The 72,089-nt window shown below is 38.8% G+C and overlaps 2 protein-coding genes across 4 annotated transcripts; one reads left to right on the top strand and one right to left on the bottom strand.

Moving 5' to 3' along the window:
• The first annotated feature begins 12,227 nt into the window (after window positions 1–12,227).
• cited4b (Cbp/p300-interacting transactivator, with Glu/Asp-rich carboxy-terminal domain, 4b) lies at window positions 12,228–17,660 on the top strand. 2 transcript variants are annotated; one of them, XM_020940429.2, is made up of 2 exons: window positions 12,228–12,428; window positions 13,186–17,660. In XM_020940429.2, the coding sequence occupies exon 2, from the start codon at window positions 13,191–13,193 to the stop codon at window positions 13,974–13,976; it is 786 nt and encodes a 261-aa protein (XP_020796088.1). In that variant the 5' UTR covers window positions 12,228–12,428; window positions 13,186–13,190; the 3' UTR covers window positions 13,977–17,660. The 2 variants fall into 2 exon arrangements, with proteins under 2 accessions (XP_020796088.1, XP_020796087.1); XM_020940428.2 differs by having other exon boundaries at window positions 12,230–12,428; window positions 13,182–17,660.
• Window positions 17,661–34,491: 16,831 nt separating this feature from the next.
• On the bottom strand, window positions 34,492–49,656 carry LOC110174276 (Scm polycomb group protein homolog 1). Of its 2 annotated transcripts, XM_055164307.1 has the most exons (17): window positions 49,544–49,656; window positions 48,879–49,067; window positions 48,193–48,262; window positions 48,011–48,088; window positions 47,803–47,873; window positions 47,483–47,717; window positions 47,199–47,287; window positions 46,786–47,032; window positions 42,655–42,881; window positions 42,306–42,578; window positions 41,858–41,984; window positions 40,766–40,966; window positions 38,909–39,079; window positions 37,015–37,140; window positions 35,902–36,018; window positions 35,488–35,615; window positions 34,492–35,230 (listed from the first exon to the last, which is right to left on the bottom strand). In XM_055164307.1, the coding sequence occupies exons 3-17, from the start codon at window positions 48,215–48,217 to the stop codon at window positions 35,111–35,113; spliced, it is 2,235 nt and encodes a 744-aa protein (XP_055020282.1). In that variant the 5' UTR covers window positions 48,218–48,262; window positions 48,879–49,067; window positions 49,544–49,656; the 3' UTR covers window positions 34,492–35,110. The 2 variants fall into 2 exon arrangements, with proteins under 2 accessions (XP_055020282.1, XP_020796010.1); XM_020940351.2 differs by lacking the exon at window positions 49,544–49,656 and having other exon boundaries at window positions 46,786–47,029; window positions 48,879–49,234.
• Between the last annotated feature and the right edge of the window lie 22,433 nt (window positions 49,657–72,089).

Here is a 72,089-nt window from a genome sequence, read left to right as displayed (position 1 = left end):
CAAGAATTCATCTTACTTTGCAAGGTTAGGCATGACTGGTTGTCAGCAGAAATCTGACAATAATCTGACTTTTTATTTAACAACCTGCGGCCTTGAAGCCTTGTTCCAAGGCTTATTCTACTTTATTCCTTATCCAATGTTAACATGAAATTGGGTTTCTTCAAAAGTCATTAATAATAGAACACACAGAAATATTATGTAACTTAGTTTTTGTGAGTTCAACAGAATTTTTATAATCCAAACTTTTTCTTCCATCACAATAGCTCAGTCCACTTTTACAGGCCTGCATTGTTTTCCTCATGCACCCTCCTCTTTCCATCCTAATTATTTCGGCACTGTCAGAGATGTTGTAACCAAACTGCCTGAATACTAACTGTCTGCCCAAACACATTTACACTGCGAGTGAGTCATTTGGTAAATATAGAGAATGACAGCCCCGACTTTCAATTTGGCCTCAGCTGTTTAGCAGTCGACTTGGTGCTCACGAACCACCATAGACAGACACACACGCACACCCAAACACACACACCGATGTCAGTGATGGTAGAAAGACATTTGAATTCAGCAGTGCATATAAGGTGTGAAGGAGATGGAATGGTGAACATAGCGTGACGTGAATCCTTGCCCGGAAAATAGGTCATATCATAGGTTGTGCCACTACCGCTAGTGTTACTGCATCAATGTATCAGTGGATGAGACCTGCTTTTTTTCTCCACAGCTATAAAAAGGCTCTCCAGATGGTAAACACAAAAATGAAATTATAGAACAATAAAGTGTCTTCTTAGTCTTCACAGACAAAAGAGGATGTTTGCTTCCTGTTTTTTATGTGGACTGGTGTTAGTCGGATTTGACTTTCAAGTTGCAGTCGTATTTCAGAGGATTAATTTAAAAGAATCAACCAGTCTGTGCAATAGATCAAGCATGTTTCATTGGAATCTTGTTTTGTCTTTGTCTCTGTTTGGTTTCCCAATACAGATCTCTACATTACTGCCCAGTTAGTGTAATAGTTGAGTTCAAATATTGCTGTGTGTATAATTATAACCACTGTTGGGAAGAATACTTTGAAAATGTATTTAGTTTCAGAATACTGAATACCTACATTAAAATGTATTTTGTAATGTATTGTAATACAAGGTCCAGCCAGAGAACTGTGTTCTGAATACTTTTATGTCAAGTGCAATGAAATGATAGAGTAAAAATGCAACATCAGATTAAAAACAGCTTTATGTTTTCTTAACAGTTTGTTATGCTTTTATTTATCACTAATTGGAGAAGGGAAAATCACACATGCCTCACCAGTGTTTTCTATTTTTCTTCATAATATTGAGTAGTTTGAAGCCCAAGTTACATGATCAAATACCATAATTTATTGCTTTAATTTTAGAAAATAAACTGTATTGTGAATACCATCAGATAAAAGAGTAACTGAGCCTGAATAGTTACTCACAATTAATATTCAAAACATGTAACTCAGAACATAAGTGTAAGGTTTTCTTTAACCTGTTGAGTTTCCCTCTGTTCCCTCCAGTATTTATATCCATTATTGCTAGAATTTAAGCTGACAGGCGCCAGGATAATACGGACCACTGAGTGAAGTTCAACTGTCATTGGTGCGACCTATCACTGGATTCAAGCTTAAACACAGCAGAGTGAGATTTGGTCTCACTGATACTGTGAGAATTCAGATGAGCTATAATAAGCATCTTTCAGTTGAGAGTTCAGGGTTTACAGAATGGAAACTTGGATGATACACCTGTTGCAGTGTATATACTCAACAACAGTACAGGAGAGTCAGGTTCTTCCAAAACAGTGATCTTTATGCCTTTATGTTTTTAGTTCATCTTCATTAGGAGGGATCAGTTTTTTGACTTTGACCTTTGACCTACATTTACCAGGAATGCAGAATACAGACACAGCACTAAACACTTGTTAATCTGATGTGAGAGAGGGTTGTTTATTTAAAAGGATGGCTAAAAAAACTCATCTGATTGTACGATCATGTTTGGGTTCAGGCGAGACACAACAGAAGGTGATGGGACTGATATTCCTCTGTATAGAAATATGGAGAGCTATCGTTCTAGATTTATAAGGCAGTGTTGCAGTAGAGAAGAGAAATTAGTCAGGTTCTTCCAAAACAGTGATTGTCATTTATGTTTTTAGTTAATATTCATTGAGGAGTCAGTTTTCTGACATTGACCATCGCTATACATTGAGTGACCAGCATGTTTACATGGTTATTCACCCACATTGAGCTGGAAAAGGCTGTTTGACTGGATCAGTTTGTGTGGGGCTGCAGACTCACACAGACCAGCTAACAGGTGGTTGTGCTTCTCTCGGGTCCACTAATGTGAATTTTTTCCATCTGACCTTTTCAAACCAAACAATCTGTTCACATTATTATTAAATGTTTGAGGCAAGTAATATGCTGTCTCCATCTGACCTCTCAGTTTCCTCATTTACCGCAACAAATTGTTTCATGAGTGACAAATTCTCAATTAAACTTTATTTCCATTTATTCCCACAGAAAATTACTTTAAAAACAAATGATGTAATTACAATACAGAGACAGAGATCTGTTTGTTCATTAGAAACCATTTGGAGCATCATAAACTGGGAAGGAAGACTTGACTTTGGAAGACTTAGCAGCCCCATCTGACAAGAATAGGACAACATTCTTCTCCCCAAACTCCAGCAGCTGGTCTCCTCCCTGCCCAGACATTTACTGACTGTGCTACAGAATGCTAAACATGGCCCTTCCCCAAAGTTTCTCACATGTGGCTGTCATCTCAAAAATTGTATATGCTGTTCTGTTTGGTTTTCTTCTCTTTTTAGATTCTCCTGTGTCTAGTTTTAGAAAATCCTGTCTCTATTGTGAAGTGATCCAGTTTAACATCAGATGCCCATCCACGCTTGAGACTGCAATGAAGAGAACTTTTTGTGGTTGGATTCTCACAATTGCTAAGTTCTTGATGTACATTTAACACCATGTCCAAATTAGAGGTGTTATATAAGATTGAACTTACATAATGATCTAAGAATGTGAGTAACATTATGATCCTAGTATGGCCCTGCTCAGTCTATAGGTGCAATGCTTGTTTATGATGAGGTAGTATCACTAAATACTCCAGCCCCAAAACAGCCACCAACCCGACTCCTCCCGACATATGTGAGTCAATTAGCTGACTGAACAGAAAACATCCCTTCCCCCTCCTTCCTTCCCTCTCTCTCTCTCTCTCTCTCTCCTCTGTCTCCCATCCTCCAACCAAACAACTCCATAGCAGCGTGGTAGGTAGCGTATAAGCACAGCCGCTCCTGTCTGCCCTGCTGGTGCTGTAGGCTGCAGGGTGGTGGGGGGAGGGGCGGCTCTGCAAGCTCCATACTAGAGCCAGGGCCAAGGGAAAGACTAGGGGAGTGAGGGAGGCCAGAGTTGCCATGTCCACTTCTTCAAAGCAAATTTGGGGTTTTTTGAGTTTTTTTTTGTTTTTAAAAATTGCTTTTAAGTTTGAAAATCGCAGATTGCTTTTTATTGGGCTTATTTCTTAGAATTAGAAGTTTTATTGCCACTGTCAGTGAAAAGAATTCACAAACTAGGAACTTGTTTCAGCTGTATGGTATACTTATATGGGAATAACAACTGTATATTTTGTATATATTCAGTCCAAATCTATTTCGAATTTTTTGAAAAAGAAAAAGACATGATTCTCAGGGTGCATTCAGACTTGTCGTTATTTGGTTCTAAAATGGACTTGGTTTGGTCCTGTTCTAGTCCAGGTTTAGTTTCAGGTTTAGTCCTAATTCTGATATTGCTGAATGTGCATGTGTTAAAGACCAATTATGCAAAGTTAACTTTTCACAGCTTTTAACCAAGGTGCCCCTCACCATTTACTTACCCGAATTTGTATTTAGGGTGATCTGTGAATGTTTGAGCAATGTTTTCATTTTTACGATCAACCCTCCTTTTCACCTCCCTTTATTTTCTTAATTGGTGACACACGTAGGATTTGGCAGCGTCATGTATTCATTTTGGTTCAAATGAAAAAAATTTGGGTTGCTAGCGTAATGTGCAGCTATCCATCAGAGGTGCCGATGACTTCACACCTCTTTTTGTGATGACGTTTACTGTGACTTCAGCCCCCATTGGGCAACACAGTTTTCTAACACGGAAGTCAGTGAATTTCTTTTGTTAAGTCATTTTAGATGAATATTGCAATTTCAAATATCCAGATTATAACATAATGATGGTGTCAGAGATTATAACTATACAGCAGACACAAGCACAGTAGATCTTTTTAAAGCTTTTTTAAAATTCTGTTTTAGTTAATAGACTCAATAATGTCTGAAATACAAGCTGTTAAAGTCATTACTGATGTTAACTACACTATTAAAAACAACCACATCTCATTAGCTCTTGTTTAGCAGTGACACCCAAAATTTAACCAGTTGCTTCTTCTTCTTTTTTTTTTCCTTTCTTTTTTTTAATCTTAATTTCGGGTCTGGGGTCGCACGTTTTCTAATGTTCACTCGCTTGTTGCTCCGTGCAGATCTGGCAACCTGGGGGGAGGCAGGAGAGAGGAGCGTAGTGGGGGTGATGAGGTTGGATGTCAAGAATGTGGCTCAGGGTCTGCTCTTTTGTGTGTTTTGAGCAGGATGAATAGAGGCATGGCGAGCCGGGCTGTGAGCTGGCTGCTGGATCCCTGTTGACTTGTGGGTTGGGAAAAAGCCTGAAGGCCCTGAACTACAGCTCTTGAAATGAGACAGAGTGATAATAAGGGCTGCCGGCAGAGCAACCTAAACGCCCACTATGTATAGACAGAACTATTTAAAGTGTTCTAACCTACATGGCTCTTGCTTGTCTCAGTATGCTTGTATTGAGACTTCACTGTTGGAGTGGCTATGTAAATGTATTATAATGTGTATGCATGGGGTTGAAGCTATAGGTAGTGGTCTTCTGTTGTTATAGCGATTGCACAGTTTAAATCAAACTGTTATACAGTCTGAATGGGAAATTCAGAGAATTTCAGGGAATTCTTAGTTAGAAAGGATTTATTAACATTCTTGATGATCAGTAAACCAAAAATATGATACTTATACTATACATAAATGCCAATGAAAATATGAATAAATATTCACCTGAATCATATAATCATAGATGAGACTACTAGTACTACTCATTCCTGTTGCATGCATGCATATTTGAAATGCTGTCCATATCTCAAAGAAGATAGAGGTGCTATCAGTTTATATGTTTTGGGAGCTAACTTTGAGTTAACTAACTTGTCCAATTTACCAGTTTTTGAATCATGCATCAACAGGCTTGTTGGAAATTTTACATGACATCTGCTATCAATAATTAAAGAAATTCTTGGCAAGTCCAACTAACAGGAAGTAAAAAAAAAAACCAAGGTCAAAGTACTTCTTAAAAAATTTGAACTCGGAATTCATTTAACATTTTTATTTTGAGGACCATTTTCAGTCAGTGTTACTGACTGTGTTCCCGCTTAAACCAGAAGTGATTGAATTGTCACTTGTAATAAATGTTTACAATTAAATCACTTTTAAAAAAGACAATGGAACTGACTAAATATGGGAATAACTGCTGCTTAATGACCCTAAGTTTATTTGCATAGCGCAATTCATACACAGAGTATTTCAAAGTGCTTTACAGAATAAGAAATCAAACAATAATCATAAAATTACCATTAAAGACCACTAATATAACACTACCAACACATGAAATTCAAATTACTTTTCCTGACACTTATGATTATTGCAATCATTTAAAAACTGATTCTTGTGAGCTTTAAGCCTTGTTATACTGCCCATTAAAACATACCTGGAAATGTGCTTTGTTTCATTCACATGTTTGAGTTGGTTTATTAGTCCATCTGCATCTCTAAACCTCAAAATGCTCTGTTCCACCATGTGATATCAGGTAGTGGTAGTTTTCTGGTCAACAGCTACCTTTTCTCTTTAGTTCAGTAGAGATTGGCAATTCCAGGGCTAAAATCATCCAAGGTGTATGGAGTTTAAAAACACAGTGGAGCACTTCCTGTATTACCACATGACATCACAAAGTGGAACAGAGTGTTTTCCGTTTGAGAGAAGAACCTAAATATGCAGTGTTTGTGTGTTAAACATGCATGAATGAAACAAAACACAACATGTTTGTAATGAGGAAAAAACATTATAACATAGATAGATGTTATCATAGACATACAAAGTAGCGTAATATGGGCCCTATAAGCTCATCACAACCAAAATCCTATTGTTTGTTACTCTATTCCCTTCCCCACTCGTCCCCAATGCCCTCCACCTCCTCAGGCTAGCGCTATGGAAATACGCTCCACTCACATTGCTAATTATTTAAGAGTCGTCACCTCATTAACAGAGCTGGTGAGATAATGAATGATTAATAGGTCATATTCCACATCATGGCTCCTCTCTTCCCTCCCCTTCTTCCATTAGGAACTTGGCAAACAGGTTCTGCTGGGTCCTGTTGTCCGTTTAGCATGTGCGCTGTCCCTCTTGCTCTCCTGCCCCCGTGCATGTTCTTGAAGGTAACTGGAGATGTGGTGACTTGTGGGTGCGTAGCTGAGATGCAGGAAGTGTAGCGGAGGAGACATGATTAGTGTTTGTGTCGACAATGATCTCCTCAGGCAAGTAAACGCCAAAGAGTGGAGGAGGAGGTGGTTGGGATGCCTGGAAAATGTAAGGCACTTTGGATTGTTGGGAACATGCGGTGGACTGTAAATGACATGGAAGAATGGACATAAACAGTTGTGGTGTAAAAAGGAGAAAAGAACCAGTGAAAGATTCCAGTTTTACTCAGGTTTCTTTGTAGAGCATTATTATCAAGTGATTTGGGTCATTGTGATGATATAGAACCCATTAGAACCCCATACTCCAAAGATACGCCTATATAGTTTGAATACAGACTTACACTCCACATCATTATATGATACAATATGGGAAACCCCCTCTGCTTATTGCAATGATTACAAGGAAAAATGTGATGTATTAGATGGGTAGGTTACATTTGATATTCTCAAGTCTAGGAATATTACAGATAAATAAACATACAATATTCCCTATGTGCCTATGTCAGATGCAAAGAAAACATACTTGGAAATTACACACGATAATAATGATAATGTATTCTGTTTAAATAGTGCTTTACTGGACACTCAAAGAAGCTTTACATTGCATTATTCATTCAGTCCTCACCTTGTGATGGTGAGCTTCTTCTGAAGATACAGCTACCTTGAAGTAGACTGCCAGAAGTAAGGCTGCCAATTTGTGCAATTGACCCTTCCACCCGAAATATCACACACACACAGACACACACACAATAATCATACATCGGAGAGGTGGGTGAAGTGTTTTGCCCAAGGACATTGAACTGCCAACCTTTGGCCTGATGGGCGAATGCTCAAAGCACTTAGGCTTTTGCCCAATGAATGGCTATTGGTCTTTTGAGAGCAAACATGTTCTTTAAGTGTAAAAGCATGGCACTTTAAAAATAACCTGACTTTTTCTCATACTATAAAAGCAGAACTTTGTGACAAAAAACAAAGTAAAACATTGTTTATCTATTGCAAACTTAAAAAATAAATAAAGTGCTTTGTGTTTCACTTGCTCTAAAGCTGTGCTAATGCCCCAAATTCATGCATGTGAATACTACTCTGGTCTGTAGTACTTAACAAAACATTTGGTATTGTACATTCTCAAAGACAACAAAATGACCAGAAAGGCTAAAGAGAAGAAAAAAGCAAAGCAGTCTGCATGGTTTTTGAAAGTATAAAACAGACAGAAAATCAGAGTCAGCACTTAACCAGTGGGAAGAAGCTCCATGTTTAGTAAAAGTTTATAAAAAAAAGCTCATGTATGCATCTCTTGCAGCCCCAGAGCTTTGCTGAGGTCTTTTCAAACTAAATTAATTGAGACTAATTACTGGGCTATATGATGAATTGATATAGGCGGCATGTAATTAGACTGCATCATGAGAAATGCCTCGAAAAGACAAATGACTGTATGCAAACTCCCACACATAAGCCTTGTTAGTATACAACATTATAAACACATCTTTGTTTATGTGTTGCAATGGTATCATATGATCACACTGAGCCTGACTGTTCACTCACTGTGTTGGTGTATCAGCCAGAACATACTCACTGAAGGGTTGTAGTTGATTAAGCCACAGCTGGAATTCTCAACCTTTGTCCGAGTTTACATGCATGAGAGGGGCCTGCACACTCTGCCCTGTGCTGAGGGTGCGTTCAGGTTGACTGGGAATTATGACAATTTAAGATTGTTTTTGTTTATCAGTTTGATCTAGGGCTGCACAATGAAAAAAAAAGTGATTCTTCTGACAAGTATGTGGATTGGATTTACAATGTCTGTTTAAGAAGTAGAACTGTGTTCAGGTAAACTACAAGTTCCGTAAGATGTATCTATAAAAAGACTAGATATTTTTTGTTCTGTTTTGCCTTATTTTAAACCAGTCTCTTGTTCTTTTTGCTACTTATTTTTAATTTACTGCTCTTTGTTATTATAATATATTGTGGTATGTGAGCCTGTGTCCAAATAATTGCCCCTGGTGGATCAATAAAGTTTGTCTAAGACTAAGTCTGTACAGAGGACTTTCTAATACCCAAATACTTGCAGCCTTTCTAATTTCATAATTGTGCCAACTCAAATTCCAATTTTGATTCCATTGCGTCATGTTGTGCAATCCTAATTTGATCTATGAATGTCAGCAGGAACAAAGCAACCTTACAAAAGAATGTTAAAAAACTTTTATAAAATAAATCAGTAGCCTATAAATTCTTCTGCAAGCTCAGTATATGCATGTCTATCGCTACTGAAAAAGTTCTGGTTACATGAAATGAAAAATGTACATTGGGTTTCTTTCTGACATGTGCATTTAAAATAATTTCAGTGTATAAATTAGACCTTGAAAGACAAAAAAATAAGCATAGTATATAACATGCATGAGTTGGTATGTTGTGTCCACCCCCACTCAACCAAATCACTACTTTCACTCCGGCCTTTCCCCCTCTTATGGCCTCAGGTCCGCAGTAGTAGTTAGCAGGTCTTTCCTCTTCGGTTGGTTGGTCGGTTGCCTGACAAAGTCTACTACCCTGGGCCTGGTATGTCCGCGTCATACCCTCCCCCATATTCCACCCCCCTCCCTGTCTCTCCCCTTCCAACCCCCAGTGTTAGCCTTGACTCAGGCTTACTGCCCCGCTCGCTCTCAGCTGCTCGGCTCAGTGCTGACTGTTGATTGGTGGGTGAGGTCCAAGGAGGAAGCCTCGCTAGTATTTATAGAGAGTCTCTCATTTAGCAGAACAATAACAGCCCTCCCCCACACGAGCAGAGGAGTGACTGACAAACTGACTTTTGGTTTCTCGTCAAAGGGGAAATGAACTCAGAAAGACCCAGAAAATGTTGCTCTATATAAGTATAGAATAGTTTGTGTAGAATAGTTTATTAGAATAATCTAGTCTTACTTAATTAATACCCATAACTCTTCTAAGTATTTTATTTTATTTTATTCCATTCATTCTTTTACGTCCAATATAATTTATTTACTTGCATCTATCCCCCCACCAATCAGCGAACGCCATTTAGCATTCTCTACCGTGCGTGGCGGTATTATGTAATTAGCAGGCTAAATTTGTTACGCAACACTGCATACTAGCTATGAACAGTATTGAAAGTAACCTATATTGGCTACTCAGCTTTATACATCACCACCTAAGCTATAGGATTAGCCAGTTAGACCGGATTGAGTCAGTGGTCATTACTTGTATGGGACAGGCTATCTATTTTACCTGGTGGTGGAATAAAAATACAAACAGTGGGTCAGAGCACTGTCAACTCCCACCCACGGTGCATTCACAGTTGCATTATCCTGACGGGAGCCATCGCATAGTCAAAGGTGCAGGAGGCTGATAATAGCTGGAGCAATGACACAGCTAATGGGGGAAGTGACAGCTATTTAGCATGTGAAAAAACATGGCTGCCTGCTAATGTACAACTTTAGCACTACCATTCCAACAAAGTCCAATGGGATATAAGATGACAATCGCAAATTATTTTCTCATACAAACAAACATGATCTATTTTTTTATTCAAGTTTGTTTTCACTGTAGAGACCATGTTATGTTCCATGTATATATCAACATACCAGATGAAAAAGACTATTCCTCTTATCATTTCACGTAAAACACCAAAGTATTTGCATTTGCACTGTTTTTCTTGCAATTTCTGTGACCTCATTTACTGGTAAGATAGTTACTACTATTTAAAAAGTTGCAATTAACTACACCAAGAGTGAGAACTACAGTTACAATTTCCTTGCATGCACCACTTAGTTTGTTATAGTACGTTTTCACAGCCTTTTCAAATCAGTTCACCCTCCTCTACCATCTTTTTTACAGATTGAATCATTTAATTATGCATTCTACACAGGACTGGAGAGCAAATGTTGCATAAAAGTGAAGGTCATCTGCAAATACCTCGACTTCCTCACTATCCTTCTCTGTGTTTTTACAAAGAAAGGCTCTGGAAGTGCACACAACGGGGCCATCAGTCTTACAGTCCATTCCAGCGTGTAGCCTGGCTCCATGGGGCTCTCTCAAAGCCTGCTCTCTACTGTTGAAGTGTTAACAATGGACAATGGTCAGCGTGGACATAAAGATTGGAGACAGTAGTTCATGTTTGGTGCGTGTGTCTCTCAGACATCCTGCCTGACAGGACTGAGAGCTGAATAAAGATACACTGTCATCTTCTGCAGCAGCCGTCACTTGTGCCATTGTTATTCAGCTGAGAGCCATGGCAGTAACAAAAGGACAGCACACTCCACAATGAGGCCTTTAAAGCATTATACCATGAAGGTGTGCTCACAGCAGTTAAGCTCCCGCCCGGAGCGGCCGCAGACAAAAAGAAACCTTCTGTTGCTCCTTTGGCTCATCTGCACTGACCAAAACAAGGCCTGCTTGTTGCTATGGATAATTTGATAAGAAATGCTCAAGAACTGAGACCTTCCCCCTTTTGTTTATCAATGGACCATTGATCTTAAATTGTGTGTAACTATTACATGACTGAGGCTGTTCAGGGCCTTACCGGCATTTTGATATGGATTATTTTATTTTTATACAGCCTGCATGTCAATGAACTTCCATGTCATTATCATACAGTGAATGAAAACACATGAACACACAGGAACTGCACTGTTGTTTGATGTGATGTATATATAGGCCTGGACTCTGTTTTTGGCATTGCCTTGCTATTTAAAGTCCATTTGCAATAACATCACGTGTGGTAACTTGTGTTTATTGTCTGTGTTTGGCCTGACTGGCTGTGTGAGTTTCTCACACCTGGGAGTGGCTTATTAGCACTAGTTGAGAATGCAATGTCAAACAATGACAAAGCCTACCAGCGGTTGGCCATTTACAGACAAGTTTCCTGGACAATGGCTTGGCTTGCTTTCCAAAGTGCTTCTTTTCATTTGCAAACACTGGCGAGAGGCTGTTGTCCTAAGTGGGCAATCAGAGGCGTGTGCATGTGCAGAAACATGCACACAGTCGTGTAGGCATCTGGAGAGCACATCCAGCCCAGCTCCAGCCCTGTGCCGCTGCAGCCTCTGTGGCCTAGAATAGCAGACTGCATTCCACTGCCCCCTCCACCACTGCTCAGCCCAGCCGGCAACAGCACCCAGGTCACATGGAGCAGTGATCTTGGAGATGAGGCCTTACCACATACCAGGGCAGCATTCAAACATACACGTGAGACAAACAGACCAATCAATCTGTAAATCAACTAATAATCACCTATCTATCTATCTATCTATCTATCTATCTATCTATCTATCTATCTATCTATCTATCTATCTATCTATCTGTTTGTCTGTCTATCTGTCTATCTGTTTGTCTGTCTATCTGTCTATCTGTCTGTTTGTCTATCATCGTAAAATCATAATCTATTATAAAAACAAAGCTCACTTAGTTTATAAAAGCAAACAACGTGTCAAAATATTCTTTCAAAAAGAAACAGTGGGAGGAGAGAATTAAAACATGCGACTGTGTCACAACTCCCCAGCAGGCTTTTTTTCTACGCCCATACACAATAATGTTACGAGGGGCCAATAGGAACAAAGAAGAGGCAGGACCGAGGCTCCACCTCTCTCCAACAGCCTTCCTCTGAGCTTTTTAGATGTACATAATCCCTGAGTTGACCCAGAAAATAGGCAGTCGTTTCAAGATCTGATGCGGCAGTCTTTGTGCACACCGTTCTCGCTGAGCATGAAGCGTAACCCAGTGGAATACAGAGTCTAAACAGAGGAGCTCCGTTTTTACACTGGAACTGTTTAAAAGGACGGAACCAGAGCAAAGTAGCGCAACTTTGTGGAGCTGTTACGGTTTCGGGTAAGTGCATTTCTATCGTTTGTGATTGTATTAAAGCAGTCCTGGAAGCTGTCGATCCATTGTTTAATTTGCAAACTCGTGCAGTTCAAATTTATATGATTTCCGTATTAAGTAGTCGATACAACAAAGAGCAACTTGCGTTCATTGAATGCACATCCCGGACAGAAATGTGGATATTCAGCTGCTGGGATGTTGTGTGATGTCAGTGTCTTTGTTGCAGCGTACGTGCGTAAAATGTAACTCATATTTCTGTTAAAACTGACGCGCATCAAATAAGCGATTTGAGCCACAAAGCAAACTGTTCATGTTTTATAGATACTCGTAAATGTAACCAGCCGTGTGCGGATTATTAAACTGAAAAATGTGTCCAAACAATATGTGATGTGAACCTGTAATTCCAACCTGGGCGTTCATTCCTTGGCACAAAGAGAAAGAGGATTGAGGAAGACTAAGCACTCCAGTAATGTCTTTTCAGTATTCGCCCAAAGGAACAAAACGCTTCTACGTTTTATTTCCGGGGGTTTATTGAGTTATGAAGGCAAGTGGAATAGTGAATTAGAGTCGTGTTAGAACCGTGCACTTTATCATAGATGGGAAGCCAATTCCGTGGCGTTCGCACAAGTTGCACCATTCACAAAGAAAACAAAATCGCATTGGATTGGCTCATGACTGGTCAGACACATTCCCGTTTGTTGTTATAGTGCGTGAACATGTTTGGTGAACATTGTCTTGATCAGTGTCTCTCTGCTTCAGACAGGAGGCATGGCAGACCATCTGATGATGCCCATGAATCACAACTCAGCAGGTGGCGGTCTCCACGGTTACAGGATGGGCATGAACGGCGGCCTGCAGGCAGGTCACCAGCAGCATGCTAACCAGCAGGGCATGCGGCCCATGCCCAATGGCCAGATGATGCACTACGGAGGTGGGCAGGCCAACATGGAGACGGCCATGAGGCAGCGTCAGGTCATGGGTGCACCCATGAACGGACAGATGAACGGGGCACAGATGGGCCATCACCAGATGACCTCTGGAAACATGATGTACAACGGGCAGCACCATCCGGGACAGCAGCAGCACCACATGCACCCGCAGCAGCACCCGGGCCAGCACCCGCCCCAGTCCCAGCACCCTCAACAGCACCCACCCCAGCATCCACAACAGCACCCCCAGCAACACCCACAGCAGCAGCAGTTTATGAACGGAGGACTCACATCTCAGCAGCTCATGGCCAGCATGCAGCTGCAGAAACTCAACACTCAGTACCATGGACACCCTCTCGGACCTATGACCGGGGGCCACATGGGCCCCGCTCAGTACCGCATGAACCCGGCCCAGCTGGCCAACATGCAGCACATGGCCGGGCCCACACTGGCACTCAATGGTATGGACGCCGATATGATCGATGAGGAGGTTCTCACCTCACTAGTCATGGAGCTAGGCCTAGATCGAGTGCAGGAACTACCAGAACTTTTCCTCGGACAGAATGAGTTTGACTTTATTTCAGACTTTGTCAACAAACAGCAGCCTAGTACTGTCAGCTGCTGAGAGGATCTGCTTTTGCCACAAATGGAGGAGCAAGGAGCATGAATTGTCCTGGATGGATGAGTGCTCAGTCCTGCTTTTTATTTTTAACTGCACCTTTCTGCACAAAGCAGCAGCAGGACGCACTGAGGACCCCGGGACCCCACTGTGGGACCCCCTGTGGACCCAACTGTGGGACACAGACCAGTGTCGCACTTGTGCTTGTGGCCACAGGTGCAGGCTCAAGGCTTCAGCCCAGATTTCTGGACTTGAATGTAATAAACGCCACTTGAACAATGCTATGACACTGTGTAGCCCCAGGCCCGGACTCCATCTTGATCTTTGCATACAGAAAAAGGTGCATTTATTTATTCTAATCAGAGAAAACAGATTCAAAGTACAGCTTCCATGTTTTTGGGAAGTATTATATTTTAGTTGAACAAAATGCATTCTCTGCCATTCTCTTTTGGGTTTAGAGTATATGTTGGCGTGGTCAGTGTATGACCACAGCACTCTGTTATCTCATTTCTGTGGGAGTATCATGCATAAATGGTTCACTTATGGGAAAGTGCTGCCTTTTTAGATGTGATGTTCTCTGAGTCTACTGCTTGTACTGTACTAAACCATGAAGCTGTATTCACCATGTTGACACTGTTGTGTTCTATTGGAGATGTAGAACCGCCTTAATTTAGCAGATTATTATTTATTGGTTGTTTATATTGTCCCCTGTTTGTGGTCAAGATGGGGGTGTATTCTGTCAGAGGGCTTTGGAGGATCAATAAAGATGGCCTGGATAGAAGTGTGGCCTGCTTTCCCATTCATTGCACTGTTCTCCCCCCAGGCGCTCAGAGAAGTCAGTGCTCAGTGCTTGGGTTAACATGTGGGTGCGCCCAAACCTCAGCCTGATTTGGAGGCATTTAAACAGATACAATATTCATGTTTCCTGTGTTCTGTGCAGGGGAGGGCGTACTGCAAATCCCCAGGGCTTTACATGTGCGTTCTGTTCTTGATCAGATTCAGTGTACTGTAACAGATGCCAACATGACTGACATGTAGTAATTGCACACACATCTTGATTATCACAGGCTTGGCTGTTGCTGATGCTTAAATAATAGTTTTATATCTAAAGAACAAATGATTATGGGTGCAAATAGCTGTTAAAAATATTCACACAGATTATTATGGTTAAGTAATTATGTTTTAAGTTAATATCTTTTGTTTCTTGGTTGTCTGTATTCCCGTTACAGACCATTACCTCATTACAATTCAGTTTTTTTGTGCGTCCCAAAGTCCACAAGGGTTACCTGTTATTTATTTATTTGTATTTTTTGGTAATGTGATTGGGGAGAAAAATGATAGAAAGGTCCTACACCTGATATAAGATACAAGGTAAGCTGATGCTAAAGAGTTAGGAGGTTCATTGCATTCCAACTCGGGTAAAAAGGTTAAAAGTCCTATATTACACAAAATGGATTCCTGTGAGTGTTTAGCCGTTATAATGCTGATACCTCATCAAAAACATACCCAGAGTTTTGTTTTGAGTCATTTACACGTGTTTGAGTAGTCTGGCATTGTTGGTCTCTCTACATCTCAAAAGTTCAAAATGATTTGTTCCACTTTCTGATCTCTTGTAGTGGTGGTTTTCAAGTAACAGTCACCTTTTAGTTCAGCAGAGATTGGCAATTCCAGGGTTGGAATTTTCAGATGATTCTAGTGAAGATGTATGGAGTTTAAAAACACAGTGGAGCCATATTACATCACTAAATGGAACAGAGGGTTTTCTGTCTGAGAGAAGAACACAGCCTAAATATGGAGGGTTTATGTGTTTAACATGTGTGAATGAAGACAAAACACTGCAGGTTTGTGATGAGGAAACAACATTATAATACAGATCGCCCAATAGTGTAATATGAGCCCTTTAAAAATATATCGTTAGTAATTACTATTGCAAGATAAGGTCAGTGTTAAGAATACTGGAATAATACTACTAATAACAGAGTGCTACAAACAGTACAACAAAGTACTTCAGCAAAACTTCCAACACATTTATTATTGTCCCGATTGGTTCCATCATTCTCCCCACAATACCTATAAACAATCTTGAGAATTCACCACTCCTCTCCGGAAAGCCACAGCCACTTGTCGAGTAGTAAAACAATTTTCCCCATATGATTGCGTTCATTATGAAATGAGGTTAAAGAGATTCTCCGCAGCAGCCCCGTTTGCCGGATTGTTATGTGCCTCGGAGCAATGAAAACGCTTGATTGAGGTCATGTTGGGAATGCCATCATGGCGTTTAGTTGTTGCCACATTGTCAACAAAAGCATCTTTAGCAACATCGTGAGTAACAGGGGGAGCATGAGGAGCTCTGGTAATGCGCACCGCCAGTAATGCTGTTTGCTGATTACTCACTTTTCCATTCCACTTGCCTCCCTACTATGTAATTGTATTTGTTGTATTGTGGCTGAGGGTGGTTGGAGTTTAAGAGTTTTCAAATCAAGTGCTGCCTTTGAAAATATGTAGCTCAAAAGTAGTTATAAAAGCCTAGATACAAAATTATATTGTTACATATAAAGTGTACTTGTTATCAAGGCAGGTTAAGCAATAAAAAAAAAATCAAGAAGTTGTTGCTTCATTTGGGTTCAGAATTGACCAACTGTATAGCAACTGTAAGTAGCTTGAGCTCTTACAGTTTAAAAAAAAAGTATTGCAATCACAACTGAACCTGGTTTGCCAATACCCTAAACCTGTATAGAGGAGACATTCAAGTTTTTCTCATTCTCAGTATATAGGCACCCTGCAGGCTACAGAGGCTGCACTAGCACTGATTCATGATTGGCTGCTGGTGCTAGGGTTTAGGCTCATTCTGTTTTCTGATTGGATAAGCATCTTGAGAACTAGAACACCAACTATAACATAAACAACGTAGCCATCATGTTTTTGCCATTAAAAATAAATCAGCATTATCATTTTTACCAGCTTACATTATATTTGATTTGTATCTGGGGACAAGGTCGTGTTTATGGAATGTAAACTAAATATCTTACATACATTCCCTTTAAGATTTTTACTTTTTCTAAAAATAACAGAATTATTATCCATTCATATAAGTTCCCCAAACTGTATTCAGTGACTGTGAGTGGAGTAAGAGGCCTGAATGAGTTTGAGTTTCAAGTAACAAAGTGCTTTAGGCTATGTGTTGGAGAGCTTGTACTTATCACTTACGACTTCACTATTTGTGTAGTTCAACAGACACTGACTGGAAAACATGCTTACTCTGGTGTAGAGGATATTGTGCTAAACATGTTCAGGAGGTTCAGGTGACAACACCACATTATACAATACCTCAGGTAAAACTGAAATATTAATTTGCTGTTTAACTGACAAATAAAATGTGGATATTTGGCTAAAAGAAGTGATTCCAAACAAACTAATCAGGTAAAACCTTTATGGATTTTGTTTGGGTATACCAAATGTCAGTGTCTTTCCCATTGCCCTTCATCTGAAATCATGACATCATATTTTACAATGTCATGAACGCAACCTTGTATTGCAGCTGTCTTATTATGTTTGATTTGTTGCCATCCAAACTTGATTTTAGTTAAATATTGGTTCCTAGGGTTACAAAAATGCTACAAAATCATTTTAGATTTCAACCAACTCGATTTCATTGAAACAACCCAAATAAAGACAAATGTGTGAGCCTCATTTTCTGTTTGGATAATCATCTTAAGAACCAAAACACCAAACTATAACTATATAAACTGTCCAATGTTTTAGTCATTAAGAATAAATCAGTATTACAATTTTTACCAGTATAAGTTATATTTGATTTGAACATTTTTACCTTGTATCTGGAGACAAAGTCATCTTAGAATTAGATTTAAGACTCCTTCTTTTTCAAATCTTTAACATATAAAAACTTAATAACTGAAATATAATCCAGTTGTATGAGCTCTCAAAATTGTCAACTGTTGTTACTGAAAGTGAGTGAAGTAAAAAGTCTGAATACTTTTGAGATTCAAGTAACAACATGCTTTAGGCTATATACTTACCACTCCTTTACAATGTCATTCTGCTGTATAGGATATTCTGCTAAGGTGCCACCACAATACTATAAAATACCTAAACTTTAAAATTGAGATGGTAATTTAAAAAGTGGATATTTGGTTATTTTCTCTGTAAATACTGGCCCTATCCACATAAAACAGAAATAGCCCAAAGTTCAACATCTTAACTGTCTGTGCAAATGAAGATGTAATCACTTTTTCTACCAAGGCAAAAACTGGCGGCTCTCGATCCCTAACAAACTATGATGAGGTTCAACATCTGTGAGTTTTCTGTCATACCCAAATATTTCTTTCACAAACACTGAATCTCCTGAAGAGTTATAAAAGGCTCTTCATCTGAAATCATGAAAGTGTTTTTTAGAATGTCAATAACGCAACCATTTATTGCAGCTGTCTTATTACATTTGATTTGTTGCCATTCAGACTTGATTTCAATTAAATATTGCCTCCTAGGGTTACAAAAATGTTACAGTCAATCTGATTAAAGGAACTATGTGCTACCAACTGTGCTCTTAGGGTTTTAAAAATGGCACTAAAATCAGAACTAAATGTGAGGCACTAGTGCCTTAACCTGCATATTGAGGACACATCCAAGTTTTTCTCAGGCTTCAAGCTCAGAACCTCCAGAATTGACTCACTGAGCTGCAGAGGATGCATTAGCACTGATGAATGGTTAGCCGTAGATGCTGGGCTTTAGGTAGTGAGGAGGATTCAGATCAAAGAGAGTCATTTTAGGTTTAAACCAACTGGATTTCACCATTGAAAATGGCAACCCAAATGAGAGGCGAGGCTCTTACTGCTTTCTGATTGGGTAATTGTTTGAGAATGAAAACACAAATTATAACATAAACCAAATGTCCATCATGACCAGTGTATTTGAAATAAAGAATAAATCAGTATTACAATTGTTATCAGTAAACGCTGTATTTTATTAGTCTGCTCCTATCTGGTGTGAATTTTAAAGGTGTGTTTTTCTGGTGGAAGGTTCACTACCTGCTTGTCTCCATAATCCGTGATGTTATTGCTTTGCCTGGGATGTTCAACAGTATGGCATTAAACAAATATATCTTGTATCTATTCAGTTACAGGTGTTTTTATTTTTTTAATCTCAAAACTACTGCAAAAACATGCATCAAAAACATGGCGTCAGGCAAGTGGTGGATGCTCCAGAAGTTACACAGAGCACCTTTAAAATTAAAACCTTACTTACGATTCCTTTAATTAATATGTTACAGCAATGACACCATACTAAAAACACCAAAAATGGCAGCATCAGTATTGGTGATTCTGTGTAAAGTAAGTGCCTAAATGCATGTGTAGATTCTAGTACTAAAATCTAGCTGGAGGCAGTGTTGGGGAGTGTGCATTTCTCTGGCTTGTGGAGAGAATAGCTCGTAAGTAGGCCAGCAGCCGCCTTGGCACACTGCTTAGTAACGGTCGCAGGTCCTTTTGCCCACTGCCAATCTGGTGAGCTGCCTCTCCGCTGTGGCACATGGGGCACACTGGCTTCCTTACAAATCTCTGTCTCCGCGCCTATCTTCTAATTGTACGCTGCAGTGTTAAGGCCCATTTAGAAGCAGTTTTTTTCTTCTTCTTCTTTTTTTTTTTGTATTTTGATTGTGACGCCATAGAGTTTGAATTGCCATGGTTGTTTGCTCTCCCAATCCTTTGTTATGTCTGCAGCCTACCTTCACAGGGGCCAGTCTAGACTCAGGGCTATAAGCTGGGTGGAGACGTTAGCAGTTAGCGATGTTGTTTGAAAGAGAGCCCACCCACAGCCACTGCTAGTCTTCCTGTGGTACTTGCCTGTTTCTCGGTATAAGTCACAAACTAGAAGCCACACGCAGTCAGATAAGCAGGACATAAATGTAAGGATTTCTCCACAACAACTATTACAAATAAGCTAAAGGGGATTTCACACTTGGGATTTCCCTAAACATTTGCATGGCTCAATACCATTCATTAAAAACATTTACCATAAACATCATGCAGAAAACTTTCTTGTGTGGGGCATGTTCAAAGTTGTTCAAGTTGCTTCAAAATATACTTCAACATTTAAATATTTATACAGTGTTAAGTTTCCATTAGTCTTAAAATAGTTCAAAGGGCCTGTATTATGCTATTTTCTGATCTGTTAAAACTTTATTTTCTCATCAAAAACATACCTGAAGTTGTGTTTTGTTTCATTCACACATGTGAATGAACACACAAACCCTGCATATTTAGGCTGAGTTTTTTACTCTGTTCCAACCTGTGATGTCATGTGGTAATATAGGAAGTGCTCTGCAGTGTTTACAAAGCTCATACACCTTCACTAGAATCATTTGGATGATTTCAGCCTTGGGATTTCCAATGACACAAAAGCTAAAAGGTAGCTGTTAACTTGCTGTTAACTACCACTACATGACATCATAAGGTGGAACAAAGCATTTTGGGATTTGGAGATGTGAACTAATGTTTCTCAGACATGTGTGAATGAAACACAACTCCAGATATGTTTGTGATGAGGGGACAACATTATAGCATGACTAAAAGCTCATAACAGTCAAGTGTGCATAATATAAGACCTTTAAATACAGTCAGGGCTTACAGCGGTCCCCTAGCCAAGCTGACGCCACCTAGTGCCTCCACTCAATTTCATTTCTCTTAAGCGACTAGGTCAGGAATCGGAATACATTAGACGATTTGCAAGAACCCCGGAAGTGCGAAACACTGCTGATTGGCCCAAAACCGGGCCAATCAGCAAAGAGTCATACATTCTGTGTTGGCAATGATTCCCGAGATTTAAAGCTGGAACGAAGAGAATGTTTGGTGAATTTTATCAAGGGGAAAGACGTTATTGCCCTTCTTCCTACAGGATTTGGGAAAAGCTTAATATACCAGTTAGCCGTGTTAGTGGCACATTACATACGTCATGACCAAATAGCAGCGATTGGTTAAATGAAAAAAGTACCCAACTACCGTCCAGTGAACAAATGCGCTGCGAGGTCAGATGGTTGCCACAGAGTGAAACCAGCTGATGAATCAGGCTAGCGGCCCCCTAATATTGTAGGACACTTTTTCATATGTATACTGAAAAGTTACGTTATAGCACATCTCAAAACATAACAGAGAAAAATAGGCTTATCTTCAGTGACAAATGTAAGTACTGGCCAGCTTAACCAGTGGCCAATATATGTTCAGTTCTGTCCTCCTTGTACCCTCACACATAACCCTTGTATCTATGCATTGGCTGCAGTCTCATTTTATTTCTCATCTTGTCTACTGGCCCAGCTGGTGCCAGGCCTGGACTCGGGATGCTCCTGTAGACCTGCTGACGGATAGGGTGTAATTTACTGTTGTCACGGCTGGCCAGGTCGGTCCTTCCATATATAGACACACACACATACGGACACACAACACAACACACACATGTGCGCACACAAACATACACGCACACACATACACACACACACACGCACGCACACACACACACAGACACACACACACAGACGCACACAACCTGATCAAACAGCCTAACAGGGATACCTCAATATCAGTGGAGCCAGGCCAAGATAAAGGATTTAGGTCCTATGTGGTCATTGTGTCTGAGGCTGTCCACCTACGCCAATGCTGGCTACAGAGATTAAGGTGCGCCTACTAGACCAATTGAAACGTGAAAACAAAATGAAAAACAGAATGTGGGGCTAATAGGTTGGGTTTATGTGAAATCATAACATTCTAAACTACTTTTGCTTTCAAACTTGAGCAATAGGGTGGATGGGGAAGCTATGAAAGAATTAAAAAGTGTTCTGATTAGATAAGATATGGTTTATTTCTTCCACAATAGAGGAATTCAATTTTTGTATCATCAGTGTCAGTTGAAAGGAATTTTTTGGATCCCATCTCTAAGAAACTGCTCAAGATTTACAGATATGGTTTGATATGGTTTGGTTATTTGGTTATTTATAATGATTATTTGGTTATTTATATTACTCTAGTTGTGAACACAAACCATTTGGAAAGAAATTCAGTGAGTGGTTCTGTACAAAGTATTTGAATAGTTGAGTTTTATATTCTCATTTTTATTTAAAGAAAATCTATTGTACTTTTGTCTTATATCGAGGGTCTCCAACCTTTTTCCTCTGCTGAGCTACTTTTATAAGACAAAAATGCCAGAGAGCTACTAGTTTTAGCAGTCACAAGAAATGGAGCATATATAAGAGCCACGGCAAGCGAGTACAGTTAGATGCCTATAAAACATAAACCATTATCCATTTATTAGTGCAAGTTAGGTATCAAAATGACACATGTACAATGGTAAAAGGCATTTAATTCATCAAATTTTACTTATCCAGCACAATACGTGTAATTCTGAAAACCTTTGGTGAGCTACTTAGAAAGGGGTGTAGTTCCTGAGCTACAGGTTGGAGACCCCTCTCTTATATAGTTATAATCTATAACCCATGGATCATTATGTTATAATTTTGACATTTTAAATTGCAGCATTGACCTAAAAGAAATAAGTTTGCATTAGAAAACTTGCATGCCCAATGGGAGCTGATGTTTACGGCAACGTCATCACAACAAAGACCTGTGCAGCTGTTGGCACCTCCAATGGACAGCTGTTCCTACACATATCACACTGATTAAGAAAATAAAACTGGAGAACATAGTAAGTACACAGCAGTGGGGTATACTGGCGGCAGTGAAAACAGGGGGTTGATTGTCAAAATGGTGTCTCAAAAATAAGCGATTAAAGATTGCATGAATCACTGCAAATACAAATTCGAGAGAGTAAATAGTGAGGGGAAACTAAAACATAGTGTGGCTCTGAAAAGTCGATTTTACATATAGGTCCACATTAAGTAATAGCCTGGGCAAAATCATCTCAACAAGTCATTATTAAAATGTGTAGGGTCAAAGTTCCATTATATGAATATGTAAATTATGAATACCTGATAACCTTTTACTCTGTGATACAAATTGATATACACAACATTTGACAAGCAGATTAATGGATCTTTTAGAAACAGAAATGTAATCTAATCATATTTCACATAAATTGACAAGTTATTTTGACAAACTGACAAATACAGACATCTCAGAATGATAAAGTGAAATCATGTGAGAACACAAGTTGTATCCCTGATGACTTCAGGAGCTATTTATTGACTACAGGGGCATGTTGCTATCTGTGAGTACTGTGAGAAAGAGGGTGCACGCTCCAACATGTCCGCTATAGCAAACTGCAGTCATTCTTGGCGAGCTTTAAATCAACTTTAGTGCAAATATGTGCTAAAAGAGGATATGTATTTGTATGCCTTAAATGAAATATATAAACTTCCAGGGGCTTTAAGAGTTCATGCAGAAAGTGGACGCGTTGCTTGAGCCAAACTTCCTGATTTTCTAACCCACTGAACCTATAGTGTCTTCTCCTGACTGTCAATGTACTGAACGCTGCTCATCCTTCCACTAAATTATTCCGGTTCTGCTCTCTGCAAATAACAACTGGGCTGCGCATGCATAAGGCAAAACTATCACAACTATCCTATCCTTCCCCTATGTATTCTCTTACACAGTGTACTGAAAGTTCTCCACTATTGTCTTTTTATTTTACAAAGTAATATCCAAAATAACATATGGCCTGGAATGCAATAAATACAAAAGTAGATAAATGCATATTGTTGAATATACAGCAGTTGGCCAGTGATTCTCTTGGGTTGGGTTGCACTACTATAAATGTAGATATATCACAGTAGGGCATTAAACTACCTGAAGACAAGCAGGTGACGACCACTTGGCTAAGTAACAGGCCAGATCTGTGGAAAGGTGAGCCCATTTACAGTAAGAATACATGTTTAAATTTAGAATTAATTAATTCATGTATGTAAGTGTGCATATAATATTATTTTTATAAGTATAACTAAACAAATGCAAGACATAAGTTTAATGCCATACTGTAGAACATTCCTTATAAAACAATAACATCTCCTCGGAGACGAGCAGGTACAGACCTTCCACCTAAAAAAGCTACCTTTAAGTTAATTCTGTTTACCCTTTTCTTTGCTTATTCCAAGTAATTTCTCTGACAGGTAACATTTTAGTGTAGCCCAATTTGAATTTTGCTAACCTCATACAATTATTTTCTGCCAGGCTTATTCAACCAGCAGAAAATGTTTAAAAAATATTATTATTATGTGAATTGCAAATTTATTTTCAGATCCAAATTTGATTGGGCCTTATCAAAGCATCTTATCCACTCATCTTTGCTACATATCAATATGCAAGGTCAACCGTTTCCTGTTATTTAAACATGAGTGTAACATTTCCCCTGTTTGAAAGCCCTGTGTTTAAAGGCAGCCAAAGGACCTTCTCTTACCTTGTGCATGCAGTGGTAAGTGGCTGCTTTTGGGGCATGTCGGGGCAGGTGATCCAGAGGTTGCCTAGTGACTGCTGTCTCCTCCTCCTCCTCCTCCTCCACCCCCCACCTCAGCTCACCTCCTCTCCCAAATGTGGAGCCTGAATGGTCTGCCAGTCCTTTGAAGTGAGCAGGGAGGGGGAGTAAATAATTTATTTTGGAGCGCACCGATGACACTTCTCAGTCTGGGCTGCCTGCTTGCGTGCTTGGATGGTTGGAGGGGGCCCATGGAGGTGTCCCGACAGTGTCTGGGGGAGGTAAATATTTAAGATGTGTGAGATTTACACTGTGGAGCCAACACTGAGCCCAACAGTGGTTTCACAACAGCAGCAGAAGCTCTGTGTCAGCACATGTCCCATCGACAACAACACAACTCTATAGAAACCAACAACATTCAATGTTGAGTAGAGTGCATGCAAAGTTCTCCAATTAGAACAAATGTAAATGTAACCTGTGCACAAGCGTATATTCATACCATGCCCCATACAACTGTATAACAACTAACCCTTATGTAATAGATATTGATCCTGAAGGAAATTCAAACAATAGATAACCTTATGTCTTCTTTGCACGGTTTCTCTTGACCCACTTCTTGTATATAGCTCGGATATATTTTATTTTTACTTGTACATATACATTGTATATTTATGCCTTATTTGACACCAGTCTGTTGCTATAGTTTTGCTTCTTATTTAGAATTTATTATCACCAGTTATATTTTTGCTCTTTATTGTTATAATACTGTTTTGATGAGTGAGCTACTGTGTCCAAATAATTTCCCTTGTGGATCAATAAAGTTTGTCTAAGACTGAATCTAATTTTAAGTCACTGTTTTTCCCTAATTCACAACATAATAAGCACAGTACACTCATTTAGAAATAAAGTGGTGCAAATTGTGAACAACAAATGAAAATGAGAAGTTGCATTATTTGCTATTTAAGAAGTGGCTTGCACAATAGCTGTGGGTACTAAACCATCAACCATGGACATTTGACACACTTACACTGGACAAATAATCAGCTAATATTCAGCATAAATATTCATTAACCTTATTCTCTACTCTGTGCATACTTGTCATGTTTCACCTTATGTCTGGGTGGGTTTATTTTAGTCACTTCCAAAACATGGACAATAGATACTTTACAATAGATGCTAACTGTAAGCATGCTCTGTCTGAGGCTTTGGTAGACTTTAATCTATGCTTTATTTGAAAACAATCCAACCATAAAGAGCTGACTTAGCTGGAATTACAACAGGTGAGCAAATTTTTACTGTTAAACAAGCTGCCCTCAAATAAAATTACAAAAAACAAAAAAAACAAAAACACTCATACTGATCACAGACTCCTGAAAATGTGTTGTTTAAATCCATTTTATATTTTTTGTCTTCAAACGTTTTGATTGTATTTGCTAATGTGTGCATTGTGTCACCATTCCACCATACACATACATGCAGAAAGCTCCCAGGGTGATGTCACTGCAAAGTATCAATAGGTAAAATCTTCTAGCTAGGGTAGTCCTGATCAAGTCTATAGCTCAGGATCTAGAGAACTTACACTTTCTCTATATTATTAGCAGCCATTAATGCAGTGTTGAAAATAAACACAAGAGAAAAGCATTACCTTGGTTTGCTATTTGAGCCATGCTACACCACTATTCATGACTGCTCTGCTCTGTCCTTGCGCATCTTTTGATAACATCACATTTGATCATTTCCTGGCACAGTTTTAGAGCCATGATGATTTGGCCCTTGGAGCACTGACCAATAAAGAAGCTCTCCAAATCCAGTCTGCTCTATAAAATATTGAGAAATTACTGCTAGAACAAGATTAAAAAAATGATTGAAGTTAACTATTTTTACTTGTTAATTTGGTTGGGACAGTGCAGTGTAAAAAGTCCTATATTACACAAAATTGACTCTTGTGAGCTTTAAGCCTGTTAGAATGCTGTTGCCTCCTCAAAAACATTGTTGTGTTTTGTTTCATTCACACATGTTTGAGTAATACTTTATTATTAGTCAATCTACATCTCCAAAGCTCAAAATGCTCTGTTTCACCTTGTGATGTCATGTAGTGGTAGTTTTCAAGTGAACAGCTCCTTTAATTTTTAGTTCAGTAGAGATAGGACATTCCAGGGCTGAACTCATCCAAATGGTTCTTGTGAAGATGTATGGAGTTTAAAAACATAGTGGAGCACTTCCATGACATCACGAGATGGAACAGAGTGTTTTCAATTTAAGAGAAGAACTCCTACTTTGTGTGTTAAACTTGTGTAAATGAAACTAAACACAACTCCAGCTATGTTTTTGAACTACATTATCACAGTTCAGAAAATAGCGTAATATGGGCCCTTTAACAAACATACACGTTAAACATTCTGTAAACACACCAGATTGTAGCCATGAGCTAATTTCCATCTGTTGTTCTGCATTCGCTCTCACAAACACACTCCCATTCATACACCAACGTATTTGAACAATGGAGGCAAGGTGGGTGAATTGTCTTACCCAAGGACACAACAACAGTATACATTACAGCCGCTGCCGTCCATTCCCAGAGGTCTCCCATCCAAGTACTAACCAGGTTTGCTTAACTTCCGAGATCTTACAAGATTTGGCATTCTCAAGGTGGTATTGGCAGTTATACAATGCTGTCCAACAGATAAGCAAGATTAGTTACATCCTGTATTATGCAAAACTGACTCTTGTGAGCTTTAAGCCATGTTATAATGTTGGCTCCTCAAGAACATACCTGCAGCTGTGTTTTGTTTCAATCACACATGTTTGAGTAGCCCTTTATTATTAGTCTTTCTACATCTCCAAAGCTCAAAATGCTCAGTTCCAACCTTGTGATGTCATGAAACAGTAGTGTTCCAAGTCAACAGATACTTTTTACATTTACTTCAATCGATATTGGACATTCCAGGGCTAAAATCATTCAAAAGATTCTAGTGTAGGTGTATGGAGTTTAAAAACACAGTGGAGCACTCCTGTATTACCACATGACATCACAAGTTGGAGCAGTGTTTTCCATTTGAGAGAAGAGCTCAAATATGCAGTGTTTGTGTGTTAAACATGCGTGAATAAAACAAAACACAACTCCGGGAACAATATTATAACATAGATCAGAAAATAGCGTAATATGGACCCTTTAAGGAAAACGGTAAAAACATAGTACCACCCCTTTAAGGACTAGTGGTTGCCGTATACACAAAAGTACAGAAGCCCTTGTGTTGAATATGGTAATATGGATGATAGTGCTCTGTGTGAAATAGCCCTGTTATTGAATCAGAACTCTCCTTAATGTAGTCAACAAAATAGAAGCGCACTCAAGCAGTATAACAGCGGAGAGCCTCTTGATCAGATTGCTCCATGGGGAACAAGCTCTTATTGTTTTCTTTACTTGCTGTACTTACACTTTATTTGACTTGGGGCAGTTGAAAGTTAGCTGGGGAGTTATTGGGGCCAGTCCAGGAGAGTTACGCGCCACTCAGCTGGAATAGAGGAGGAAAAGCATTAACGCAGCCACTGTTCTGTACACAGTGTCTTTGTGAGCAGGGTTTTAAGCCGGAGTGTTAATCTGGTGACAGTGGCAAGCACATGTTAGCAAAGGCGCGCTAACAGGCTACAGGCTGGGGGTGGAATTAATGTTACAGCAGTACATGTCAGGTCTTACAAGTCTTATCCTGCTGCTAAAAGCCCCATATACAATGTGTGCATGTTGGTGGTTTGATGAAACAGGAAATACAATGGTGAGAAACATTGCACTTGAACTTGCCTTTTTCTCAGATCATTACATATTTATTTTGTCATACATAAAACATAAATAAATAAATAGACGAAAATACATACTTTTTTTTTTTTTTTCTTTAAATGTGCATTGCGCAACTTTTCTAGTGAAGGGTCCGTCACCTGCTTGCGTCCAAGGAGATGATATCGCTTTGCCTGGAATATTAAACACATCTATCTAGCATTTATCCATTATGGGTGTTTTCTATTTCTCAAAAAAAAAAAAAAAAAAAAAACAATAATTCTCTCTGTAAATAGCAACACTATTGTAGCCTATAGTTGGTTTCCTTGAGATAGATAGGTTTAATTTCTACCGTGGAACATAGACAAAACAAAAAGGTGATGAACCCTCCACCAAAAAAGTTGCGCAATGTACCTTTAATAAAGGATGGAACTCTTGTGTTTCGACTAGAAAAACATTTGTTGAAGAAGTATTGTTAATGATCTATGTATAAAGTATTCCCTCTTTCTTGGTAGTGAAAATAAGAGGAGTCTGAGTGGGTTGATGGTACTGCTGCTGCGGGGACAATGAAGTTGGAGGTTGCTGTTGTGAGTAGGGATACACTGATAGTGATATTGGTAACAGATATTTGCTGGAACGCATGATATCAGTTCCAGTGATATCCATGCTGAGAGTTGGCTTTAAGAAAACTATTTACTGGCTGATGCTGCAGGATGTCTTATAATGTTACTTGTAGGATAAATAGAAGTTTCAAAACACAATATCTATTCCATGTTTGGACTGGAGGGAACATTTTTCAGTCCTTACACTGGTATTGGTTAATATCAGATATCAGTAGATACTTAAGTCGATACTTAAGGAGCTATATTACCGGAACATAAAATGGATTCTTGAAACTTTAAGTTATGTTATAATACCTCATCAAAAACATACCCGAGTGTTGTTTCATTCACACGTTTGAGTAATTCTATATTATTAGTCTGCCTACATCTCCAAAGCTCAAAATACCCTGTTCTACCTTGTGATGTCATGAAGTAGTTTACAAGTTAACTGCAACATTTTATGTTTTGTTTAGTAGAGATTGGCAATTCCTGGGCTGAAATTATCCAAATGATTCTAGTGATGGTGTATGGAGTTTTAAAACAGAGTGGAGGACTTCCTGTATTACCACATGACATCACAAGGTGGAACAGAACTCAGCCTAAATATGCAGGGTTTGTGTGTTAAACATGTGTAAATGGAAAAAAAACACAACTCCAGGTATGTTTTTGATGAATAACGTTATAACATAGATCAGAAAATAGTGCAATATAGGACCTTTAAAGTCACTTTTTACTCATTGTCCCAATTTAAGCGGATGGTCGCCTACATTATGAACATGCAATTCTATACGCTGTGGTGAATGTACTTTGACCTGCACCATCTGTAAACAGTGTGATCACATGACTTGACTTCTAGATACTGTGCTATCTAAATCACAGGAGCAAAGTGGTGCTGCTGTATAAAGGCTGCTGTGCTCAAACTTACGTCATTATTAGATGTTACAAAATGGCTTTATGTAATGCAAGAGACTTCATAACTTTTAACAGTATTTTTATTCTGGTACAAATTTGTGGGTGGGATATATTGGGCAGTACTAGGAGAGAGTGTTGCGCTTAAAATGGATGAGGTAAAATTAGGAAAAATGTGCAAGGACTCAGTGAATTTGTGAAATTTGAAAATGCTAATTAAGTTTTCTACCAAATTAATATTGAAAATGGAAGTTTGTTATCTTAACATTGTCACATTTTATCATTACAGAAAACCTATTAAAATGTCTATAGCGCTATTCTTATTTTAATTATAGAATCTTCAGTTTATCATGAGCAGATAATGAACCAAGAGGTAGCAAAACTTATGCCAAATAAAGTATTATGACACCGGGAGGGAAGAAGTAGTAAAATAGGATAACACATGGTAGTAACAGTAATGAAAGCAGTCGTTGTAGTGACAGTAAGATGAGTAAAGTTTTGGTGACTATTCTTTTGATTAATTGATTAGTTGCTTAGATTGCAAAAAGGGCCTGGAATATAGAATTTTTATAACTCTGACCAAAATGAAGCTAGATATGAAGCTGAAGATACCACTAGACAGAATATTTATAACAAAATTAGACTTTTCCTGTGTCAATTTGGGTTTATAAACACTCTTCAGTAAGCACATGGCAAGTTTTGGAATTTCTGTATACTGTAGTCAAGAAAAAAATAGACTGATTGTTGAAATAATTTTAACTTTGTAAACAATTATGAATCAATTAACTTGTTTCAGCCCTAAGTAATAGTGACAGCCTATTACACATAAAAAAAAGTGACCGCCTGTTGTAGTGGTTAGACTTGCCTGAGTTGTAGCAGCAGATTCTGGGAGCAGTTAAAGTATAAGTAACTATAACATGTACTACTATAGTAATAGTAGTATAGGGTTGGAGACCTAGGATATCCCCTAAAATGTGTTAAAAGTTTAGTAAAATTATTTGTTTTTTTATTAAGTAGAGTACCAAAATATATTGAAATTCCATGTTCAGAACGCCCTTAAAATCAATATACAATTGTCTTATGAATAAACCAGTTTTTCAGCCCAGCAGATTCAGATATAAAGCAGTAAGTAGCAGGTAACTCTACAATTCATTAATTAGCTATGTTGTTGAAATGTATCCCAATACGCATCTCCGTATCAATACACTTATTGTCAATTAGTCTGTATGTATATTTTGAGTACAGCCCTAGAGTACAAGCAGTAGTACTGGTAGCAGCAGTTGTAGTTGAGTAAGCAGAATATAAAAGAGCTCTAAGTACAAATTTGAGTGCGTTTCTGGTATGTGCTCTCTTCAGTACTCGACATGGGTCCTTTTGCCAAATATACCAGAACGTGAGAAAGCTGTTCTTGGTGCTTACTTTTGGCCGCAACACTTCCTCTCAGATTTAGTGAAACTGGCACTGCATGACTCTATATGAAACTACACTGTTGGTAAATAGCAGACAGGATTTCCCCATACATTGTACACACAAGTGGAATCCACACTGACAGTACTGTTAGTCAAATATCAGAGCAATGCAAGCACCAGCAAAAGTACAAACATGTCTTGCTCTAATATCACTTAGCTACACAATACACAACTTAATACCAGGTAATATAAATGACTATAACTGAAAAACCGAAAGTAATAGTAGTTCATTTAGCTTTACTGTCCCCCTTAGACTGGATTAAGTAAATCACGTTTGACCCTGTCTTGCACTGACTTTATGCTGTGTTTTGACAATACAGCAACCCTGAAACCTTTTGAAATCATGATTAGTGTAGAGCAGTGTAATAATGAAGAGATTGGGTCTTTTCAGTAGTAGCAGTAGCAGTAAAAGTTTATAGTTTCAGTGTTTATACAGGTTTATACTTACTGTAGACTTTGGTGGCATAAGTGATCCATATTTGATAACACAAGTATAAAGTATAATTTGTTCAACAATTTTTTTGCTCTGGTAGTTTTCAGACCAAAATATTTAAAATTAAACTATGGGAGGGTCACCATATTCTTTTCTATTAATGGGAAACACTGTTGTCTGGAGCAGCGTTCAGACTTTGGAGAATACAATTTGAGTATTTTTAGTTAAAAGGAAATGGTTAGTGTTGTCTTGTTTATGGAGTAAATATTGAAAGCCATACGTATTTGTAAATTATTGTTACTTGAATTATGTATTTGACTAAACTGGATCAACACAGGCTTAATTACCATTGTTCTCCTGAACCCCTCTCTCCCAACACCACCGCAGCAGAAGAACCACCAGTCACCTCAGCCTCTCCACCTCTTTGGCCTTTGAGATGAGACGTATAATCCCTCATTCGTCCAGGACTAGTTCAGTGTAGAGAAGGTTTAAAACGATGCTCATCTGTTCACTGTTTTTGCAATCAAGACGTTTCGGCTCTCATCCAGAAGCCATTTTCAGTTTGATGGTACTGGCTCAAAACACTAGGATTTATATGTAACTAAGTCCAGGCCCCAAGATAGGACTTTTAGAGTTTTTGGAGTAAAAGATACAACAAATCCATTATTCTCTTTTCATCACTGATGTCTGTACCATGGGGTCCATTCAAGTCCAAGTTAGTCCATTCAGTACACCAGTTGTACCTCGTTATGTTGCTTGTTTTCAATTTCCAGGTTGAAATATTCACGGCATCGAGACATGACCTTAATAATTAGCCTATATTATACCATTTTCTGATCTATGTTATAATGTTGTTTCCTCATCAAAAACATACCTAGAGTTGAGTTTTTTCATTCACACATGTTTAACTCTGAAGTCCTGCACATTTAGGTTGCTCTTCTCTCAAACAGAATACACACTCTGTTCCACTTTGTGATGTCATGTGGTAGTGCAGAAAGTACTCCACTGTGTTTTAAAACTCCATACACCTTTGCTACAATCATGGATGATTTCTTTCTGGAATTACCAATCTCTACTGAATTTAAAATAAAAAGAGCTGTTAACTTGAAAACTACCAATTCATGACATCACAAAGTGAAATGGAACATTTTGAGCTTTGGAGATGTAGAAAGACTGATAATAAAAGATTACCTGTCTTAAAGCTCACAAGAGTAAATTTTGTGTGTAATATAGGATCTTTAAGGGGTTAGGTTAAGATTAGAGGGTATTAACTGTTACTAAGCCTGAATGATTTTTAATTAACTATTTGCTCATTATGAATTAAGTTTGTGTTTATGCTTTATTAAGCCTATTTAAAGTGTACTTATTAAGCATTACTGAGTCAGACCTTTCTTACTCACTTTGACTGACAGGAATTTTGTCAACAACTCAACTTAGTACATTTTCAGAACACCCCACAGCACTTGAAAGACACCCACACAAAGTAAACCAAAACACAACTGAAAAGTCCCCATAGCAGAGTTTTGGAGTTTTGGTCTGATGTCATATAATCAACACACTTCAAAAATAATACTGATACATATTTATTCACTGGCTTACCCTTCTCTATTGCGCTATCAGCATGACGAAACTGGCACTTAATCGAAAATCCCACTCTAGTGTTAGGAGCTTAAGTGGAATTTCACCAGCCAACCTTCATAAACACAACACACTGAGCTGTTACTTCTATAAATAGCCCTGGCTTCACAAACAGCATTCTGGCTACTATTACACATCAACAAGCAGGCAAGCAGTAGAGGCAACCAAGAGCTCCCAGCCTGTCACATGCGCCTATGCATAACAGAAACAGAGCCCATATTGTCCATGCGTCATAAGGTTGCGCACAGAGACCCGCATTCATACTCATCGTGTCATTCCCAAGCTGTTTTTGGTCACTATTTTGCAACCCAGCGCTGTATTTGAAGAGGCAATATTATCTGCTAAGTCGCTTCACTACACACATGTAATTTTCGCCCACCAGCCTAATAGCCCACTCAGCCACTGACAGGAGTAATGACAGCTGTAGCAGCGAGGGACAATGAGTTCATATTAACATAAATGGAATGGAGTTTAAATAATGGGGAAAATTTACGATCCCCAAAGCACAACAGTGAAAATGTCAAAGTTGTAACAGAATAAGGGTGTGGATTAGGTGATGTTCCAGTGGGAGAGGGGAAAAAAGAGCAGAGAGGATCGTGTTGTGACTAACAGATGGAGAGATGGACACCCGTGGACGTGCGTGACTCTGAGGCCAAGGAGAAACTGCAAGGAGAGGGGACCGTTAGAATGATAGGTAGAAAGATGCTGCCCTCTGCTGGCGAATTAGTGCCAGTGACTTACAAGAGTGCATTTGAGGTAAAATGCAAAGGTTAGGGTTTAAGAGAACTGACAATTCTGATTAGTACTATTATTTATTCCTAGGTAATTTATTTTAGAAGGTTTTTCAGTACTGACAGCTGTATAATTCATGTCTTGTACAATTAAAGAAAAGTTGAAACTAATTTCTAATCTAATTCAGAAATCTAAGATATATCATATTTCTATGTTTACATGGTTATAGGTCCTGGCCAGCCCCGATGTACCTCTGTTACAAAAGGTATTATAAGGACTTTTCAGGACAAGTCAAAGTTAATGATTAAAATAATTCAAGTTCTGCCCATCTCAGCTGTATGTCTGTTAACAGTTTAATGACTGGCCACATATTTTCTCAACGGCCACAACAACGGATTGGAATTCAAGTGACTGGAAACTGCTGGGGGCAGGTTTGGCAAAAATATGTATACAGTGTTTATGATGGCAGGTTTCCAAGGTTACCCCAAGTGCAACTTTCCAGCCCGAGAGCAGCAAGTATTTTGACAGGTAGACATAATTAAGTATCAAGTTCAACATTATTTATTGTACAAAGTATGGAATCTTCTTGTACAAACATGTACAGTATAAAAGTTTTAAAAATACAAAAAACATGGTAAATAATACAGTACAATGAGATTTTAGCAATTATTTAGAATACATTAATTTTCTTTAATAAATCTTTTTTTCTGACTAAATTAATGTGTTATTTGTAAGCCCTCTCAAAGACTTTTGGTATTCCCAATTTTGGGTTTAATTTTTATTCATTCAAGTCCCCTTTTTGCACTTTTATAATAACAAACACAGCTGATAAAACAGCACCTTTGTATGAAAATATGAAATGTAGATAAATGTAACACGAGGCAAAGGAGCCTTTACAGTAAAATTAACAGATTTGACGTTACTTTAACATAAAAACAGGTTAACTATCGTACAAAATCCCATGCTGCCTTGAGGCTGGATTGTGCTACATAAACATTCAGGAAACAGTATTAATGTAATACCAAATATGGTGCTCTTGTGAATGATGTTATGTGTAATACATCTAATAAAGTCCAGCATGTAGTGCAAGAGTACCGTTGGGTTTGGGGTGTAGTGCTTTGGAAGTCCGTTGTGAGGGGTCGGTGATGCTGACAGCCTTAAGCACGTTTGAGCTTATCGATGTGGAAGGTGAGTTTGAGGGCAGGGCCGAGCTTTAAGCCCATGTATTTCATCATCATGTCACTGCGTAGCAAAAGAAGGGCGTTCCCATCAATCTCCTGCAGCAGACAGGAAAGGAGCCTTTTAAAGACATGCTCAGGAAGTTTACAAGGCTGACAACAACATTTAACAATGATAACTTTACTTTTGTCATTAACAGCCAAAGCATTTAGTAAATAAAGTAAATAAGAGATATAAAGCCACCCTTTTTCATAAATATACACTATAATGCTGCACTTGTGTTTGAGTTTTATGTAAGAAAAAAGGCTAATTAAACAGTAAAAATCTAAACATGCCAGAAATACAGCATACATACATGTTTCCTGAAGAGGTCAGCGTGTGGAGCCAGCACTGGGTCAATGTCCCTAATGTACTGCATCACCTCCTCCACTGTCCACACACTAGGGTCATGACCGCTGGACTTTGGGCTGTCCCTCAGGCTGCCTGAAGATCAAAAATAAAACAACTCCAATGGTTATGGCAAATATGAATAAATATAATCAGTATATATTTATTGATGCATTATAATTAATACAGTTATTTTATTCATATACCAAAACTAAACTAAATTAAACTAAATAATGGTTATAGCTTTAAAACATAAATATATGAACATTGATACTTTTGTTGGGATATCTTAGAGAAAAAGGAATAGTCCTAATTGCATAGTGGAGGTTTATAAAAAATATAGCAGTACTAAACTGCTCATTATTAGCTTTAGATTGTTTACCTGGTGAGTTGTGGAGTATGGAGGGCGACCTGAGGCCTGATGACTGAACCATGGAGTTTGGAGGACTCTTCTTCAAGTGCTCTGCTGTTCCGACACCATTTTCACTGAAAGATTCACCTATGACATAAAAGGTAATGGTGTAGGTAATATGCTTGTGTCTGTTATATATAATTATAATCTTTGACATCCATGGATCATTATGTTAGAATTACAATAATAATTTGTTAATTTGCTATTTAATTTTAAATCACAATATTCATCTAAAACAACTTAATAAAAAAGTCTGCTGACTTCTGCATTATTAAGCTATGGTGCCCAGTAGGAGCCAGCGTCACTGTAAACAACAAAGAGTCGGCACCTCTGATGGATAGCTGCAGAGAGCGGGTTTTGTTGTACCAAAATGACTACGCAATGCTGCCGAATTCTGTGTGTATCACCGATTAAGAAAATAAAACTGGAGAACAAAGTAAGTACAGAGCAGTGGGCACTGGGCGCACACCAGGGACGGTGAAAATGGCATATGATCATCAATATGGCGTCTTGAAAATAACTTATTAAAGATTGGTCAAATATGCACAAATCACTCCATACACAACTCTGAGAGGGGAAATAAGAAAAGGAAAAAGTATAGCATAGTTAAAAGCTCTGAAAAGCCAATTTTGCATGATAGGATGGCTTTAACAAATGTATATGGGGCGGAAAATCCCTGTCTGGAGGTTGTGATTAATATAGCTTCATGGTCCCATGAAGGTGTGACTAACTGAAAGAAGGCTAATGTGAGCTTATGACTTCAGTATTATTTGAAAGGGACATGTTTAACAGCACATGACAGATCACCTGCTATAGTTCCAACTAAGGCAGTTCTTTATGGTAAGTTTCTGTTTAAACAAAGCTTAGATTAACTTGATAAAAAGAGCATCAGACAGAGCGGTGCCTCCATTTTACCACCGCAACCTCTTACCCCTCCAAGAATGACATGAAAGAAACACATGAAAGGTATCAATATAGTCAGTTATACAGTAAAAGATGATTAAAACAACCCAAGCAATAACAAGTAAAGAAGTTTCAAAGCCAAAACAGCAGCCCATACTAAGTCAGTGACATGTGACTTACCATCAGTGGCGTGGCGGGAGATTTTGGCCAGCTTCTGAGGTACTGAGCTGTTATAGGTCTCCTGAAGAAAGCGCTTGTTGCCCCGATCTGGACCAGCCATAATACTGTTCCCAAATCCCCTTCTTTCTGTAACATTAAAAAAAATGCAACTGATAAAACAATATACAAATTGCTAATAACAAAAGTAATATGTCAACTTGTTGTGCCCAGTGCATCAAGGGAAATATAAAAAGCCTACTATAAGGCTTTATTAAAATATGTCATAGGTGTATCTTAATTGCATATCTTATCTTTAATTTATTCATTTGAAACAACTTAAAGGTGCACTGTTTAACTTTTGAGCTGACATCAAACAGATTTACCTTACATTTATTCAGTTATAGGTAGTTTTATGGCTCAAAAATACCTAGAAAAAGAGGCATGCTGACTGTGAGCGGGATTGCCTCCCCACAGATATGACTTGTAACTTGGTCTGGTTTGGTCACCATGAAAATAGAAAAGTTTAATGCCATACTGTGAAACAATCCAGACAAAGCAATAACATCTTCATGGAGAAAAGAATTTGATGGACCCTCCAACAGAAAAGTTACACAATGCACCTTTAAGAATAGAAACGGGTCTTTTTTTGCAAAACAGCAGAACTGACAACAGAACAGGCCCAGCTCTTCATAGTGCCATGTCTGTTAAGTTATGTTTTCCAGTGATCCCATATGTGAGATCTGGTGGGAGTAATGCAATGTTTAATTTAGAGTTCACACGATAAAGGTGGTTCTGTAGCACACTTGTTCACATATATGCTAACAAAATGGCAGTAAAAGTTATTGCTCTAAACTTGTATGTTTATTGTGTCAACAATGTCACTATAGCAAGCAGTGAATTTTGTTTGTTTTTATTGCTGAAAATCGCAATGTGAATTTTTTTGACCTTACACGTATGGCCCATGTCTAAATGTTTGCAATAACCAAGCACAGAAAAGAGGGTGGAGATACGGGGTAGATAAAACCTAAAATTTTCTGAGGTGATGATTACTCAAACATGCTCGAATCAATCAAAATACAGCATTAACTAAGCCAGGAGACTGGGAACAAAAAACAGCCCTGGACTTTTCCGTCAGAAATTGGCCTACGGTGGAAACTGAGGACAGTCATTCTGGACTTTTCCAAAATGCACAATTTGACAGTTAGCCCCTGAATCGAAGGCCACTGCACCGGCCCAAATTTGGTATGAGGTGGACCGGCCCACCAGGCATTTTTCCGGTAGTACAGATTACCAGTCCGAGCCTGAAGAAAGATAATGATGGGGGAAGGTTATAACTTGGATAAAAAAGTTCACTGAAGTAATTTTTATTAATTGATACTCTCCAGTGACATCACACAAAATGCACACATTAGCATTTGAAAACTTAAGAAAAATATACAAACATTATTTAAACAACACATTTTCAGGAGCTTGTATAGGTGTTTGATTTTCAGCAAAAAAGGTAATCATTACAAACTGAAAAAATTGTTTGAGTCAGGATAAGGACACTTATTTGTGAAGACTTGTGATCTGAGAGGTGCCTGTGTGAATGGTGAGTGTTACAAATATGTCGGTTTTTGATGCCACTTTTAGTTCTGTTTTCTTACACTGGCCTACTGTTAAGTGACTAGAGTGGCTCTATACATGTTACTGGATTTGCATTGATATGTAAATGAGCTGTGATTAGAGGTGTGAATGATCGGCCAATCTGTTCTTTTTGGTCAGATTGTGTTAAAACAAAACATAGATTCAAGTCTCAAACAGAAGGTGCTTACAGTTAGCATGCTGATGACATCAGCTGCAAAGTATCAATATGTAGCCTTTAAGTGACTGTCTGAGTGTCAGATGCATTTACAGTTTATCCAAATGGACTGACCTGTGGAGTAGGAGAGGCTGTTGTAGTGTGTGGATGCTCTGGCCACGGGCTGGTTTCCGAACAGAGGGTCACAGTGGAGGTTGTGGCACAGTTTCTCCAGGAAGCGCAGAACGTAGGTCACACTGCTGACTGTGGGCAGGGTCAGGGTGTGCTGCTGCTGCTCAAAGTAAGCTAACAGATAGACAGATCACATGTTAGCATTCCACATACATAAAGACTATCAGGGATTAGCATGGTAAGATTAATTGCAATCAACTGCAATTAATATAATGAATGCGTGTGTGTGAGTTGTGCTAAAATTAATAAGTATTTAAAGCTAAAGTGTGATGAGAGTGGGAAAATCTACACAAAATAAAAAAAACTACACAAATAAAATTAATCCTTCTGCAGAGAACACTTCTGTGTTTAGAAAAAGAGATGTCTGTGTCTCAGTGCTAATGCGAAAGCTAATTTTGAGGGGTAAGTAACAACACCACACATTCTAGTATTCTACACATAAAAACAATTGGGGTGTCTTGACTTTAATTCATTAGAATTTTAATAGGTTGTTTATTCTATATTTTACAGTTTTAATAAATAGCTCACTGTGTCTCATTTCGAGACACAGTGAGCTAGCTAGTGTGCTGCTATAAACAGAGCCAACTGACATATCACAACTACTGCTGTTAATAATATCCTCAACAAACAACAAAATATCCTGTCTGCGTATAACTGCTCACCCTCTAGTTTTGATCTGTACAAACATGTTTTGAAATATCATTATTGTATTAGTCTGTCAGTTCATATTTCTTTCTTTTTATCAGTTCTTCTGGGCGCAATTAAAATGTGAACTGTGAACAGAATCTTATTAATAAATTGCCAATCTAACCACAATCACAATGCTTGTCAAAGAAAATCACAGTTCAATATTTTTTCCAAAATGATGTAGACCTAATATTCAGATTCAGACAACTTTATTAACTGACCACTGACCGGACGTCCCTATTTATCTGGGAGAGTCCCAGTTTTGAGCCCTGTGTCCCCTGTCCCAGTAGATTTATTCAAAACCATTGATTATTTTTATACAGGAAATGTCCCAGTTGGCCCTATTTTTGACAAATTTGATCCCTGCCAACAGTAAAAAAAAGACATAAATTGTAATTTATTTAAGTAAAATACAGAAAAGGATATCCTTAAAAATTACCAAACACAAAGAAAATGTGACTACACTGACTCACATGTTAGTTATGAATGTGCTGAGTGCAGAACAGTTTTCTTTAATTACGCACTCGTTTCACAATTTTATTATTACCAACCGCTTCAAACTGGGGGTGTCCCAGTTTTTGATTTTGAAAATCTGGTTACTCTATTATTAAACCAACAGGGGCTTTTAGTTTGATACAGCTCCTTTGGCTCTGCTTAAACAGTTGAGAAACAGGACTACATTCATACCATACTCCATACAACTGTACCGCAACTCACCCTGTAACAGATAACCCTATGTCCTGTCAATCATTATTATTATTATTGTTTCCCCTTATGAACCTCTTGTATATAGCTGAGATATATTTGTATTGCTATATTTCAGTATTTCATTTTTACATACATTTATATAATTGTGTCTTATTTGACACCAGTCTCTTGCTATGTTTGGTCCTGATTTTGAATTTATTATTACCATTTATATTTTTGTCTAAGTTTGTCTAAGTCTAAATCAGCAGTAAAAAACATACAAAAACAACCATTCAAAACATGGAGCGATTCTGAACAAAGAGGAGGTCTAAGAAACAACCCTTAAAAAGACAATACATCTACACAGAATTTAAAAGGTGAATGACAATTGGAATAAAGTGAAGATGACCATGGTCTAAAATTCACCTGAAATGACCTCTCCTCCCTGTCCAGACTTGAGGCAGGAGAACACAGTGCGCTGGTTATGAGCAGAGTCCACACAGGCCTGGACACACTGCTGCAGGACTGAGGAGGCCCGGCCTGGTCCAAAGTGGTCAGGGAGCTGTTGAATCCTCCGCGGGTCTAAGTGAGGGCCCACTTTGCCGAACTTGTTCAAATACACGCAAACTAAACCAAAACAGCAACGTAGAAAGTTCAAATCTACTCACTTAAGAGTTTCTTCACATGTAAATTGGGTGTGCGCAGAATTTTCATGATGATCCGGTCACTGTAAAGATATTTTCTTGGTACATTTGATTTAAAGAACTATAACATGACATGAGCCTGCCCAGAGACTACTAATGGAAATTAGCACCAATGCTACAACGTGGTACAATGCAACTCTCCTGTTAAGGGTCAATGTATGTAACTGTATGTATGTGTGTGTGTGTGTGTGTGTGTGAGAAAGGCCTGTCACGATTACGATATCAATTTATTGGACAGATGGTGTCAATCGTTATCGTAGGTACTTGAGTGAGGAACATTTTGCTATATTTAAAGATGTACTATGTAACTCTTTGGGTGGGGGTCCGTCAACCTGCTTGTTTATATGGATATGTCATTACTATACCTGGAATGTTCCGCAGTATCACATTATACTGCTCTACTTTACATTTATTAAATTACAAGTGGTTTATAGCTCAAAAATACCTAGAAAATCAGACATTCTGACTGTGAGCAGGGTTGCCTCTCGAGCGATCAAACTGTAACTTGGTCTGGTTTGGTCTCCAGGTTTGATACCATATTGTGAAACATTCCAGACAAATAACATCTTCATGGAGAAAAGTATTTGATGGACCCTACACCAGAAAAGTTACACCATGCACCTTGAAGATTTTTAATATAACTTTTTTTCATATTACATACGTTTAAAACAGTTTTTTAAAAGATAATCCTACTTTAGGGTTATAATTTATAATCTAAATAAGTTTTAATATTATCATTTATCATCTATATTTTCAAATCATTGTGAAAATTGTGACAGGCCTAGTAACTAAATCCATCTTAGCTGAGCTGTACCTGTGGGGGCCTGTAGTGCAGACTTGGGGATGGTGGCGTTGTCCAGAGGCACAGTGCTGGTGTCAGGCTCCGGGGTGCTGCTGGTGGGAGATGTGGGAACTGGATTTGGTATCACACGAGGTTTCCTCTGGTGAGAAAAGTAAAGATGTAAATACATTGCATTTTATTTAATAGTGTGTTATCACTGCAATAAAAGTTTCAGATCAGCTTTTGAGGGCACTCAGAGATGGGTTTAAATACAAATAAACTATAAGTATATTAATATAATTTAATAGAAATAACTTTATTTATCTGACTCTAAAGAAATATAAATAACCAAAAAATATAGACAAATAAATTATAATCAATTGGCACAGGCTGTTATTTAGATGTCAAACTCAAAAAAACACAAATATATGGAAATCCTCCCTGGACATCATTAGCTCTGTGTGTTCAGTGATGGTGGTACCTTGCTTCCAGGTTTGGGGCCTCTTTTCTTTGGGATCTTGACTGCTAGTGCCTTAGCGTGGGCCTGAGCATGGGCCTGAGCGTGGGCCTGAACGTGGGCCTGAACGTGGGCCTGAGCGTGAGCCTGAGCATGGGCCTGAGCGTGGGCCTGCTGTAGAGCTATCCTATGGGCCCAGTTGGTGGGCAACCTGCCCCGTGGTCGCCCTGGGCCAACAGGCCGTCCTGGTCCAGCCAAGACATCTTCAAACCACGCTGCTCTTTTCGCCCATCCTAACTGCAAAGATAGATGTGACGAGCATAAAGTTAATGTTGACAAATAAAAGCTGAAAACGGCTGCACAACATACTTACCCTACTGCCCGGCTTTGGTCCTCGTTTCTTGGGGATCTTGACTGGCACCAGCTCTTTTCCTGTCTGTATGCTCTGTGGTCCCAGGAGAGTCCCCGTTATGTTGGCCTTTTTGCGTCCTGGTCTTCGCCCCCTCTGGCCTGGAGGTCTGCCCACTGACGGGCTGGGAGGCATAGCTGGACTGTCTACACTGCCGTCTGTAGGGGCTCCCAGGCTCTTCAGCAGCACTACTAGAATGGGGCACAGGACAGCTTAGACAAATACATTATGCAACATACCAGCTAAGCCAAAGCTACAAGCCTACACCTAACCATTAGTTATGGCTACCATTGGATTAGTTTGATCAAGAAGTTAATTTAATCATATTTCTGTGGGTGCAGTAGTAATATCCAGTTGTCCAGCAGAGTAGCTTATTTCAACCATTTGGTGTCAGTGACTTGGCAAGCCATTACCATTTTGACCCTACAAAAATGCTGGCAACCAGGAGGTGGTCTGAAATAAAAGGACAAAATACTTTAAAACAAAACCATCCTCTGCAGCTCATTACCAACTCGCTTTTACAATGTGGACTACATCAACATTATACTGGAGATGACTTCAAAGCAGAAGTTAACTTTGTCAGGCCTCAAAAACATGAGTCCTGGAGGTTTAACAATGAAAAATTGTTACCTTGAGTATTAAAATAATTGCTTAAAGGTGACTCACAGGTACAGAGGAAGCCCTTGTAATCACAACAACCATTTAGAAGCCACACTTTGTTTTTTCCTCTCAGCTGAGTGCACCGGGTTCACTGAGTTCACAAGACTGAGCTCCCTCACTCATATTACAGGAAGACAACTTGTTTTTCATTAATCATCCATGTTACGTTCCAGTATATGCATTTTTACTCACCACGTTGGCTGAAAAAGTCTAAAGTATGTTGTTGTGCTCAACGCTGTCCTCACGCTCACCTTCTTTTCCTGTCCTCTTTTCCACTCTTTCACTACTTTGCTCCTCCCTCCTTTTCTGTTCCTTTTCTCTCCACCTCCCACCATCTGCTGTGAGTGTAAACTGTCTAGCTTTGACGGTGTCTGTCTTTTCTCTCCATTCTCTCTCTGTTCTTAACTCATTTCAGTGTGAGATGTCTAAGCAGACACAGTAAGACTAGCTGCCAACAGGAGGCCTACAGCGGGGCACCCAGGCACTCAAACCACGTCATGCTTTACCCCAGCAAGTTGGGTGAGCGCCAGGCCTTCATAAAGTAACAGCACCCGGCAAGGCCCTGTCCTGTCTCCCATCAACAACCTTTTTCATCTCTCTCACACTTAAGACTTCTGTTTTCTTGTATCTAATAACATCTGCTTGTTTCCCAGTCTTCTTCAAAGGTCCTATATTACACAAAACTGATTCTTGTGAGTTTTAGCCAAGTCAGACCTGGAGTAGGATGTTTGAGTAACTTATTAGTATTAGTAGGTCTACATCTTTAAAGTTCAAAATGCACTGGTCCACAGTGGGATGTCATGAAGCAGTAGTTTTCAAGGCAAGAGCTACCTTTGACTTTTTGTTTAGTAGACACTGGAAATTCCAGGGCTGAAATAATCCAAACAATTCTAGTGAAGGTGAAGGTGTATGAAGTATGAAGTTTAAAAACACAGTGGAGATGTGGCGGCTGGTCAAAAGAGGGCACAAGTGTGCCACACTCTCTAACTTGACTTAGACAGAAAAGATGATAAAGTCCTTATTTTGTATTAGGCCATATGTTTCATATTTTGTTTAAAATGTAATGTGTATATGCATAGACATATTTTTATCATGTTCAGTGTGCTCATATCACTTTATTTGATTCATGCGTTTGCCCTTTGAGTGCTCTGGGTTAGAGTGAACTCAATGGTGTTCTATGGGAGAACCTGAAGTTTTGAGAAAATTTGACATCAAATCTGGTGCTGCTGCCCCTTATTTTACATTGCTGCCCTGAAGTATTTCTTGGGTGAGCAGTTCAGGGCGCACTCAAAACAACTGATTGATCTTCATAAACATTTATCACACACCTAACCTATTATGATTCAGCCTGCTAGCTATCCCTTGTCCAGCCCCAACTCTCCATTGGCGGCATCTTACTACTATAGGCTAATGAATGGATAACAACAGAGCTATGTGCTATACAGTTATGACAAGTTCAACTTCAAGTTAAAGTGTGATCGTCTGAGGAACAGCTGCACTCACTCGCTGCTGTATCCGCCTCTGCCCAATTGTTTCAGGGTGGAAAAGTTTCACCTGGGCGTAGCACGCTGAGGAAGCTAAGTCTACCTGGTGTCCTAGTCGTAATATGGAGTGGTCGTAACTTTCAGATTTAATTGGGAAGTAGGATTCAGACTAGTTTTAAAACCAGCTCGTGCACTTGGCTCCCAGACCTCACGTCACAGACCTGACTGGACCGGGACTTGGACCAGTTTCATCTCTTCATATTGAACAATAATACACTCTTGGAGACAGAGCCAACAGGACAGTGATTTGAGTATACACTCTGTTTCAGTCCTCTGGAGTATGTAAAATGATTGATGGTTGGACGGAGCTGCTCCGGTGTTCTGCCGTGTGAATTGTTGTATGCGTTCGCATTGTGACCTTAGCCTCTTATTAGTGTGGTTTTCCAGATGTTGTTGTTAGGGCTGGTTGTGAGTGGCAGATCAGGTTGTGTTGTTGTGATTGGTTGTTGGGGATGGTTGTGAGCAGTGTGTGAGATTGTGTTGTTGGGGCTGGTTGTGAGTGATGGATCAGGTTGTGCTGCTGCATAAACATTGCATTTGGATGTGCATTGTGCTCTGATTGTGATTACCAAACACAGTGCAAGTGTAGGACAGGGGACTGAAGAAATATAAGACAAATGATTTATATTCATTCCATATATAGTTCAGCCAATAGTAACCAAAATAAGTGCCTGTTTCTGGCATTTGATATAATACTATATAGCCTATATAAAATACATATATTTATATAACACCAGTGGAAGACGTTTTGTATTATTACATGACGTCACAAGGTGGGACAGAGTGCTTTCTGTTTGAGAGAAGGCCTCAGCCTAAATATGCAGGGCTTATGTGTTAATCGTGTGTAAACGAAACAAAAGACAACTCCAGGTATGTTTGCGATGAGGAAACAACATTATAACAGATCAGACAGTAGCGTAATATGGGCCCTTTAATCCCTTGGTTAACTTTTTTTCAAGTTTGTCATCAAGAGTAAGCAAACATGATCAAAAGGGCTGGGCTGGTGATAAATCGTGCTATATATGGGAATGATTGGCAATTTGAAATATTGTGAGATAAGACATACAGAGATGGCTGCCACTAAAGCTAGAAGGCAACTTAAATACTGACAAAAAGGGCTCTGCAGAAGTTAGAAGCTGTAATAATTAAAGATAGGTATACAACTATTTAAAAAGTCATTGTTAAGCAACCTTAGGTATATCATCCATTACCAGTATGTTGTTATCCCAAATTTAGATAATTTCATATCATGATAAACATTTAGGCCATATCACCCTGCTCTTATCATCAGCTTTTTTGCTGGTCTTTCTGTACAAATCAGTGCAATCTTGCACACTCACCTGAATACTAGCATTGTGCTCAAACAATCCCTCAAACCAGTTCTAAAACACCATTTTCTGATCAATGTTATAATGTTGTTGCCTCATTGCAAACATACCTGGAGTTGTCACATAAGCCCTGCATATTTAGGCTGAGCTCTTCTCTCAAACAGAAAGCACTCTGTTCCAACTTGTGATGTCATGTAATAATACAAAAAGCGCTTCACTGTGGCTGGTGGTATAATTTTTGGGAGATGCCAGTCTCTAACAAACTAAAAGTAAAAGGTTGCTGTTGACTTGAAAAACAATACTACATGACATCACAAGGTGGAACTGAGCATTTTGAGCTTTGGAGATGTAGCCAGACTGATAATAACTCAACTATATAATAACATGGCTTAAAGCTCACAATAGTCTATTTTGAGTAATATGGGACCTTTAAGACAAAGAGATGAAATTGCACATACATGTCATCCATGAATTTACCTTTTACTTTGTGCCATGTTTTAATAACCTAAAAACTGTTACACACCATACTGTGCAAGCCCCAGAGCTCAGAGGTAAATAAATACCTTTGGTGCCCGGTGGCTGAAGGTTGTCTCCAGTGAGCGCACACCAGCCCACAGGGAAGATGTCTCTCGAGTCGTAGCGGCAGTAATAGTCAAAAGCTCCTCTCCAGCCGTCAAAGGTGACCAGCACCTCTACGCCGCGCAGGGCACCCACAGTGGCAGGGCAGATGAAGTGTGGATTTTTACGGTCCACTGCTTCCAACTTCATGCCCACTTGGAACAAGTTCTGCTCTGGAGTGGGAGGCTCCTGCTGGACAACAGAGGGAAGGGCAAAGGGTTCAGGCATCATAGTTAACTGGCTTTATCCATATTTACCCACAATAATGAGCCTACTGTCTAAATTAACTAGCCAAAGTCAGTCATCACTAAACCCTATGGGGGTAGAAGTTAATAGCCTGTAAACATTGAGTAGGTACCTTGTGAAAAAGGCGAGAGGGCGCCATCTCAGCTCCATTTAGTGTTTTCAGAAGGAACATGGGCCAGGAAGAAGCATTCAGACGAAAGCCTGTGTATCGAGTGTTTAGATATCATTTAAGTGTATCCAGTATACTGGATTATTCAGACAACAAACTGGGGACCTAAGATGATTTAGTACTTATTAAACCAGGTTAAACATATAGAGGTCTATCTCTTTTATAAGGGTGACATAACCAAGAACTCTGCGTAAGTCACAAAATATTGGAATGTGGCTGGCCATTACCGAGGGGTGGCTGCAGCATGCCCCCACTTTTCTCACAGCTGCCGATTGGCTGGATCTCAGAGGAATCCGCCAGGCGCCAGAAGTCATTCTTGTTGTCAGACCCATCCAGTCGGAGGCGCAGGCGCGACCCTGTCAGACCCACTACTGTGGCAATACATGTGGACGTAGTGTTTCTCGGGTCCTGGGCTTCCAGCTTCATCCCTGCCTTGAACTCATTCACTGGAGGAGTTAGGCTCTGACAGATGGCAGAACAGTTGTGTTAGTGAAAGGTTTCACAATAACATAACGAAAGTAAGAAAACATGTAATATCATTCCTTACCTGTTTGAAATAGGAGGCAGGTGCAGCCATGGCACCTGTCTCTTTTAAGTATTTCTCCCAGCTGAAATGACCTTAAAAATATAAGTATAATCATTTGCATGTGTACTTCAAGCTATGATCTAAAACAGCAATATAATGTACAGCTGTGAAATAAATCATCATACTATCTATGTACTTGTGAAAATGCATAAATCTAACAGAAATATACCTTGATATTGTGGGGGCACCCGGGAGGGTCGTCCACTTCTGGTATGTTTAATTCTTCTGACATCTTGCCACTCTAAAGCTAGAAGAGGTGTGAAATTAAAGGATTTGCCACATACAAGGGAGAATACCCTATGAAGGGCTGTTTATTAGACAGTAATAAATTAGTATTCGCAAAAGTGTTACCTTTTAGTGGCACTGGCTTCTTCATGCTCCAGTAAGACTGACCAAGTTCACAACAACTCTGGCCCTCTCTCTGAGGCAACAATAAAAAAGAGGAGAACTTTCAGTGGCATGTGTTGTGAATACAAATTGTTCAGTTAACTTTTATCTTTTATAAATCAGTTTACACTTCATGAGTTATTTTAGCTCATAGCATGGTCAGTGAGAATTCTAAGACTTACTGCTATGCATTAATAAATAACTACAAAGTAATAAGTATAGTTGTGTACTTTTACACTAACACTTGGTCATTATTTTATATAGCCAGGAAATCATATATCACAAGCCAAATATCACTAAAATTATCACACATAAAAACAGCTGTCTTGAGTCACATTTCAAATTAACAGAACTAAACATTAAGGTTAAATACAACCGTAAATTTAACAAAAATATGGTAGAACTGACGTTTTGAACTAAAGAAAACGAGTGCGTCAGCCTTACTTAACATTTAGAAAAGAAACCATAAATACAAAAAGAGAGGCTGCTGTGTATCAAGTGCATGCTGATTCCGCTTAAAGTGAAGTTTGACAGAGCTATGTTGAGCAAACTAAAACAGAGAAACAAGCGTGCGTAAAGGCGCACCGTTATAATGGACATAAACAAGCTGTAAGACTATTGTTCACTGATTACAAATGATATATGCATACCTTAGACTTAGAGCTTCATAGCCACCTCAGAGGTTTTTATCCTGTCCGGCTGATTTCCTTTTCAACAGAAGTGCGCCTTTTTTCTCCGCCAAAGGGGGGTGGTGTCTGAATTAAAGCGACCCGCTCCTAGCTTTCAGTCTGCGGGAGAAGCCACGGGGACAGGGGACAGAGCCCATGTGTTGGCTGCCACTGAGAGGGACAAAGAGAAAATTTACCATAGTCCGGGTATCATCAACTAGTGACAAGGCTAGCTTGGATCAGACGCGCAGGCTTTTTAAGAAAGAGATTCATCCCATAGCGTGTTTAGAGCGAATCGTACACAAAGTCCACGCCTGTCCATGCTAACTCAACTGTGTACAAATGAACAAAAGCAGTCCTACAAGGACAAATAAAGAAAGCATCACAGCAGGTTACGGTGAGTTAAACTCTGATTGACGTGATGGAGCCACGCACTACTGTCACACACCATGCACAGTGCACAGATCATGCAAAGTCCTCACATCATGCTAAACGACATGCCCACTGCTGACAGAGCTAGCATGCTAGCTCAGTAGCTGCTTGTCCTCGAAACAAATCACTGTGGTAATGGAAGGAATTAAAAAAATATATATATAGAGGCTCTATGGCACATACATTCCTCTCTCGATATAGGTGGATATGGTTACCTTGGTGGTTTAATCGTGTATGTTTCAGACATTGTCCGCCATGTTTTGTACCCAATGAGGAGGGGGTGTTATGCCCACTGCCCGAGACTAAACAAGCCATAGACTGTATCTACGACTGAAGACCGGCCTTTGGCGACCCCTGGCGGCCACATGGAAAAGACTTCCTTGCCACTGGTTTTCAAAATCACATTGATTACTTACTGATTCAATTAAATAAAAAAGAAAAGAAAAGAGTAATACAGCCCTATTTACATTAAATACAGGTGCAAGACAAAAAGAAATGTATTAGCTCACATACATTGTTTTAAGTAACTCTGCTTTGCTTTGGAGCAGACTTGAACTTAGTGTCCAAAGAGGCTTTACACAGGCTGTATGTCTAACTTCAACTCACACTCATTCTTGTGCTTAAAGACCGCCTAAGTTGCTGCAATCTTGTGAGTGAAATCTATTTGGGAGAGACATATTCCACCAAACACTGAAATACAGTATTAGACTACATAATACACCTGGCAGTAACCTCTGAAAAGATAGTCTTTTGCCCATAAATTGTGTAGGTGTGAAAATTAGAAATGGGCCCATTTGGTAATGCCATGCCAATTAGATCTGGGTAGCAACTGTAACTATGTGATTTGGAAAAACACCCAGCGGTTCAATTGTGTGTAATGGTCACCTGGCAGCAGTGCTAATGCCCATTTCAGCCTACGCTGGGCAGACCATGGCCCAGTGGCCCCCTGCACCCCAGGCAATTATGTTTGGTTTCACACGGTGAAAAGGGTTAATTGGCAGCGCCCACGCGCCTGATTGGACCTGTTTCACGCCTGTCGGCCTTCATCGCATCAAAGGAAGCCCCAGTCCACCAGGCACCATTATTAGTGCGCTCACAAACACACACACACACATACACCTCACAGCCAGCAACTGTACAAGGGCACCGTACCTAAATGGGCTTTTTCACAATTGTATTCGCAGCATGACTATACTTTTTTAAATTAATATATATATATATATATAGTTTTTTAGAAAATAAAAACGTGCTTAGGTATAGGTAGTATGCAGATACTATACAATTTAAAGAAAACGCATAGAATCCATCATTCATCGTTAAATTAAACATGCCTTTTTGTGACAACATTGTACGCGCATTCTGACAAATTCTCCTTCATGCCACAAGGGGTCAGTGTTGATATATAAAAAGCCCAGACTGTCCTGCCACTCACTTTCAACTTCTCCACATTCACGTCATTATAATGCATTCATGATTTCCTCCGAATGCAGCACAGTACTTATGCTGCTTATTATCCATCCATTCACCGTCCTCTTAAAGCCCTCAAACTTTTATTCTATTCAAATAATGAGCACTACTTTTCAACTTTTTTTTTTTTTTTTCCTTTCATGAAATTCTAGGCTGGCTCATTCTGTTTGCTCTCTGCGAGTCAGACCCACGTGCTGCTGTGGTGAGCCTGTATATTCTGTGTGGCAGTTTGTTTTTGCAGGGTGTCTCACTGTGGTCACACTTTTAAATAAGGATTTAACCACAGCGCTACCAGCAGCCAAGACTGACCATCAACTATTGTACAATCCACTTAGAGAGGCAAAAAACAAAAAGCCATCCAGACTTTATAAATCATATTACTTAAAATTGCAAAAGCAGTAATTATGCAGTATTGTCTTAATATTTCACTGGTGGAAAGTAAGACAGATTTTCATGCAGTCTTAAACAATATTTTGCAGGATACTCCAGATATCCAAGCGCATACAAATCAGCACTTCAAAGAGGTAAATATTGAAAATGTACCATACGCAGCCTGCAACTCTATGATAAATACAAATATGTAAAAAGGTAGGCATCGCTGATAAGAAAGGCAAGATAAACCACGTCTGATTCTCCCTAAGAGTTGAGATGCTCTCGGAAAGGGCTGGCTAAAAGCTTATGCTACACTCCGGGTAATACATGCAAATCAATTTATACAAACTGCAGAGCTTGATTCGCAGATGCAAATGCCTTTGATAGCTGTCATCAGAAGGAATTTCAAAGGTAATTTTCTGTTATCTTGTTAGTGGAGATTCACAGCCACACATTTAAAGCTATAAAATGCACTAAAATTTTTTAGATCCATCTATTGTGGCTGTGCAAAAGGGAGATCTCACATTAGTTCTTTCTGGCAGTCCTGTCTAGTCCTGGTTTGTTGGGTTTGTTGTCTCTGCTCTTTTCGTTTTATCACTCTAATTGAATCTGGCTCAAGTTGCTGGCAAAACTGTTTTTTGGATCTTCAGATTTGATGCTGGAGGTGTCCACTATGAGCCAATAGAAGCGCTTCACTGCCACTGGGCTTTTTCAGCATTAGACAAGACAGCAGGGATGTTCTATCGGCACTTTCACTCCTGATGCACTCCCATCAAAGTGGCCACGCAGGCTACACACATGTACAGGTGAATATAGAAATGCAATAGTTAGCATTAAGTAAAGGTAGTCTATAGCTGCATGAGGACTACTACTCAGTCTACTATGTGCCCTCTATACTGCTACTTATAATAACTAATACACTATTGCTGCTACTACTATTACCACTTCTACTACTGCTGCTATGTGCATTTAAAATTACTCTTTCATCCATAATATAAAGGATTCTATGTAGTCTACATATTTCATTCATAGCAATCCAGCCCTAAAGTTGCACTGTGCAACTTTTCTGGTAGAGCATCTGCTATCTGCTTGTCTCCATGGAGATGTCATTGCTTTCCCTGGAATGTTTCATGGTATGGCATTAAATGTATCCATGGATTTTTTGAGCCTGTATCTGGTATTTGTCGTACTGCTGTTGCCAATAACTAATATTTCAAAATGACTTTTAAATCCCCACAAACCTATGACAAGTTAGACTAAAGTTCACAAATGTATTGTATTTATTTGGGATGTAAAATCATTTGTTGTATGATTCTGTAAGTAAGCCTAATTCTATTTCCATTTTAACTCATTGTTCAAAAAGACTAATTTACCTGGTCCTTTTCCGTAACTTTTCAATATCACACTCATTCCGATATCTGGGACCCCCTTCAAACTCACATTTGCCGATATTGGAAAAATATATATATTACACATCTCTGCTTTCAAACATGTAGCTCTATCACAACAAACAGACAGTGATTTTGAAAATGCATGTTCAATTTTGCTTCTGAGGATGCCAAAAGCCCTTCTTCACAGAGGGACAGTCTCCTTTCTGACGCCCATCTCCTCCCAGCCACAGAGCCTGGGCATATGTCGCGTATAGACATGTGTCGAGGGGGGAAATTTCACTTTCCATGTTGTCTTACAAGCTCTGACGGCAACAGCGCTCATGAAAAAAAGAAGGCATTTTTTCGTCCAATTTATTAATCCTTTTAGGCAATGTTCTCTGTTCAGAAATGCAAATTGAATCAATCTGAGGCTGACTTTAAGACTTTTCAAGTGGGATTTAATTAGAAGCCGGGGCCTGCAGTTTTTAATGAGAGAGGGGGTGGAGAGACGGAGAAAGAGAAAGAGAGGCATGGGGAGGGAGAGTGGGTTTTTGCGGTTTTGATCTGGGGGTCCTGCTGGAGAAGGGATGCACAAACAAGCACCACACACACAAATGAACATTTTGACACACACATATTGCACCCTGTAGAGCCAAGTATGAGGCGGATGCACGCTGCTTGCTTTTTCTTGACTTCCTTCATATATCTTTTTTCCTTTTTTTCTTCTAGTGAGAGTTGAAGCAGAGATGGTGTTGCTTCTGTGTACATCACAGGCCTTGACACCAGCAGTATAGAGGGGGTTGGAAGTGGACAAAAGGACTGTACAGGTTAGAAGTAAAACACCCAAGGCAAGACTAGACAACAAAACTGCCAGACTGGCCATAAGGTAAGATATATGTTAAACAATGTTGTGACAAAATGTACTAGAAGGTACAGTATATGAAGATGTGGGGTTTGCCATTTCTAGAAAGACACATTATTTTAAGTTGGTGATACTTGAAACACCCAGGAGAAGTCAAAAAGCATTGTAATGATTATGGCAATATGTATAAATAGTATTGTTCTTTGTAGTTTTTGGATTATAAACTGTGATTGTCATACTCTTAGATAAGATATAAGAGCCACATTGTGTGGGAATTAATGTAAGTAAAATCTCCAAATGTTGAATTTGACAGATTCTGTTAATGTCTATGCCCTTTATATAAAACCCGGCAACAGTCATTTTACCCATAACTCATTTTTGCTAAATATTATTGGGCTATATAATGATGTAATTTGAAACCCAGCAATATGCGAAGTGTATAAATCAACTTTCCCCTTTATTATTTTCCAAAAGGGAAACTGGTGTGCAGCAGTGTCAGACATACAATAGGCATACAGTATAATGCAATAATATATTTAATCACAGTTTAAGCTCAGCTCACGCTCAAAGATGCAGAAATACATCCCCTTTTAAAAAATAGGCAAAAAAAGAACAGGAAATGTAACCACATTTAACCACAACTGATCCAAACTCTAATAGAGCATTCATCCTGGTTATGACTTCAGAAATAAAGGAAGTCCTAAATGGTTAATAAGCAGAAGTTTATACAAAAAGAGCTTCTATAAAAGCAACAAAACAATTATGTTGATGATGTTACTGTGTGTGTTGTTTCAATAACACACACTTGTCATATAGTAATTTTTTGGCTAAACTTTCTTTACTCAAAATTTGTATTGAAATTGTCTGAGTTCTGTAGTTTTCCTATTTGTAGGTTTTATACCCATTACAATAAGACTAAAAACAGACTGTGCATATGTGTAGTTGCATCCAGTTCCAATTACAGTTGAAGCAGGGTTTGATGCAAATTAGAGAAAAGTACTCTTCTGTCTATTGCACCATTGTACAGATGTAATTACTGTAAGACATGCATTTTTCAAATACAGTTGATGACACCATACCACAATGTAAAAGTTCACAGTCAATGTCATGACTATAAAGATTCCCTATGTCACTGTTTATGTGGCTAGTTCGAGTCTAGCACACAAAAGGGTGCTGTGGTTAGAGCTGTAAGACTGCAAACCTCCAGGGGAAGGCTAAATAAGAGATTGTTCAGATTATTTTCGGACCCTAAAAGGAACAGCCTGAAAAACAAAGATCCCTATCCTGTAAATTTAAGCATTTTTGAACTAATAGATGGAAAGACCAGCATTTAATGCCACATAAACAAGATAAATTAAGAAATAATTTAGAAGACATGCAGATATATAATAATGACTATATCATTTATAGTAAGAAAAAAGTTTCAAACCAAGCATTTACAGCACATTTAACGGTGCTGTACCTGATTTTTACTGTCTTTAAAATGTGAAACGGGGAATTAGTTCATTTAAATGATTTGCTCTCAACAACCAGTGCAGAGTTTTGTCATCATGGTGAAGCTAGCGGCAACTAGCATGCTAACAAGCATGTCCTGATTGTTGTACAATAAAAAGCTTTATAATTTGATGCAGACAGTACACAGGGGATTTACTTTTACCTCAAGAGCTGCTTATATATCTGTACTGGGACAAGATCAGTTTTGCTTAAAAACTAAAATCTGATACAGACAATTAAAGCACATTTTGGATGGCATTCATAGCAGAAATTCTTTCTAAATGTTTTTGACAAGTTTCATGATATATTTCCTCTAATTTTAAGTACAGTTATCTTAAAGGTGTGCTTCCTAATTCCTCAGCATTCCAGGCCATGAAGATTGCCTGGAATGTTCCACTGTAGGCAGGGTCTGTCCTAGGCACGGGCGGAGTGAGGGCTAGAAAGAAAGAAACTAACAAACAACAACAAAAAAATCTATCACAATTGTGGATTGTGCACACCAAATTCTTCCCGGGGGGTGGGGGTGGAGGTTGGTTTGTCAAGGTATTTTTGAGGCATTAAACACACCTGAAATAAGTACAAGATAGATACATTTATTGCCATACTGTGGAGCATTCCAGGCAAATCAATAACCTAACCAAATATATGGTGGACCTCCCAATTTACACAATGCATCTTTAACCACCTGGCATGTAACTGACTTACTGCAATGGGTTAAAAAAAAGAAATAATCAAAACTACTCAAAACTACTCAAATGTAGATTCAGATTTTGAGTTCAAGTCACTTTTTGGTAACACCCTCTATATTCCTCTATATTGCTTCCATCCTATTTAGACTGACATCCAAATGGAGTACCCTACACTTAAAGTACTTGTGGAATTCCATGACATCTTGATCACCATGGCTCCTCCATCCCTCCTTCACTGTTTATCTATTGTACATTTGTTCTAGACCCCATCAAGAGAAACTGCTAAAAGCTTGTGATTCACCAGCACTTGTTGACCACTTTGAATATCCACTGTGCTCCTGTCTATCATAGTCTCCGCGCTTTGTCTGCATAATGAGAAAACTACAGAAAGACAAATGTCACAAAGATTACTCGCGAGTCCTGCCAAGCTTAATATAGGTAGGAATAAACATGAAATCTTATGCACGAAAACAACAATTTGAGATGCCAGCGGGGTAGACGCACTGTATTGAAGGCAGAGCAGAGGAGGCAAAAGTATGATAGGAAAAAAACATGGACTGTCTTTGTAGGCTGCCATCAGTAGACGTGATTTTATCCATTAGCGTGAGGGCTTCTATGAGCGCTTGGCCAAAAAAAAAAAGAAAAAAATTGTCAACTACTTGATAGCGTCAATGTTTAAATAATACTAATTAATCTCCATTATAGCAACATGTAATTAATCTCTCTCTCTCTCTCTCTCTCGCCCTCTCTGGCTGTCTCCTTCCATTGCGCGTTTAATGGAACATAAAAGGGAAGCCCAAAAGAGCAGGCGCTGTGTTGTGGTCCGTGCGGAGAGCTGGGAGAGGGACTGGCATCAGAGGAGAAGAAGACAGGGAGATGAGACAGACGTGCATCTTTTTTTTTTTTTTTTTTTTGGACAAACAGACAGTTGGTCCAAGTCCCCGCCTCCTTGTATGTGTCTTGGAGCTTGGAGATTTCTTCTGTGTCTTTGAACTTGGGCGTTCATTAACAATCTGCTGATTAACAGGCCCGAGAAGGGAGCACAGGGGGTAGACGGATCAGAGGAGGAAAAGCGAGATGGAGAAGAGAGCGGAGGAAGTTCTAAAGAAGGTTGTGAGGTTTAGGCATGTAAAATGCTAGAAATAGTTCAGAATTAATTTTAAACGGTTGTATTTCCCGAACCTTATACCTTTTAATTGCTAATGGCTTCATGAAATTATTAACATCATTAAACATCACATAATATTGCCTATTAGTATTTTCCACTTATTTTTGCTTTTTTTTTTTTTTTTTTTTGGTCTGCTGGTTGTTTATTTGTAGCCAATCTTGGAATACACACTTCTCATGTAGGATTTTATAGCTTCCAAAATATTTCACATTATTGGTAAACTTACTTTTAACATGACAGCCTTTGTTGACATGACAGATGGCATGCCCACCACTTGGCCAACTTATGAGTCAGGTCTGTGGAGAAAGCGTCCTGCTCACAATAAGATATTTTTGTACAGTGAAAACACATAATGAGTCTATTTTTTGGGGGAGAAATGTTATGAAGTTCCTATTCATTTTTTTTTTTACACTGATAAGGCTTCTTGTCAGGGGCCATTTGGTCAAGAGTCCCTAGCTGACTATGTGACTTCTAGTGAAAAACCAAAACAGTTTCCATAATTAATGTTTCAAAATGGCACCAGTTGAATGCTTCCAGAGAGGTGTGGGGAATAGAGATATCAAGTGAATAACTAAGAGCAAGAGTGTCAGTTGATCTGAGCTGAAGGAGTGAGGAGTGGAGCTGATAGTGGTTCAGGCTGGGACACACTACACACATATACGCACACACACCCAGCCCGAGAGAGAGACAGGGAGAGGGAGGGAGTGATGGACAGAGGCTGACAGAGGGAGAAGAGGAGTCTGTTCTGAATTAATGACTGCTCTCATCACACACACATGTTCTCTCACTCCCACTAACACGCACACTAATCCAAGATAGAGAGACGTGAATGCACTGTAGTGGTGATTATTTGTCCAATAGACTAAAGTAAGTGGTAAAAAGTTACAGCATACTTTTACTCAAGTAGTTGTGGGTAAACTGTACTCTCCAAGTCAACTTTTTCCAAACTATGCAACTTTTCTGGTCTGTCACTTGCCTGTCTCCATGGATATATTTGGCAAGAATGTTCCCCTGTATGTCATTTACACGTGTACATCTTACTGGAGATGAACAGTGAAGCCAAAGGGACAAGTTACAAGTCAGATTAGTGGAGATGCAAGCCTGCTTTCAGTAGGTAATGTTGTGCATGAATGTCAGGGTATTATAGCTATAAAACAACACCCAAATGAATACATGCAAAATTAGTTTAATTGCAAAACATTTTGGGCAAAGCAATATCTCTATGGAGACCAGACAACTAGAAAAGTTTCATAGTGTACCTTTACTGTAACTGGATCAGCTGGCTTATGGCAGCTATGGCTACAGAGGGATACAATTTCTATTCAAATTATATGGCAAAATCTTGAAATTAAAATGAGAAAAAGGTCTTTGGTGATTAGTAACAGCAAACTAAGTTGTTGCATCTGTATTTCATTAGTTTTAGTAGATTTGAAGTTGTAGTAGTTTAGCAGTATTAAAGGAAATCGAAAGCAGCAGGTGTGGAATCATTTGAAAGGAACTATGTAAATGTGTATGCAAATGTTTAATGTTATTACGCAAATTCCCTTTTGTGAGCTTTAAGCCATGTTATAATGTAAAAAGAACATGCCTGGAGTTGTGTTTCATTGACACATGTTTGAGTAACCCTTTATCATTAGTCTGTCTACATCTCCAAAGCTCAGAGTGCTCTGTTCCACCTTGTGATGCCATGTAGTGATAGTTTTCATGTTAACAGCTATCTTTTACCTCTTTTCCAATAGAGATGGGCAATTCCAGGGCTGAAATAATCCAAATCATTCTAGTAAAGGTGTATGGAGTTTAAAAACGCAGTGGAGTACTTCCTGTATTACCACATGACATCACAAGGTGGAACGGCATGTTTTCATTTTGAGAGAATAACTCATATATATATATATATATATATATATATATATATATATATATATATATATATATATATATATATATATATATATATATATACAGCATAATATAGGCATTTTAAGAGTTTGGTAACTGCATAGAATATAGTGCCCTTACAAAATGAAATAAAAATCAATCCTTACACAATAATAAGTCTATATTGTTGTATACTTTTACTGCGATACGTCAGCAGTGTCATCTTTTATAAGCAGCAGCCTTTCCCAGTGCACAGGTAGCGTCTTGACTCAGCGTGTGGTTAGCCCGGTGCTTGCTCGCGGCTGTAAACATGCATGTAGTAATTGCTCACTTCCTGCTGTGCACAAACTATATGTAATTGCATTCTTCTCTATGTGACTGTTTTCTTAAGCGTCTGCCATTTTGTTGTTGCGGGTGACTTTGAGATGGTCCGCTGTTTACGCGCATGTGGCTATGTCGATGGCGTCCATTTTTATTGGTGTGGTAGAAACTGGAGTGTGCATGAATGAGTGAGGGAGGAGGAGGGAGGAGGGGGTGGGGAAGGGGGAGCTGGGAGGGTCTCTAGTGAGTCTCCTTAACATCAAACAGCTGGAAGTAATAAAATATTTAGGAAGCGCTGCAAGTCTGTGAATTTTAATACATGTCTTTTCCCTCTCTCAAACCTCCTTCACTTTTTGCTGTCTTTTCTTCACAGATTCCTCTCTCTCTCTCTCTCTCTCTCTCTCTCTCTCTCTCTCTCTCTCTCTCTCTCTCTCTCTCTCTCTCTCTCTCTCTCTCTCTCTCTCTCTGTCTCTCTCTCTCTCTCTCTCTCTCTCTCTCTCTCTCTTTCTCTGTCTCTATCAATGTCTTTCTCACTTTGACCTTGTTTATGAAGACTTTATTGGGAGTCTAGTCAGGCCCCAAGCTCTCCAGATGACAGAGGAAGAGGAGTTGACCCTTAACCTGGTGTGGAGCTAGTGGCGTTAGCCCAGATCCACTGTTTGGGGTTAGCCTTGTCATTGGTCCTATGTTACTCTGGCAGACAGTGGACAGACTTGTGTTTTACATATTGGACCGAGAGGGACAGCATATTTTGACCACACAAACAGACGCCTGTGGTAATAAAGTGTCCTTTGTGACTTTTGGGAACTTGAGAGTGCATGAAAGAAGACATGGCTTTGCAGAGCCTTATTGGGTGGTCTAGGAATTTTTGGATAAAGTGGAAATTGTATTGTTGGGGAAAATCACATCATATTGTAAGAATATATCAAAATTATTATTTTTTAACTAACTTGAGTTGGTTGCGTCTACAGGAAGGTCTGTGATTAGTTGAATCCACCTGTGGTTCCCTCACATCCTCAACAATCGGTGGTGTAGGTGGGGATAAGGGGATGAGTATCTGTGTTTGACCCTAGAGTTGTATTACATTACATTACATTACATACATTATATTGTATCACATATGTTTTTTGTTTTTTTTGTTTTTTTTTAAATAAAACTCAGTGTTCTAGCTGTGGATTGTGCACTCACAAAAATGGGGAAATGCAACTAGTAGATAAGAGCTTTAGGTAGAGCCATTGCTCCTTCACTTTGGGATGAGCAAACTGAGGCATGTTGCTACTGACAAATTTAACAATCTTTAACATAAGAAATCAGGTTGAAGCAACACACCCTATTGTTTTAATTCAACACTAATGTGCAGTGTACAGTACAGACTGCCAAACTGTTGAGACATTATTGACACATTTCATAAATTTCCCAAATTGGCAAAACATATAGAATCCCTACATGATGGGAACTTTTTTACTTAAATTTTCTTGGTCCAAAGTTTGAATTTTGAGATTAAACATGAGACAAACATGATCACAAGGACAAACTCCATGTAGTGGACACTTGATACTTAAGATGTTTTTTTTTTTAATATTCAAAGTGAGTTTTCTGGAGTAACTTTTGATCTAAATGTCCTTGTCCATTTTGAAGAACACCAGCTTGCTTGTAGCTACCTCATTTTTATTTCATAAATTAACTTGAAACATCAATGCAGATTGTTTCTTCCACTGCAGCTTTGACCCGGGCATCTCACTGGTACCAGCTTTCTGTAAGTCACTCATTACTAAAGACAGGACTTGAATGCACTGCAGCAAAGACGCAGAAACAAACAGACTGACAGCAAACACAGCACCAGTGAATTACACCAAGGTCGGGCTATTTTTTGTCCTCTCCAATGCCACTTCTCCTTTGGCAAAGTCGCTCAAATGCAAAGAGGATATAAAATAAAAGATGATGAATATTAATTGTAAAGAAATTATCATTCAAAATTCTTTAGCCAGCGGGTGAGAGAGGTCATGGGTTTACTCATTGGAACAAGAGTGACAATGAGACAAAGACGCGTGGTGTAGCGAAGGACAGGCGGAAAGGTGGGCTATCCTCTTGTTGGCGTCAATGACAACAAGCACGCCAATGTAATTACAGGCTTTTGATTGAAACCATTGCTGCCACTCACTCACAAACACACAAATTCACCTGATACCTGATAAAAAAAAATAAAGAAAGAAAGCCACAGTCAGAACAGATGGAGATAAGACATTTTTAATATGTAGTTCAAGGTGGTGTAGGCTGTAGAGGTAATAATTTATTGCTAACCCATTGCATTTGGAAACCTATAGATCTATGTTGACAATGGTGTTTTAATGTGAATTGAATGGTTGATCTTCTAGTTTCGGTGTAGTCAAACAACCAAGCCACTTAGTTAATTTGATAGTAGGAAATAAACCAAATGAAACAGAAAAAGCACATCAGTGTCCTTCTAGAGGTGCAAATGCAAGGAGCAGTAACTTAAAGGTGCACTATGTTTTTATGGATATGTCATTGCTCTGCCTGGAATGTTCCACAGTATGACATTAAACAGCTCTACTTTACATTTATAATATAGCTCTATATAGCGCTATAATATAGATGCACAATGCATCTTTAAAAGTGAAAAAAAACACATAAGACACTAAGATAAAAAATATCCAACACTTTTTTTCGGTAAAAAGACATCATCAGATCATTTCTTTTGCTTTGGACCACAGTTCAAATGGTTACCAGCCAGAAGCTCATGTCCCCCTCCCTTCTCATGGACTTAATGTTTACTTTGACCCTTGATGATTTTGTAATATGATCAAGTTTTTTCTTTTTTTTAAAGTGCGTGACCCTCAATGGGTGACCTCACTGGGATGTGATATGAGCATCTGGGCTAGCATCCATTTTGTGTACTGTGGTCCAAAGCAGAAGAAATGATCTGAACAAGGATCTTATGTTAATTTGTCTTGATCACGTTAGCACAACTCTCAACATAAAAGTTACTTTGCTCATTATTTAATTTTTTATTTTTAAAGATATAACTTTTCTGGTGGGGATACCATTGACTTGTAGCCTGATTCATCAGCCGGTTTCACTTCGTAGAAACCGTCTGACCTCGCTGTGTTGGAATTCTTTCGCTCGACCGTAGGCGAGTACTTTTTATCATTTAACCAATCGCTGCTATTTGGTAGTCACGTATGTAATGCGCCGCTAATGGGGCTAACTGGTATATTAAGCTGTTCCCAAATCCAGTAGGAAGAAGGACAATAACGTCTTTACCCTTGATAAAATTCACCAAACATTCTCTTTGTTCCGGCTTTAAATCCTCGATCCCGGGAATCGTTGACACTGAATATATGGCTCTTCGCTGATTGACTGGTGCCCGAACTTGCACTTCCAGGGTTTTTGCGAATCATCTATTGTATTTTGATTCCTGACCTAGTTGCTGGAGAGAAATGAAATTGAGCAGAGGCACTACGTGGCGCCAGCCTGGGTAATCGACTTCTCTCCTTGGGGATGATTTTGCGTCTTGTCTGATCTATGGAGATGTGACCCTCCTCTGAATAAGAAGCCACATTTTTAAGCAAATAAATAAATAAATAAATAAATAAATGCAAGATAGATATGTTAATTGCTATGCTGTGGAACATTCTAGGCAAAGCAGTAACATCTCCGTGGAGACAAACAGGTATTCATATCCTCCTTACATAATGCATCCTTAAGTTTTAAAATAAGTCCTTTACTACTTTTACTACGAATTTTACTTAGAGGTAAAAGGTAATTTTGACAGTTTGACAGTCAAATTGGTGAATTCATAATAATTACAGCTTTTCATAACAGTTAATTCTTAAAACCCTTTGGGAATTTTAGTTTCATTTGCAAAGTTGAAATGCCCATGATTCCTCATTATTTGAACTATCACCTACAATACCAGTGCACATTCTGTTAACATATCACATATTAGATTGCAATAATAATGTATGCAAAAGTGCAAACCCACCTTTCCCTTGGCAATAGGCACGTGGTATGATGATTCAATAGCAATGAAATGTGGTTCACTTCTGATTCACCTTTCATTAATTAAGCCATATACTTAGCATAGTTTGAATTTTTTACAATTTCTGTGATTAATTGTGTTGTATTCTTATATTGTTCCAGTTTAATTCATCCAACCGATTGAGAGTAAGAATAAAAGTTAATTGTTTTATCAATCACCTTTAGGTTCATTCCGAGTGACTTCCAAGGCTAAATCTGAATATATGTTATGTTTATTAGAGTGCAAATTGGAAAGGGGAGATTAATTATTCAGTAATGAATTCAAAAGATGCATTATGGTCTAATTAGAGAGTTATCAAATATTAAATGGAGCAGAGGTTAGTGGATTAAAACAAAGCCTCATCACAACTGAGAAAAGGCTTTAACACTTTGTTTTCCAAGCGGTGAATAATGGCTACTTCAATAAATATATGTTAAGTTATTGTAAACAGATAAGGGATAGACTACATAAAGTTTATAAAGTATTCATTCATTCCCCACACACACAGCAGTTAGTTAAAAATTAGACAAAATGGTCTATTTTATGCTCAACAATGACTGCCCACTCCCCAGGTACGGAAGTACATTTCTCAGTCATTTTTCCCATAGACTTTCTGGAAAAAATTTATATTACAAGTTTGAAAGCTTGCTCAGGGGGGCTAATCAGCTATGGAGTAACTAATGAGCACAAGGCCTATAATTTTATTTTAAATCTCTTTCTGAATCTTTATAAACTGCAAAGTTATTAAAGCTTTTCACTGAATCTTTTGTTTAAATGTGCTTTTTGGACTTAAAATAACCACATTAAGGATTAGTTAGCATGTAGCCTCCTCTATGTATTTGAACTCTTAAGATTTTAAATTTTCAAAAAGTCTATGGGGAAAATGAATACAAAATTTACTTGAACTGATTTTTATTTGTCAAATCACGGTTGTGTAAAGTTGATGAGTTTTGGCCCTTGTTTTTAGATTAGGTATGTATGTATGGAATTACCTGTACTTATGTCACATTAATTGACTAATTAATTAATTGGGCAGACTGATGGAAATGGGACTGCCAATCTGCATCACTAGCCCCTCCAACCATCACCGTCACTCACACACACTCCACTTTCTTACTAGGCAATGTATGTAAAGTGTCTTGCCTAATGACACAGCAACAGTTTTTGCCACTTGCGCCCCACTGTGTCACCTGGAATTCTCAGTGGTTTCCCATCCAAGTACTAACCAGCCTCGCCCGGCCTTGCTTAGGTTCTGACATTTGTATTTTGAGAGAGAATTCTTTTTATACAGAAAAATGTTTTAGTTTTATTTGAAACTGAAGGCTCATCCATTAATCAATGTATAATGTAATGTAGATCCATTTTGTTGGCATGTCTGTCTTTTCACTGCACAACACGCTTGGGCTGCAATTTTCAACTTTGAGCCCAGTGGTTAATTCCTCCCTTTCTTTGCTATCAGTGTTTGGAATGTGGCGTTTTAAAGAAGAGCATTTGATTAAGGCTGATTGTAAAATGGTCTTGTAAGGTCACTGATGAGTCACAGTTAAATATGGCGCTCCGTGCACCAAACTGTTGTAGCGTCTAAGTAACTCTATTACACATAATGACTAGCATCTTTTACCCAGTCTCTGCAGCTCCTTCCATCTGCTCAAGGTCCACGCTTCCAAAAATACACATTATTATAAAATGAGACAAGATGGTAGGGGAGTTTAGTAAGTGTTCTGTTACATGCAGTACAGTAATGAATAGTTTATTGATCCTAAGATGCATATCGCTAAATGCATATATTCTTTTATTCTGTGCAGTCTGAGTGTGCAAAGAAATGCTGTTTTCTGTGTCTCTCAAAGTGAAGTAAAAGAAAGATCAGCCCCACTTTTTTCTTAAAGATCCTATATTGTATTATATATGTGAAATTGAGTCTTGCAAGCTTTAAGCCACATTATAATGTTGTTACCGCATCAAAAACACACCTGAATTAGTTTTTTACCTTTTTGTTTAGTTGAGAATGGCAATTTCAGAGCTGAAATTATCCAAATGATTCTAGTGAAGATGTATGGAGTTTAAAAACACACTGGAGCACTTCCTGTATTACCACTTGACATCACAATAGAATTTGAACTATTAAGTCTGCCTATGATGTGTGTGGGGACTGGCTCTGTTTATGCACTTACACTAGTAGATACGTGCACACGGGGATCTGAATGGTCAAATTATGAGCACATGCGATTCAGATGCCCTCCCCAGCAGAGCGAAAGGAGCAAAGGAGGGATTCGAGGATACGTGGACACAGATTTAGCATGTAACACATCAGATACAGATCAGGCAAAGTTATTCTGCCAATAAAAGTCTACACGAAACATCCAATTTCTGCTCCCATCTGTGAGTGCACGGGGCTCGGTCTGACCTCTGTGAGTGAGCGGGGCTCGGGATGGGCACGGGCATTATTCTGTTCTTCATACTGTCAGAAAGTAAGCCTTCATGTGCAAGAGCTCCCCATTACACAAAAATGCAGGGAATATTTAGTGTTCGGTTGAGTTTCGGACAGTAGGCTTGGTGTCGTGCACAGACTAGGGCCACTCTGCGTCCAAGAGAAGAGTTTTCTCTCAGGTCGGCTCATTATTTCGTACTCTGTGTTGGGTCACAGCCACAGGGTGCTTACCTGGAGGTGTATAAGCCCAGCCTCTTTTTTATGGGGCCTGTAACACAGCAGAGCTCATCATAGGTGAGTTCAAATCTGTGCGAAATGCAGTAGTTTTGCTGCATTCATGCCTGTACAACTTCAGGGTCCATGGCTGGGTGTATACCTGGAGGCCTATAAGCCCGGCCTCTGCTTCTTTGGGCCTGTGCTTTTGAGTGCATTCTGAGCACTCAAGGTACAACCCCACAAACCAAGAAGCAGGCTTTGTTCAAACAAATGCCGCAGTCACGTGCTTATACAACTTCAGGGTCCACGGACCACGGATAAGCCCATCCTCTTTTTTTGGGGGGGGGCCTGTGCTTTTGATTCCATCCTGAGCACTCCATTGCCTCCCTAAATCTCGAGCGCCTTGTTTCTTCTGAGTCTCACCTACAGCTGCAACCATCTGATCAGGTCAGATGAAGACGGCCATCAGGGGCAAAGAGAGACAGGAGAGCAGAGTGAAGTAAAGTGTAGGGGGGGAGCTCAAATCCACTGTCTGACTTCACATGTTTACTGTACTTTGAGTCCGACCAGGATTGGATCTTGTTTAGTTTATAGTTTTGGGCTGCATCTCATTTCTATTCACTTGTCTCCATGTTTTCTGGATTCTTTAAACTGTCAGAGCCGCCCACTGAGGAAAGAGCCTTAAAGGAGAAAGCTTTGCTGTTTCCAATTGGCTCTTTCTTCTTGGAAAGCTTGATTGACAGTCAGGAATTTAGAAGCGAAGAGGGAAGTTACACTGAAAAAATGGTCCGAGAGGGGTTGCTCAAATTGCAAAAACTAATTTGACAACAATAACATGACTTTTTTTTACATTTCTCTGTCCAGCATGTTTAAATCTTGCAAAGGTCTCTTGACTGTGGCCGATGTTAGATCTGCATGTTTTAATCAGGTTGAGGAAACATGACTTTATTATAATCTCTGGTGAGGCTATTCCCTCTGGAATTCTCCTCCCCAAAACTTTGGAGGGAAAATTCAAATGTAGCAGCACACAGGACAGTTACAGGAGCAGAGACACACAGTGTGGAGCAGGAGGTTTATGAGAGCTGATCTGGAGGTAAGACTTTTCAAAGATGTTATATGCTTCTCTGGACTAGAATGTCATCATTGTTAAAACATGTTTGTGGTGTTTTATTTGAAATTAGAGTTAATATAAGGACTGTTTCCATGAAACAAATTATATGGACTGTCCATCTACAAGAGTGTGACAGTTGTACTAAGATGTGAATGTGTTTGTTCCAGAGTCGTCTACAAAACAAAGAGTGATATCCAGAGCTCGGCTGTAGCTGTGGGGAAGTTCATGAATGTTATATCTGATGTTTCAGAAAAAAGGAAGATGTTTGAGAACCAACAAACCACAGACCACAGATGAACAAAGTAAGTAACTCAACTAAAATTATTTTAAACAAATTTTTCAAAATTAACTTCCTATTGAAACAGTTATCGTGCTTCTACAGGGTGATGTGGCATTAGGAGGACTTTATACCAGATGCCCTACCTGTTACTGTGTTTAGAGGAAGAAAATCAGCACACAGTGAGTTTTGTTTCTGCAGATACAGTTCTAATGCTCTTGTGATTCTGTTCTGGTCCATTATAGGTACTTTAAATGTATTTGAACATGTACAACAGAGTAGATCATCATAATGTAATCATGTGTTATTCTGTGTCCACAGGCAGAGACCAGAGCTTCTTCACTAGAATAAATCTTCACACTGTCCTGCTCCACACTGTGTGTCTCTGTACTTTTGCTCTTTTTGTGTTTGATTTTGTTAAGACAATACAGAACTGTGGAAAACTTAAGACTGTTTTTGTATTCTTTTACAGAATTAGATCAATTAAATTAAATTATACATACTTATACATTTCACAATAAGGTAACATAAGATAAATATGCATATTCAGCATGATTTGATCAAATTTCATCAACATGAAAAAGTGACATTCATGTTCTGAGAAAAATATGTGTAGAGGGGATCGAAATAAGTTTCAAAGCCTAAACATAATTTTATGGCATGTAACCACTTTCCATAACTTTTTTCTGCAAATCCAGCAACTTTTTTTTTCAGTGTAGAACTGAATATTGCCACTTTGAAAGAAGAACTCTAAATATGTAAGGTTCAATATGTAACTTTTCTGTTGGTGATAGTATTGCTTTGCAGAATGTTTCACAATAAGGCATTCAGATTTGGCCAATTTACTGGTCAGATCTGTGAAGAGGCTACCCCACTCACAAGAATGCATGTTTGTCAAGGTATTTTAACAACAAAAACACCTGTAATAAAAGACTAAATAAAAGACTTGTTGTCACCGTGGAGACTAGCAACAAATATGCAACCAGAAAGTCTAAAACGAAAAAAAAAAAAAAAAATCAGAAAATATGTTTAAAAATATGTTTCTTCAGCATGCATGTGCCAGCATCTACTAGCATGTATGGTAACAATGCTTTTGGTCATCATCATTTTTAAGCCAAATGGCCCTACCCGTTGTTATCATACAGGTTTTGAACTGACAAACAAGAAAACAATTATGACCTACTTTGACACTTTCATTTAAAAAATAAGAAAAAAATAAAATAAAAAATTTAGTGGAGCAAATGGTTTTGTTAGCAGCAACATTTCAAGCACATCAATAACATTCACAGTAAAATACTATTACATAAACAAAACACATTTCATTTTAGTAAACAAAAAATATATACTGCATAATTTCCTTTGGCTTATTTTACTTGTATGTGTATATCTTTTACAACATTTTAAAAGCCTTAAGCTTGTGAACAGCTTCATAATACAAGCACTTGGCTGAGAGGGAAGATCTTCGCGGAGTCTCCAGGAGAAAAAAGGGGGAAAACTGGAGCAAGGATGCCAGGAGAGGCCATATTGACAGAGAGCGAGACAGACAGAGAGACAGGGGAAGGCGTCAGAGTGGAAAGGATTTATGAGCGTGGCCTGTCTGTTGGCTGTGGTCCTAGCCTCTCTCTGTGGTCCACTCCTCTGTAATATCCAGCCCTCCTCCGGCTCCCATGTGTCTGCTGCTCCTCACACACAAGTCTATACAGTTCAAAAAACGCACACGGACACACATCTACACACGCACACACGCGTACATACAATTACCCATGTCACTGGACAGCCCTAACCTCTGCTTAGCCCCGCTCCACGTCGCACCATCCACCTGACACCATCTGCACACGCAAGCAGCCAGTGGTGGATAGTAGAGAAGTGTAAAAGCAAAAGTACAATACTTAAAGGTGAACTGTGTGACTTTTTGGTTAGGGGTCTGTCACCTGCTTGTTTTTATGGATATGTAACTGCTCTGCCTGGAATATTCCACAGTATGACATTAAACAGCTTTACCTTACATTTATTCAATCACAAATGGTTTTATACCTAGAAAAACATACATTCTGACTGTGAGCAGGGTTGCCTCTCCACAGATCTGACCTCTAACTTGGTCTGGTTTGGTCTCCATTAAGAGAGAAAGGTTTAATGTCATACTGTGAAACATTTATAACAAAGCAGAAAGCACCTTTAATTACAAAGTTTAGGCATCTGTACTACATTGGATACTTTTGACTTTTACTTCACTACATTTAAGAACTTGTATCTGTACTTTCTACAGCACTGCATTTTAAATCTGGACTGAAAAGTAAAAAGTACTTTGAAATAGCTAAAACTTTTTTAGCACATTTAATTTGAGTTTCCGTCCCAACTTTGAGCAAGCCAAATACACAAAAGCAGCTAGAAAAAATAAGAAATCAATTGAATCACTCAAAATCTGCTAAATTCTTTTTCAAAATCACTACATTTCATCCTATAATTGTTCTAAAAATCTCAGCAAAATACTCTTTAAGTACATTTTTTCACATGATACTTTTACTTGAGTAACTTTCCCCCAAGTATCTGCACTTTTATTTAAGTAACAAAATTAAGAACTTCATCCACCACTGCTAGGAGCTAAAGCTAGACCAACAAACCACTAACAACTAGCAATTGTATTCATGTGATGGTGATGTAAAAGTGTATGAGTACGAGCGGTTAGTTAAATCGTAGCAATATGGTGCAGACAGACACGTCAAACTGACCCTTTACAGCTATGGCTAATTGGATTGGTGTTGTGAAAATTGTGTTTGGTTTAAATGATGTACCAAAATAGCAATCTCGGAAAAGAAAATTAGGGTTTTAATGGTGCCAACAAAAGTGCCAACAAGTGATAATATGTCTGTGAAACAACTGTAAAAGTGGCATAAACTAAATGTTACATGCTAGAATGATTTTACTAAAGCTACTAATAATTTTGTAGAATCAGAGTTAGAGACAAGAACGTGCATGCATTATTTACTCCTTTTTAGACATTTGTTTTGTTCTAGTTGGGCATTTGGACATGGCAATTTTATTTCACATTGTAGAACTTAAAGGTGCCCTATGTAATTTTTCAGGGTAAGGGTCATCACCATGGAGATGTCATTGCTTTGCCTGGAAAGCACTGAAAAGACTAAAGGTAGCCAACATGCATTTATCTGATTATGAGTTGTTTTTAAACTGCTTTTAAAAACATATATTCTTTGTGTGAGTGGGTCTTTGTGTGATTCTTTGTGTAACTTGGCTTGGTGGTGTCTCCTTGTTGTTACTTGATTCGATGGAGATGGATAAGTGTAATGCCATACTGTACCGGGATGCCAAAAAGATCAAACCCAAATACTAATCAGCATAGTATTAGTATAGTCATTTGAAGTATTGATATTGAAATTTTGACATAAATAGGACAAAATTTGATCTTTACTGAGCATTACAATTTCACTTAAGATAAAGACCATAAAGACCATAGAAACTACAATTACATGTACTATACATACTATACATTTTCTGTTGATAATATTATATTGTCTGAGAAAAGAGTGCTGAAATTGAGTTTGAAATGTATTTAGGCATGCCACGCTAACATATTTTGAAGTAATATTGAGTAATACAGCAACGTACTAGTATTTATGCCACTGACACAAAAAAAAAACAAGAGTAGATTCAACCCCCCTGTTCTAAATAGTTACAACATTTTATACAAATCATGAGCTGCAGTAAATAAACAGCAGAATTGAACACTCAGCATCTGTAATTAGTTATAGAAGTTACTAATTCAACCTTTTACAGCTTAAGTTTTATTGTATAGCCAAACTTTTTTTTTTATGTCCCAAAATGTCGTACAAAGAAAATGTACACATGATTGACCCCAAAAATATTGTTAGAGCTTTCATGTATTGAACGATAAGTCGTTGTAGTAATCACAGTGACAGGCTTAAATATATCGTGACAACACTATGTACCAATGACATTTTTACATATCTTTGTTGAAAAAAAAACCCTACAAATTATGATGTAAACGACCAAGTCATCTGAAATATCTCTCTATAGGATAAATGAAGGAAGGAGGTCATTTGGGCAGCTGCAACATCAGAGGAGTAGATGTAGCTACAGAGGTCCATTCATTTGGGAAAACCAGGACAGAAATGAATCGCAGGAGCTTATTTGAAGATTATGAAAGAGTGAAGGTGTGGTAGAACTCAGAAGGACACTGGGGTTGGGGCACTTGTGTTCAAAGAGGGTGCGCGAGGGATTTGACAATAAAAAGATTCAGAAGAAAGAGGAGACTAGAGCAACACCAGTGACATCCACAACAAAAGATTCAGAAAAAAGAGAATGCAGGAAAGTTTGGACAGTGAAAATCTGCATATGTGAATGAGATTATAGATGTATTGAGCATTATATGTGCATGCAGAACAAGTTCTATAACCTATTTTGTGATCATGGATAAGTAACAGGCAAAGTAGAAAAAACATACACATCAAAGGTGCACTATGTAATTTATTGGTTGGGGCTCCATCCCCTGCTTTTTTGTATGGATTTGTCATTGCTCTGCCTGAAATGTTCGACAATATGACATTAAATAGCTTTGCCTTACATTTATACCATTACAGGTGGTTTTATAGCTCAAAAATACCTTGAAAAACAGGCATTCTGACTCTGATCAGGGTTGCCTCTCCATAGATCTGACCTGTAACTTATATTGGTTTGGTCTCCATGAAGATAGAAATGTTTAATACCATAAATACCATTCCAGACAAAGCAATAACATCTCCACGAAGAAAACTCCTACAAAGTTCAATACAATCTACTACAAAGCTGTGCACATAGTGTTTTGATAGTTTTGTGTACTGTTCCTAGTCCTGGACAAACTAGGTCAAAATGCAGCTATCAAAAACTGAGTGTGTCCAGCCTCCAGTGGTCATTGTCAAGTACTACGTAACATCACGCAGTACTGCCCTGATTAAAGACAGATGTTCCGATTACAAAAACCTGGCTGCAGGGGCAGAGTTTAAACTGTGGATATGTATTTGACCAAACCAACAATTCCTTATATCTCCAGACCC

Source organism: Boleophthalmus pectinirostris, unplaced genomic scaffold (genome assembly GCF_026225935.1).
Source record: "Boleophthalmus pectinirostris isolate CB_2022bp ecotype Guang Dong unplaced genomic scaffold, ASM2622593v1 HiC_scaffold_6, whole genome shotgun sequence".
NCBI classification, from domain to species: Eukaryota; Metazoa; Chordata; class Actinopteri; order Gobiiformes; family Gobiidae; genus Boleophthalmus; species Boleophthalmus pectinirostris.
The sequence above is the reverse complement of the archived record's forward strand: the minus strand, read 5'-3'. Positions and strand labels throughout refer to the sequence as shown.

What these genes read in the sequence shown, in the direction of transcription:
- cited4b (XM_020940429.2), top strand. Translation starts at nt 13,191, where the DNA reads ATGGCAGACCATCTGATGATGCCCATGAATCACAACTCAGCAGGTGGC.
- LOC110174276 (XM_055164307.1), bottom strand. Translation starts at nt 48,217, where the DNA reads ATGAAGAAGCCAGTGCCACTAAAAG. An exon ending in CATGCTGCAGCCACCCCTCG is followed by an intron (nt 47,288 to 47,482) that starts GTAATGGCCAGC and finishes CTCGATACACAG; the next exon opens with GCTTTCGTCTGAATGCTTCT. An exon ending in CATACTCCACAACTCACCAG is followed by an intron (nt 35,616 to 35,901) that starts GTAAACAATCTA and finishes TTTGATCTTCAG; the next exon opens with GCAGCCTGAGGGACAGCCCA.